Source organism: Pavona decussata, unplaced genomic scaffold (assembly GCF_977016875.1).
Source record: "Pavona decussata unplaced genomic scaffold, jaPavDecu1.1 SCAFFOLD_92, whole genome shotgun sequence".
In the NCBI taxonomy this organism is placed as follows: domain Eukaryota; kingdom Metazoa; phylum Cnidaria; class Anthozoa; order Scleractinia; family Agariciidae; genus Pavona; species Pavona decussata.
This window is the reverse complement of record NW_028145509.1, coordinates 4,952,011-5,013,175: the sequence shown is the minus strand read 5'-3', so window position 1 is coordinate 5,013,175 and position 61,165 is coordinate 4,952,011. Positions and strand designations below refer to the sequence as shown.

Below are 61,165 nucleotides of genomic sequence, written 5' to 3'. Positions count from 1 at the left end.
AACATAAAGAGAAATTCTTAAAATCAAAGAGTCACTTCGGAAAACAGTCAACAAACAGAATAAAAGCACTCGCTCGTGAGTAGATTGCAAACCGAAAATAGCTGATTTGTTGCGTACGTGTAATTAAGAGAAAAAAAATAGAAGTTAAATTTACTAGCGAACTAAACAACAAAAACGCAAATGTTAATGTGGTAGCCATTCTAAGTCAAGGCGTAACAATATCAACCTTCCTCTTGCATTTGGTTGCTTATTGTTCTTCTCTTTATCTTCTGGTTTGTAACTAGTACTGGCCATTAAATCTTCAATATCCGTCTTAGGCTCTTGTGTTAGAAGATGTCCAGTTTCTTCTCATCCTTCTTCACGGTTAACAACTAGTATAACAAGGCATCAAATGACATTGAACTTGAAAATGTTCATCTTGATGGAAAAATGGCTGTTCTTCCAGAACTTTCCCAGTTTGGTTTGTGTTGGCCAACCCTTCCAAGCCTTTCTTAATGTCCGTCTTGCGCATTGCCTGTCTTTCTGAAGTTTCATCCAAGGACACAAATTTTCAACCTCCTCAATGTCTTGACCATCTACATGTGCATGCACTTTCTCGGTGTCGAGTGTATTCAACCTAAAGAGTTCTGTCTTCTCAGAATTAATCTTTAACCCAGTTCAAACACAACAGTGAGTGACAGCACATAGACATGTTCATCTTGCTCTCATTAGTGTAAATCAAGTATTAGACTATACAACCATGAGAGAAGATGCAAAAAGAATTTAATGGCTTTTAATGTTATGAGCTGTATTAATTCCTCCATGTATGTTTATACATAATCTGTCAAGACTGACACAGAGCAATAAAAAAAGGTGCTGATGTTTCTAGCTTTCTGCTGGATAAATGCGGTGTCATCTGTAAAGCCCAAGTCATCTAACTTGGACCACGGCTTCAATGTGATATCTACAGGGAAAATTGCGCTTCCTTTCTCTCCATCCTCTAATGATAGGCAGCTGAATCTGTTCTTTAACTCTGTGTGAATTTTTCCTAGTTCCAGGCATATTCATCTTACTGGTGGTATATCTTTTAACTGCATACACCCTTCCGCTTGTTCTGCTAAGCTTTAGCCAGTGTTCTGGCGATTACTAACTATTTAATATGTTGGCAAAAAAGTTCCCTCATAACTCCAAGAAAAAGTTCACGGCAAGGGATGCTCGTCAAAATTCCAAATTGGAACTCTTAATTATTTTGACTTGAACGTATTTGTTCGCACATTCTACACAGCGAAAACAAACGACATCCATTGGTGCAACACAAAGCTATGTTAGCTTATAAGGTAGTAAGCCACCCCACCCCCTTCCCTTAGGCACAAATTCAATCAATTAGTTAACCCATTAACTGCTGTTAGAATTGCTTTCACTCCCGAGAAGTAACGTCATTTTGAACATTTAAAAAAAATATCTATGAACTTTTAATTTTGTTTAATTTTAGCAACAACAAAAGGCACCCCACTTCGAGGAAACATTGTTGTCCCCGGTAGTTCGCAGGCGACTCTGCCAACAAGTGTAAGCCCATCGCCAATACCAAGCACATCAGCAAGGGCATCAGAGGACCTATCGGTATGCGGGGGACCTCGGTCGGATTTGAAGCTGATTGAAATACCAAAGATATTTCCAGCACAGGATTCGCCATCAGTGGTAGGGCAACCGCGATTTGAATTTAGAACAACTACAGCAGTAATTTCAGCAAAATGAACATCAGATTTCAACGCTTTTCAGTACAGCACTCGATCGATAAAAGTTGTTGTAGACGATAAACATATCCATGATAGAAGTTCCCTTTTTATATTTACACCTACCGTCCGAAATCCTGTATCAAGAGAACCTATAGGACGTCCAGCGAAAGTTAATTTTATAGTCTAAATTTTAAATATCATTTCATAATAACGACATAATTCTAAATCACCTAGAGAATAAAATCAACTGAATTCTTGAAAAGGGACCAAATTTATATATGCTCTATATCAGGTGTGGGGGAAAATAGGAGACGTCGACAAAAGTTCGACCAAATTAATCAGGTTGAATCATTCCCACCCAGTCACTCGCAGACCATCTATGTACCATTTTAGTTCACTGGAGGAGCAAGTCATAGCGACACTGGACGATTATTTTAAAATAGTTGTCAATACAAAAACGCTTCTGGGTTTCTGAATAAATGAACTTACATTACTGTAACACTACTTCTTAAATGATGTGTTCAATTGTTTGCAACTTAGGAACAAAACTAATGCACGACTCTGTAGTAGACTATGTAAATCAAATCTTGGATTGTTTACAAAATAGAAACGAACAAGTTTACATTATTTAGATTCCTGAGTAAGGTCCTCATAACTGCAGCATTTCTTTATTTTCTAGGCATTTGTTGTTGCGTCGTCTGGAAATGGAATACGACTGATAAAGCATTTTTCGAAGGGAGTGGAGGAAGATTGGAGAAGGGAGGCAGAACTCGTGAGGGAGCTTAACGCGAGAGGAGGACATCCAAATATCCTTAAATACTTCTGGCATTGTAGATGTATGTGTAACGTTAATGTCTGCCTTTAAACTAAATAATTGCCGGCAAATGTATGTTTGCGGCGTGAGCTGTATAATGATGTGTCAAAATAGTGTTACGCAAATTAGAAGTAAAAACACAACGACTTTGTAAATTGAAATCAAAAATTAAGCTGCTTTACCTGTTAATCATTATTTGAACATGCTGTTTACGTTGTCCAGTTAAGGTTACCCGGTACCTTCAGAGGTGTCTTCAGAGGTGTCTCGCGTCCAAGCGATGTAGCGCGTCCGGTTTAAACTGTAGATACCTGAACCCTTATATCAAATTAAAGCTTATAGAGCTGGCTATCCAACTAAACCAAGAATTTTGAAATAAAATGAATTTCCGAATTTTTAGCGCTGTTTTCTCGAATAAATTTTTTTCACTTGGAGGAGCCACTTCAAAGAGCTAAAACTCAAAAGGAATTTGTTCGTTTGCCTTCAAGTTTGGACAGTAGCTAGTTTAACATATAAACAACAAAAACGTGTCTGCGAATTTTTTCTTTCGAAATATTTTTTATTCGAGAGTGATTTTTGTACGATTACTCCACATTTCTTTCATCCTGTTTCGAAAATGCTCCATAACTTTTCACTGCGATTGAATATGGCAAAACGCAGACACGTTTTTTTAGCGCTTTGGGTGAGGAAACTGAGGAGCAAATTAAATTAGCAAAAAACAAAATTCACTTTGACTTGTAGCTTTAAAAAGGTGATTCGGACGCTCGCAATTAGAGGTCGTGAAAAATTCGACAATTTATTTTATTTCAAAATTCTTGGTATGATTTGATAGTCAGCTCTATAAGCTTTAATTTGATATAGGCGTTTAGGTATCTACAGTTTAAACTGGACGCGCTACATCACTTTAACGCGAGACACCTCTGAAGGTCCCGGGTAACCTTAAGATAGCAGGTCACTGCGATGGACATCCAGAGCTTGCCAACAGACAGTGTCATCCTATCGGAGCCCACTTATTGTGGGATGGATCCAGCACTACCATCTAAAACTACGGTGAAGACACTGCTGCAGTGTCTATAAGTAAACTATCCATAATAATGGGAGGGAGTGCTGTCTGGAGTGTACGACATGTGCAGGGCTGGCCTTAAACAGGAGGAAAGATAGATAGATGAATATTGTGTAACACACGGCAAGATCACACAATCTTGTTGAAATGGATGTAACGCAATGATATTGGAGAGTTTTATTTCGTTGTAAGAATGTCTTCCTCTTATGCAGTTTAGCCTAGTAAGATAAACCAGTAAAAAAAGAAATTAATTATCCGAAACAAATATTCCTTTTGTTACCAAACGTAGAGAAACTTCTGTTACAAAATCGGACAGTTTGTCTCATTTTTTACGTGTTAAATAACGTGGTCTAGATGTCGATACTTTTCTGCATATTCGGTTCGACTTTCTCCTCTATATGCAACGAATTTAAAAATTGTTTCTCCAGTCATATTTCAATCTTGAAGAGGTGTTGCCCTTCTTCCTTTAATATAGCTACAGAGTTTACAGCAGCTGTTGATAATCACCATGTTTTATTCTGTTTTTCTTTTTTCTAGCGGACGAGTGTGCTTTAAATTACGATCAAAAGGGATTTCCTCGGCTCAAGAAAAGTTCATTGTAAGGAAACCTCCCCTTTTTAATAATATCGTCCACTCGCCTAGGTGAATTTAGGGGAGCAGGAGACGTGATGGGCACGGCCCTGCCCTCTCCTTCAGTGACTCAGGCATGGAGCAAACGCCATGAACCTCGTGACTTTTTCATACATTTATCTGGAAACAATTTGATGTGGTCGGTTAGTAGTCAGTGAGTTAGACAACACATTTGTGAAAGGGATTTTTCTTAAAGAGTATTCGTCTATTGGTTTTGATTACATTTCTTTCAATTTTAGCGGTTTATAGAAGTTTTAGAGAACTTTAGAAATCCAAGATAGCAGACCTAAGGTGGCCGCCGTTTGGCAATTATAACGCGATGTCGTATTATATTACGTCATCACTTGTTGTTGCGGACCTCAAAGGCAACATCTTCGGACGTACGTATTGCCCGATTTAGATGAGAAGAAAAACTAATAACTTACTATTGCATTATTAAACTTAGACAATTTTTTTCAGAAACGTAACACACTACATAATACATGATCAGAAATATTTACATAGTGCATACACAAAATATAGTTTGAACAGTTACCGTGTTCTATTAACAAACTAAAATCACATTGACGAAGGCGGTTTTTAAAAGCTGCACAATGTGGGGCGAGTTCTGGCTTCTTCCGGAAGATTATTCCACAGTCTCAGTCCTAGGTATCAGAGCGAATGTTTTCCATATTTCATTTTAATGAACAACTTCTACGAAAAAATGCAGCTGTGTCGACTCGGCGGTTCATAACCGTTCAGTTGTCAAGCGCCATACACACCCAGTTGTTAGTTATAAGGCATTTCAATGTTTTTTTTCTTATCCAAAACATTTCTTCTGACCGCAGTTTATTGTGCTACGACTTCCCCTCTTGCACGCCGCTGGTCGAGTATTTGAAAAACAGGAAAGTTGTTCTCAGCCTTGACGCCCTCTTTGCTGTGGCCATGGACTTGCTCTTCGCTATACAGTACCTGGAACACAAAGGCGTTGTCCATAACAACATCACAACATCCAGTGTGTTGATAACAAGAGGATTAAGGGTACGGTTGAAGAAAGAACTAAAACTCCAAGTGCCAAGAAATATTTCTTTAATGATAAATGTAGCAATGATAACTAAAACTGTAGCAATTAAAACAGAAAGCTACAAAGCAGTCGCAATTGATGCAGATTATTTCCCAGGATCTTCAAACTTCGACTTGACTCTGACGGTGATGAAGGTGCTGGGCTTGAAATCGAGAAACGCCAGAATTAGATCGCATTGTTACCCCTAGCTAGTTGTTTCAGGGGTAGTTCCGGATTCAATTACTCGGCCACACTTGTGATAAAGTCAACTGGTCTGCCCGTTTGGACTTTTTGGACTGTGAAATACTTGTTTGTAGATGATGAATGCCCCCCCCCCCCCCCCCCCCCCCTTTGAAGCACTATAACCTATTCTCATAATCACTTTTCGAGATCAAAGGACATTTATTTGGACATAATACGGACTAATAAAGCGTATTTATTTTCCATTTGTGTCATGCAGATACCTCCAATAGCAGCTGTCTTGGGAGGTTTCGGCTCGGCTCAGCGTATCTCTCAGGATTTTCCTGAATGTAACGAAAATAGCCACTCGGTGAAGGATATCTTGGGGAAAAACATTCTTCAGTTTGGTTTCGTGTTGTCTGAGTTGATAAAGAATTGCCGCAACTCTGAAGACTTCGTAGAGGTATGAATCAGTTGTCGCTCCCAAGTAGCTCCCGGTTCGAACTGATAATATATATATTACGTCAACACATCAGTGGAGGGGCATCCGGAACAAGCCGAACATTCATACTATTTACGAATAACATCATCATCATCACCATCATCATCATCACCATCATCATCATTATCATCATCAACATCATCATCATCATCATTATTATTATTGTTATTATTATTATTATTATTATTATTATTATTATTATTATTATTATTGTTATTAATTTGTTGTTTTTCTTGCTTTCATTGTCAAGATTCAAGAAGTTATGCATTTATGTTTCGAACAAGACCCGGATGTTCGACCAGACGCGTCACAAGTTCGAGAACTCCTGGAGGATGTGTGGTACCGAATTGACGTCTGGGATACTTCTCTGTAAATGTATAAGAAAACGAAATTTCCGTGGAGTTTTGTACCTTTAATTCGATTTTTTTCCCGTTTTTTCGCACTCGTCCCCAATTTCCGTGCGTTCAAACAGCTAAATAGAATTATAAAAAAAGGTTGAAAAGCCAGTCAATTGTAGCATATGGTTCATATTTATATTACAGCATTGTTTGTCGGTTTGGTCACTAAAAATCATAATCTTTGATCTGACTTAAAACTAATGAACGGAATGTACACTATTCGACATGAAATATTCATTTTACTGTAAATAGCTTATTCCCCCATCTCATTCCATTAACTGCTGTAAATTCAAAAGCGGTACATTCAATTTATTATCTTTGATTGAATGCTTTTCGGTTGAGTGTCGTAAAACCAAAACCTAAGTAATTACTCAGGCCAATCACAACCAACCGTAAAGAATGCACTGAACCCGATTAGAATTCAAAGCAAATGCATGTAAACGCTGCCAAACAAGGAAAAGCGCGTGCGAGGAATCGAAGTCAAAATTGGATTTGGTTTAATTCTTACTGGTTGGCAAATTGGCAGTAGTTTTCTCAACCAATCACAGAGCGTAGTAAAGCAAAACCAGAGGAAACGCGTGATTACTGTCGAAACTCAGTTGAAACTGGCTTCAATGCATATTAGTTGAGTTAGCTACTTTCTAGATGGATTATAAGCTTATTCAAAACTTAGGGATTCTTGTGTCAAGTTAAGTTGTTTGAACCATTGACGCACGTCTTCATAAAAAAGGTGGTTTAAAGTGGAAGTGTATTAAAAATGTCAATAAAGTAGCTATTCATTAAATCAGTTGTTCTTGTTGTTTTCAATCTTACAATAGATCTTAGAGCTTCGTTGTTTTGTTGCCCCATTACAGATCATGTGACGATCCACTAGGGAGTAGTCTCTTTTAGACTTGGTCACGTTGGCAGGCATACTTTACTTCCGAAATGACTGAAAGGATCGATTCCCCTGACATGTCACGCGTTTTGTAACGGGCAATTACCGGTCTATTAGTGGCCCGTCAGCCTCTTTTTATTGCCGCTGATGTTTTTGATATGGCAGCCTTAGCGGGGGGGGGTCCTTCACCCTTGTCTCTTTCATGCTGACATTAGTATGTATGTTCATCTACCGGAGTCTCATCCGAGGCTGAAATTTGCGAAATTGTAGGAATATTTTAAGAAAATACCCGAGGCTAAGATTTTGAAAAAAAATATATTATTTTGTGTTTTGAAACTTTGTAAATACGATACAATCTAAGAATATTCACAAGAATATTTTCAGCCTAACATCAGTAGAAAAATAAGAATATTCAGCCTGAGCCGGAGAACAATATTGTTATAAAAAGAAAAGAGTGTAAACTGTGTACTTGCGTGGCAAAAATATGGCATAAGAATGATGTTCTAGCAAATAGAACTCAGTCCTGGCAATGTACATTGTCGGTATTAGTAGCTGTGGCGAATGAGAAGCATAAATGCTGTACAGGCAATTATGTCCCTGGTGCACAGATGGACCTCCATGGCCACCTGATCTCAAAGGGAGCCTTGTCCTTTCACTTTGCTGCTGATTCAAGTATTTTCAAAGTGCGTGACCCACATGCACCCATGAAATGTGATATAGAAATATAACAGTGCTGAAGTTCGGCCTCAGTGCTCGTCCTACTACCAGTACAACTGAGAAGAGAATCTCTTTATCAAGAGCACGGTACAGTTTTTGAACGTTACAAACGCTGTGGGACTGGTTCTGGTTAATGGGACATTAATTCTCTGGTACGTGATCAACCGCCAAAGGGGATAGATTCACTGGTGACGACAGCTTGCAATCCTTGCCGTTTCACTACTATAGTCGAACCTCTCTCATACGGACACCAAAGGGACAGAGAAAAGTGTCCGGATTTAGAGAGGTGTCCGTTTTATAGCTCTAGGTCACTACGATGAGGTCTCTTTTAAGCTTCCATTGACAGTGTTAAAGTGTCTAGTAACTAAAAACAGGCACACACATGCACCTGAATTTATTTTAATAAAATGTACTGTACTGTACTGAGACACTTTCTTACAGGAGAACGAGACAAACTCAGAACTTTCTCTAAGCACTTTCATTAGCTGTTGTTAAAATACCAAACTAATCAATCAACTCTCTGAGACGAAAACACTTATAAACTATTAAACATTCGAGAAGGATAACCTAGACCTTGAATCATAAGATTAACGTGACGATAAAAAGTTCTTAAGTCATGCACCTAAAATAACTTAACTCTATTAATTACTCAATAACTAAATTTCACTTCATAAGTAAAGCGGTTTTCAATAGCGCTTTGAACTAATGACGTCATGAAATTTCAGACCCCCCTCGTGGCTCAGACAAACAAAGTCCTAATCTGTGTGACTAACAAGTGCAGTTTTATAAATGGCGGTCAGTTCGCTTCGATCTTTGACGGTTCTAGCAAACGATGATAGCGTTCCTGGTTCTGTATTTGAAAGAGAACCGCAGGAATATACTGTGGAGCAGCTGAAACGGTGGTTAAAGTGTAGAGGATTGAAATTAAGCGGTAAACGCGACGAGCTTGTGGAACGTGTTAAAGACTGCATAGATAGCGCTCTTGTGAAAAAATATGCTTAAGTCGTCATATTGTAACCAAATCTTTGAAAAATCATCTCTCTCTACATATTATTCGCATAAAATAAGAAAACTATGCTTATAAAGTTCATTTGACGCACTAATGGAATATTTATTGCCGAAGACTCACTAGATTATATAGTCGCGCGTGAAGCATTCATTGCAAATGAATCTTTAAAAAATCATATCTCTGGCTAGGATTGTCGAAAAATCATGATTCTTGCACGAAAACAAAGGCAAGAAAGAGTACGTGTACTAGTCAGAGAAATTAACAATGGCGATGCACAAGAAACATTTCGAATTCTATTCACAAAATCGGTTCCAACTTCGCACATCAGGTCGTGTTTTCACATTTCGCCTTCACGTGCATAATTTGATTGCATGATCTTGAAATTTGATTTCATACATCTTCAACTTTGAAAATTCATAGTTGGCTTTCTATAAATCCTAAGACGGTAGTTTTAAACATTTTGAATACTTCATTTATTGTAGTTTTCAATAATTACTAATCGATGTCGATAGTAGCATTTCTCGAAAAATGAAAGCGTTTTCGTTTCTTTAGTACTGCCCTAGCAGTACATTTCGCCTGATGGCGGATCGAAGGGTTTCCCTGAGTCTATGCGGGGGGTCTTAGTGACAGAATCTATTTTTAGTAATATTGCAAAGCGGCATTTAGTGTCGAAAGTTATTGCGTTTTTGCTTTGGTTTTGCATTACTACGCTCTGTGATTGGTTGATAAAACTCACGCCACTTTCTCAACCAATAAGATGTAAAACCAAAACCAATCGTGCCTTGCTAGCACGTGTTTTACCGCGCTTGGCGCGGGTTAAGCCTGGTTTACACCTGCGACGCAAGCATAAGCATAAGCACAAGCATAAGCGCAAGGATGTTTACACGCGCGATAAGTATAAGCATAAGGTGACATACCGTACGCAAGCGCAGAAGCATAAAAAGTTTGGGCAATCGCGCGGAAAGTGGCGGAAAGTGGCAACGCATGAGTAACTTGAATGTACGCTGACAACTTGTTACTGTGTTTCAGTTTCCTTTCCTTGCGCTTGTGCTTATGCTTGCGTCGTCCCGATATTTACAAGCACGACGCAACGACGCAAGCACAAGCACAAGCACAAGAGAATGAAAATGGTTCCATTCCCTTGTACTTATGCTTGCGTCGTTGCGTCGTACGTGTAAACCGGACCGACGCAATCATAAACACAAGCGCAAGCACAAGGCCCTTATGCTTGCGTTGCACCGGTTTAATTACACGTAGGTTTCTTGTGACTATGCTTGTGCTTATGCTTATGCTTGCGTCGTACGTGTAAACCAGGCTTAACACGTACTTTTTTTGCATTCTGATTCTTCATTGCGCTGTTTCGACATGTTGCTGACAAACTTTCATTCTAACCCTTGCTCGTCGAAAGAGTGCACATCAAGATCCTAAGAGTCCTTGGAACATCGTCTCTTATCATACCCAAGTTATCGGTTTGCGCGAAATGGCTGCAGCAGGCGAGGTAGGTCATTGATTTCACAGCCTTACAGTCTCGCGAAAAAATACAAGAGGAAACTTTCGTTCACCTCTCGCTATTTCACATTGATTTATTCCATATTGCTTGTGTGATTGCTATTTCAATTGAGGCTTCTGGAAACGGTAGATTTTCTTGCTCGCATATCTCAACTGTAAAATGAAACGTTAACGAAACTCGGCAACTAAAAAAACATGTACAATAACAACGAAGGACAAATAACAGTTTGCGCGGGATCGAAGCCCGTTACAACTACGGTACATGTGATCTAGCTAACTGGAACTCGACGACAGAAGAGAAAAGTCCAAAAGGCTTTGCGGACCAGCACAAGTTTATTCTGACTCAAATTATAACCAATATTTACCAGAATCGTTGTAAGTAAACAAGTTATGCGACCATTGTGTAAGCCGTTACCGAGTTAACTGCTTATAGACTTAGTTCTTCTGTTTGTTTGTATAACATTTCTGTGTAAAAGTACAACGTGGCACACAGCACGTGCTCACCATGACTGGACTCATTCCGACAGCATGTGAAATATTCATGACAAGAGTTTTTCCTTTGCCGTCTAAATAATTTATTCAATACATTCTGTTTCGCCGTGAACTTAGAAATGACGCTTGTTATCGAACCCTTTTGAGGGTTCAGCTAGTTTTAAAAGCTTTATGTGCACGTTGTTGAATACTCTTTTTTTTTTTTTTTTTTTTTTTTATAAGAACGTTTACAATATGAACGTTGAGGCTGAGATTAACTAAAATTTAAGAACATACTAGGAACGCTACCCGGGCTGCGTGTCAGTTAAGAACATTTTTATTTTGACCAAATATTTTAAAAATGAACAGTAATACGGATAAATAATACATGTAAAACTTAAGTCTATACAGTCCAATTAACCCAAATGATAGGTGCCAGGTCTTGGTCACGGTCGCATAGCGCATACAGTTATTGAAATACTATCACATTAAGAACATCTTGACAACTTTTCAGGCTCAAATTGCCAAACACACACATACACACACAAAAAAACGTTCAACCTCAGCCCCGAAATTAGGCGTTTTTATAATTATAAAAAAAGGAGTATACATTATTTATGCGTACAATTTTTGGAGACGGGAAAAAAAGTCCAAGCTTTGGTCGCGGATGTCGAAGATCAGGACAAACGTCTTCATCATGAAAGAATTAAAATTAGTTTCGGAAGCTGATATTCAGTGGGGTCTAGTAAAATTTAATATAAGATTTGCAGTCAGTAAGTAAACTCCCCTTGAAAGGAACTATATCAGCAATCTATGACACATACTGGCACGAGGAAATGTTGACTCTGTTGATCGTTGTATTGTGAGACAAAGCAAACGCTCACTCTTTAGTATCTTGGCAAAGAAAAGTTACGCTGACTTGGCTTGATTTCTAAGTAGGTAGATAGTAAAATATTCTTTTTACAACGTAAGAAATTCAAACTATTGAAGAAGACGATGTACAAAGTGCAAGTGTGCATATATACAGGACCAGGACCATAAACTGAAAGTTTTCTCGGTCATAAAATATCGATTTAAAAGATCAGTTTTCTCGCAACAGTTAACGTTGCTAAAACCCTTCCTAACAATTATTTTTCTTTGTTCGCTTTGTGCTCTAGGAAGGAAACAGACCCCAACTGGAGGAATTCGAAGAAAATCCAAATAAGACTGAGGGCAAAGGTAAAACCTCCAGAATCTGAGGTTAATTTCATGAATTGTTTGTTGTCGATCACTTTTGTCATAAGGCAGGTACCCCAGCCAGCAATCCTTAATTCCAGGAACTCAACGGATCGTTTTGACATACGGAAGGGACTGCTGAAGGTTCCATGCTGTGCTGTGGCAACGCATGCCATATAATTTTTTCGTCTTTCCTCCAGTTTGACTTTGTGCGATTAAAGCGAAGACACCATCATCGTTGTATCATGACATACTTCATCAAGAAGAAGAAAGTACATTATTTCCCTCGAGATTACAAATCCTTTCTCGGATTTTACGTTCCATTCGACCCTGAAGTCTAGTGAATGTTGGATCAAAAATCTGTTGGGTGATTCGCCGAAAGGAACACACCCTCCGCATCAGTTTTATTTGCTTGATAAGCTGCTGTGCGAGGACACTCAGTGTAGAATTTAATAGATGATACAAACAGCGACGATGGCGTCCTGACGTCAATCGCACCGGAAGAAACTCGTGAGAATTGAAAATTACGTCGAGTGAGCTTAGAAAAGTTCCGTAGTCACCTTGATCAGTTACGTTTCTAGAAGGATTGCTTGCTGTGGTACCTACGTGACGACATCGCCCAAAACATGTGACAACCTCCTCTACCAATTTCAAAAGAGATCCTCTTAAATTTGTGGGTTTTCGTCCCCATGGAAAAAGAGGAAGTGGTTGTGGTATACCTGAGCTGTAAACACCGCAGGAGCTTAATAACAGAAGAAAAGCTCGCATTTTTCCTCTCGAAAATGTCCGCCGCCGTTCACTGGAATGAGCATCTTTAGACGGATGTGAAATTACTGATAGAGTTTGTATAAGAGTTCAAACGGGCTTTTGTCAAGACGGTCATAAGTAAGGCCAGTTTGTTTAGAAGAGTATCCGTGAAGAGACCTTAGTTAGTAAGCCTCTCTGCCAGTTTGGATTTTCAAGAGGTTTATGTTCACTTTGTTTAAAATATACCTTTGATTACAGTGCCCACAAACATCTTGCTTTAAATCTAACTATGTATAAATAATTTTGTTTATCTTTTGTCAGATCCACTGCTACGTGCATCCAGAGTCACAGAAATTTTGCCTGCTGCTTTCTTAATGCTGGAAAAGATAGAATTGATGGAGCACCGTTCCCGCACCATGACCGGTTATGGAAATCCACAGGATGGTTAACCTGACTTGCATTATTCTCAAACTTGGCAACTGATAAATGTTAGTTTCTTAATGATTTTGAGGCAGTTTTGCTAGTCCGAATATGACAAAATATCAAGTAAGCCTTTTTGTCATGTCAAATTATTTTAATTTTGTAAATCTATTCTTTTAAATATATTTCACTTTGCCATATCAAATTTTTATCAAAAACATTTATATGTTTTTTTTCAAACTGTGTATTACTGATAGTAAATTATGTATGCTCCGACTCTTTTTCAAGTTTGCTGGATAATTTTTGTGTTTAATAAGATCAGTTATACCCTAGATGAGTAAATTTTTCAGAAAATTAAACGAAAGCTCACTGGTCTATATGAAACCTGTCTATGCATGCGCATAAAAGTGTTTTTTAGTCCTATCGTCGCCAGTCAACTTTCATAGTTAAAGAGAGAAGCTCAAGAGAGATGCAAGCAGGGGAAAATGTGAAGGAGGAACAAGGGGGGAGCTCTCACTCTTCCTCCTTCCCGTCGTTCCCTTCGTTGCGTTGCGTTGCCGTCCTAGTCTCCTCGACCGTACGAGATTAAAGACGACTGGGGACCAGTCAGGGCCTATCCCAAAACTATCTCTTACTCCACCGATGGGAGCCGGTATAATTTTGTGAATTCGTAATATAGAAGTGAAGAAATAGAAATTAAATACCGTCGGTTGCATCTAAAAGTGTATACGGGAGGGAAAACATCTTCTAGTTGCATGGGTGCAAACATGACATGTTTTTGGGGCCAAACATTCGAAGTTTAGAGTAGGCGGCTGTTGTTGACTTGATTTCTATTTGCTCAACAAACTATTCTTTGAAAGCGAGAAGTGATCATCGCAGTGAATTTTCCAATTTATGCAATTGGAAATTAGAGAGCCTGAAAAAATTCAGCCACACATTGGGAGCAAGGTCAATTGTGGGTTCCCATTTTCTCGTGAAAGGAGTGAAATGATGTAAATTATATGAAATGATTCATATATGAACTGCGGATGTAGATGAAAGTGAGAAGTAACCATCGCAGTGAATTTTCCAATTTATGCAATTGGAAATTAGAAGCCTGAAAAAAATTCAGGCTTCAACGGGTTCAAACCCGTGACCTCCGCGTTACCGGTGCGATGCTCTACCAACTGAGCTATGAAGCCACACATTGGGAGCAAGGCTGATCTGGCCTGACAGTTTGCTTAAAACTGTCAAACTTCAAATGCTTGACGACAAACACGTCATGTCTGGCACCCTATTAGAACTAAACATGTCATTTTGTCTCGTGTCCACGCTTAGATGCAACCGACGGTAGCGCGAATGGAATAATTGTTTTATTAAATTCTCCCCATTTGGATATTGATGTTAAAGTTCAAAGAATTTTATTTTAAGTTTAAATTTCTTTTAAATTAAAACGACCGGATGTTGAGGCAACTTCCAACCAAAGCGCGCGAAATTTAATGATCACATGACACGCCCATCTCATTGCGAACGGCCCGAGTTGAATGAAAAAGCGAAGTAGATCGGACACAGCCGGACATTTCAAATTTGAAGAAACGTTCAATTTAACGACCTTTCTGAGACAAGCATTCAAGTGCTTTTGAAGTTCCAGCAAATTCTCAACGGTTCTCATGTAGCCTAACACCGCGTAAGATGAAAGGTCACGTTTCAACTCACACAGCCGTGACGCATATATGAATAAATAGATAATTAATTTTTCGCTTTCTCTAAACGTGAGCTTGGGACGCCTGTGGTTTTATTAGCTCCATTCGATTTTATTCTCCCGATTCCTGTAAACAGAGTTGCGAAGAGACGTAATAAACTGTATAGTTTTCTAGGTGGCGTTCCTTCGTTTTTTACTATTTTAGCACAGGCAAATATTTTAAAATACTCATTTGCTTGGTAAGCTGCAGATTCATTCGTAGCATCATTGCTATATCATCAAAGAAAGAAATAATTTCATGATAGCACGATAGACCGGATAATTGCGGTTTCCGTAACTAGGTATTTTTTTTACGGGGTGGAGTTGTTGGCTCCACGCCCAACCCCCAACCTGGAGGGCCAGTGGTTTTCTGTACGGGTCTTCCTTCCCTTAGCACACGGGTTCCGGTTATTTTGAGGCGCCGGACACTCTCCTCTCGCCGCTGTCACTCGGCTACCGAAGCATTCCCGGGGGCTACGATGACGGGGACGTGTGACATGCGACTTCAATGGCAGAGCCTCTGGATTGACGGTAGGCATTTCTCAGCATTTTTGAGGAGAACATTGATGGCACTTGTTAACCCCACTGAGTCACCTTGTACCATTGCGCGGCCCTATACCCCACTGGGGGCTCAAAGGACTAAGAGAGAGAGAGAGAGACACGATAGACCGGATCGGCGCAGCGCGTTATAATTTTGAAAGCGATATTAACTGAGCTAACATTGAGTCCAGCACTGTTAATTTCTTTCCATGTCAACTTCAAAGATTACTGTTTATCTTATACAACAATAGAATCAAAATCTTCGGACAAAAATTATTAAACGTTGGGGGCTGCAGGCTGTAACAGTTCGGCTGTTCCGCCGTGTCGCTCGAAGGAACGAATGCAGAAAAACGAACCAAACCCTCGACTTTCGTTCGCCAAGTATTTTATACAAAGGAGGACAAAGAACTGGAGTGCTTTGGAGAGTACAGTTTTTCTTATAAGTGCAGAGATTAAAATAAATCGGAGCGACTGAAACGAAATCAACCAGTCCAATTTGCCTGGTCTGATTTATTTTGAATATGCCAGGACTTTCATTCCAGCGGAAATATTCTGGTAAACCAATCAGATCGCAAGACTAAACAATAGAAGGGCTTGTAAACAATAACGAACGGCCGCAAAGCCTAGTGGATGAAAGTGGGCCTTTAAGGGCAATTTCTAGTACTTCTAGATTACAATAAGCCTCCGTGCATGGACGAAAGTTTTTCATTAGGGGCTGTAGTTGACTTTCCGAACGGAAATTGGTGTCTACAGGGGTGTGCCAGAACGAAGGGACTCCCCATTTTATATGGGGAGGGAAAAACAAAGAGAGAAGATTACCTGCAGATTTTTTTCTGCGTGCAACTGACCCTTAGCTTTTTGAGCTCTCCGCAATCTTTTGTGAATCTTTTGTAACAATCTTTTCCTTTTGTAAATATAGTGTGATTATAATACAATTTCAGCATGGGTGTGTGGTGTAGTAACGCCAATAACCAACCATCCACTTTGTCATAGACTAATAGCCCCTTTTAGGCCTGAATATTCTCTGGTCAGTCAAGTCCCTTCCTTTGTCGACATTAAATGTTCTCAACTAGGCAAATATTTTCCCGAAGTTGAGAGTTTTGGCCCTGTCAATACCCTATCTGAGATTTTCAAGAACTCACCATGGTTTGACTTCTTTAAGACTGGATCTAACTTGCTGGTTCCTGCATACTGGGGATAATGAAGGTACCATTCCACAAGAAAAGCTTTCCTTAATGGTTTTCCTTTCTTATTACAGCAAGGACGTGAGCCACCATTCACAACGTTGTCGAAACCAAAGATAACCAACTCCCAACCTCCAGTAGAGTCCAAATGCCCAACATCGGAGGATCCTGAAAGAAGCTCAACAATAGTAGTAGCTTCTCGTAAGCTTACTTTGTTGTTGTTTGCAATTTATATGACGTTCTTGTAAGAAACAAAACAGGTTCATGTTAATTTTCATGTTCTTGATTTATGTGTGATTACAGCCTCATAGGTTGGACCAAGACTTTTTAGTACGCTTACAAAAGGGCTTCCAAATAATCTGTTCTAGCTTTTGCGTTTCATTGATACCATGCTCTAGATGGTGCAAATAAAAATAAAAAATAAATAAATAAATAAATACGGCGATAAATACAATAAAATATATTTTTGACGGGTTTAATTGAGTATTTGTTTTTATCCATAAATTCGCTCTAGCTTTACTGTATTACAATGAACATGCTATTTGCCTTTTACCTAAGAAGCCCTTGATCTTCCCACCTAATTGCACGTGTACAGCAATGGATCGACCGATTGTTGTTGTTGTTGTTCTTTATCTTGAGGATTTGAGGGGAAGAACTACTCATCAGCACTTGTAATTATAAGGTGTTGCATCAATGTTTAAAAAACAGTAACTCGAACAAATGGCTCTAGGCCAGGACTAATGAAAAAAACAAACAAACAAACAAACAAACAAAAAACAATTTCTTCCTTGAACAAGGTGAGTATCAATGGGAATCACAGGACCATGAAAGTAATCTATTTACAATGGGTGTGGAGTGTTCGCAGACTACTATTTAATCATGTTGCAAAAAGAAATCTGACAGGAACGTTTACTGTTCTGATTTTTTTTTATTACCTGCGTCAAATACAGCTAAAGAACGCGTTTAATGTATGAAGAAGATGCGGGGTTTCGCCTTGAGACAGATCACTCAGACGATGGCATTGACGATGACCAACAAGACGATTGTAATGTGGAAAGTCTTGTTTTGTTATTAATGTTACGGTTACAGTTAAAGTTAGAGTTTCGAATTTGGATTTTTTAGTGAAATAAAATACGTATGTTTTGTTGTTGTTGTTGTTTTTTTTTTTATTCCGCTTGTAAGCACCCCCTCCCTCTTCCCGGATATAACCCAGGGCTTATAATCACTGTACGTGCTGTTGTGTCCAATTCAAAAAGATTCAACTATGATTGGCAGAAATAGATCTGACCGTATAGTTCGTTGTCTGAATTAGTGGCCACCGGACTGTCGATTTCAGACGTACATGTTCTACTACTGGTCATGTCTCGTACCCACTTTGTCCAATTTTAATATTAGTTTTACTGCTTACTTATTACACACACACAAAAAGAAACACTTATGCTCGACTAATTTCGAATAATAACATGACGTACAATACAATATACGTTTTGCTTTCGTCGGATGAAATAATCTTCCATATAAACGGCGAAGAGCATTTTCTTAATTTATAGACAATGTACTTTTTCCCTTTCCGGATTTAATTAATTTTGTCGTTTCGAAAAAGCTATGCATTAACCTTCGTAATCGGGCATGCTTTTTGTCACCTGTATTTCTGTTTTCTGGTTCTCTATTTGGATTTCTTCGTTAGCTCTGAAAAGATTCCTTTAAAGGGATTGGTAGTTGACTCATTTAAAAAGAATGGATGATATATTATTTTAATTTTCAGTACCTTTACTTCATCAAACAATTGTTTGGAAGGATGATTATACCAATTACATTCTTTGAAAGTTTCTTTTGTACTTTCGTTGACGAGACTGGTACACAATAAATAGCCCACACTGTAAATTGTGACGGACGGTTTTTGCAATTTTAAACAACTACGAACTTTACAGTAGTCGGGCACTTGGGGACAACTGTCAAACGGAGGAAATTAAGACTCAAATGGGCAACTTACTCGCGGGAAAGAGCAGTCACTCTTTTGAGACAGATACAAACCATGAATTGGTATGCGAAAATAAGAGGATATGTATTCGGGAAACGGTGCACATCAAACTAACTACTTAGTTTACATATGATTCGTAAACCTATTCGACATAAAGAAGTACAAAGAAGTGTATAATACTTTTAAGTATTTTAAGTGTTTTAAGTACCTTAGCGAAAGTAAATTACAAAATATAGTTCTTACTCAAGATGCTATTGTTGGCAAGGCTATTTTTTAAAGTATCCTAAATTGAAATTTCTTAAAAAAATAAACTACAAGAGCTGCAGAGTCAGCAAGCGTTTCTTGGAGCACGTACTAGACAACTATAAGGTCAGCAAGAGGTTGCTATTTAGCACGCACTATCGCTACCTTTAAGTAAAATTATGCGGGATGCCCTGAGGGTAGTCCGAGTTTAAAATTAGAACTGGTCAAAAAGTCTAGGGTTGGGTGGGCATAGATGGGGTGGGTCATCAGTTTTTGAGCCCTTGGTAAGGGGTAGGTCTTGCAGCTTTTAGCTACACATGGGGGGTGGGTAATTCTATTTTTAAGAGGAATAGCCACACATTTATCTGCCAAACTGCAGGTGAAATTTCAAGCATTCAAGCATGCGGTAGATCCGAAGACGTGGTAGTGAAATACATGTATCACTTTGCGTACCTTAACATGATGGAAAAAAAGAAAGGAAGAGGAAGAAGGAAGAACGCAGAAAGAAAGAGTATTACTTGACAAATGAGGATGTAGGGTGGAAGAAACTCGTCTATGAGGATTTGCTGAGATCTGTATATCGAAAGTCACAAGCTGACAACCGAAAAGAAATTAACGAAAAACAAAAAACAAGCTTGACTTGTTGTCAACTCACATTCAGTTGTCAGCAGCCATAGGCAGTGTATCCACGAGCATTTGATGGTGGAGTTACCTAAATTGAAAGGAATATTTTCTTCGAAAAAGGGTAGCGAGTTCGATGCGAGCGTTCTTGTGAAAATATGCTTTTGTCGTCAACTTGTAACCGAATCTCTGAAAAATCATTTCTCTCTACATATTAATCGTATAAAAATAAGAAAATTATGTTTATAAAGCTCATTTAACGCACTAATGGAATATTTATTGCCGAAGACTCACTAGATTATATAGTTGCGCGTGAAGCACTATTTGTTTGAGATCTCGCATTGCAACTGAATCTTTAAAAAGTCATATCTCTAGCTGGGATTGTCGCAAAATCATGATTCTTTCACGAAAATAAAGGTAAGGAAGTGTACGTGTACTATTCAGAGGAATTAAGAATGGCGATGCACAAGAAACATTTCTATTCAAGAAATTGGTTCCAACTTAGCACATCAGGTCGTACCTTTTCACATTTCGCCGCCACGCGCATAATTTCATTGCATGCATGTTGATCTTTGAAAATTCATAATTCGATTTCCATGAATCCCAAAACGATAGTTTTATGCTTTTTGAACACTTTATTTATTGAAATTTTCGATAATTGCTAAGCGGTGTAGATTGAAACTTTTCTTTTCCTAAAAAAACAATGCAGGCGAGTTTTCTGCGAGTTCAGCTCTTGCTGAAATATGCAAGTGCCTTCAACTTGTAACCGAACCTTTGAAAACTCATATCTCTCGACATACTACTCATATGAAAATAAGAACATCATCTTTATAAAGTTTATTTATCCAACTAATAGAATATTCAACCCATTAGATTGTTTTCTTGTCGGCAATTCGAGTGCGCGTGAATGGACGCCGGAAGCACTATTCATTTGTTGCGTAATTCGAGCAACATGAGATCTCCCAGGCGAAATCTTTAAAAAATCATACCTCTTGCTTGCTGTCCTAAAATCATGATTCGCGCACGAAAATAAAGGTAAAGAATTGTTCTATTTAGAGAAATAAGAATTGAGATGCGTAAGAAATATTTCCGTTCATAAAATTGGTTCGAACTTCGGCCACCCGGTTGTTTTAGGCTTCATGCCGTCAAGCGCATAAATTCGATTTCATACATCTTGAGCTTTGCAAATTCATAGTGGGCTTTCTATAAATCCTAACACAATAGTTCTAGACATTTTGAATACTTAATTTATTTTAGTTTTCGATTATTGCTAACCGATGTCAAAAAAAGCGTTTCTCGAAAAATGAAATCTATTCCTGCCCTAGCACATACATTTTGTCTAACGAGGGATCCCAGTGATAGAATCTATTTTTAGTAATAGTGCAAAGCGCTATTGAGTGTCGAAAGTAATTCTGTTTTTGCTTTGGTTTTGCATTACTACGCTCTATGATTGGTTGATAAAACTGATGCCACTTTCTCAACCAATAAGATGTCAAACCAAAACCAAACATGCCTTGCTCGCACGTGTTTACCCGCGCTTGCATTTGGTGCCGGTTACATGTGCTTGCTTTGAATCCTGATTGGTTCATTGCGCTGTTTGCACCTGTTGTGATAGGCCAGAGTAAATATTTTGGTTTGGGTTGGCTTATTTTTTTTTTTTTTTTTTTTTTTTTATTTAACACGCTTTATTTAAATACGCAAATACACTAATACACTTAGGTTGCTTACACTTATATAAATTACTTACACTTATACAGTATCTGAATTTTACAAAGTACTTTTCTGTTAAATTAAAAGAGAAAAAAAAAAAGACAACTTAGTAATAGAGAAAAAGAAAAGAAGAGACGAAAAAAAAATATTAAGATAACAAAAGAAGTTAAACGAAAAAACTACAAAATCGAGCCTCTGCATTAGCTTACATATGTGAGTTACGAAAAAAAAAATGCATCACCATTACTATGTGAAAAAATTGGTTGCATACAAAATATTGTTAGGTTAATGCGAGACCCAGTAGCTAGAAACAGTACGTGACAGGAGACGAAAAAGAATGTAAAACTATTCACTTCTGGGAATAGAACAAACAACCATTCATTCAGACAAGTATGAAAAGGTCGAAAAAAATAAGAAACATAGATCTGAAGGCCGAAGTTGTTAAAGTTGTTAAAAAGGTTCACAAGATTCACACCTTTAGTGCGACTTTGAGGGCTACGGACTATTGTTTGAGTGAAAATGCAAACTATGGCGTGCAAATTAATGCATTTTGGCCTGGTGAAGTAGTTTTATGTAAATTTTCGCAAAGTCTACACAAGCAAAGACAAAAACTGACCGGAAAAACAAAAATATTTAAGTATATATATGTATATATAGATAGTGATCCGTACGTAAATAAATAATTTATCAACTGACTAGCGAAATTTAAATTATTTGAAAAGAAAAACCATAAGCTAATAATGCTAAGACTAATAAGATTTAGGTAAGCTTGGATGTTAGCTAATCACTGTCATGTTGCCGTGGCAAAAGATAGTCCGGCAGGTTGTCTACTGAGTAGACAGTACTATTGACTGATATATTTTTACCTTTTATGAAAACTTTACCGATGTTCAGTTCCTTGGCTTTCCTATATGCGGCGCGGAGCTTCCCACGTTGCCTTGCTGATTCCGCGGAGAGATCTTTGTCAATGAATACAGATGAGAAGCGAGAACTGTCCACAAGTTTCTTTTTGTTTTCCCAAACCCAATCGCTATCCATTCTTGAGACGAAACGAACTAAAATTGGTCGTGGACGTGCAGGTCGTGATGCCCATTCTCTTGACTCTGTCGAAGCTTCGTTGCTCACAGCACTGTTCGAAGAAGCTGTATTACTTGGATTTCCCGTTCGATGTATTGCATGGAACATGATATTTTCTGGGTCGGCGCCGAGTTCAGATAGAACATCTATTATTTTACTCGAACACTCCACACTGCTCTCTCCAGGATTTTCAGGAATGTTATAGAAACGAAGATTTTCTCGCCTGGAGTAATCTTCCATCTTAATAAGACGATTTTTAAGAGCGCTAATCTCTTCATTTAGTTTGCTATTTTCTCTGGTAGTGGTGTCGCACTGGTCTTGTAAATCTTTGTTCTTCTGTTTAAGTGATTGTACTTCTTCCCACACGGCGTTCAGCGACTTCGTTACTTCGCTTAATTCTAATTTGACTGCCTGGATTTCACTTTTCAGTTCGTCCTTTGATGCTTTAATGTCTGCGTGGATGCTGGACAGCTTTCCCAGGATCATTGTGTCTGTTACTTCATCTTCAGGGGACGAACTTGATCCACGTGCACGTTTCTTTTCTTGCTTTTTAGGCATTCTTTGGTCCAAAGAACTTAATTTGTTGTGAAAACAGCTTCCACGAGTCAATAGGAAGTCATTCAATACTAAACCAGTACAAGTAAAAATCCTCCATGTCACGAAAACGCCATAGTTTGTTGGACAGTTAAAGAAACGTACTAACCGCCATGACAGTCAGCCCCAGCCCTTGGGTTGGCTTATGCAAACGGTAGATTTTCTTGCTCGCTTATCTCAACTGTAAAATGAAACGTTAACGAAACTCGGCGACTAAAAAAACATGTACAATAACAACAAACGGAGCTCAAGCTAGAACATCTCCCAGTTTGTGCGGGATCTTCGAAGCCCGTTACAACTACGGTACATATCATCTAGCTAACTGGAACTCGACGACAGCAGAGAAAAGTCCAAAAGGCTTCGCGGATCAGCACAAGTTTATTCTGACTCAAAATATAACCAATATTTACCAGAATCGCTGTAAGCAAACAAGTCGTGCGACCATGACGTAACCCGTTACCGAGTTAACTGCTTAAAGACTTACTAAAGTTCTTCTGTTTGTTTAAATAACATTTTTTGTGTGTGTAAAAGTACAACGTGGCACACAGCACGTGCTTACCATCTGCGTACGAGATTATGCACGAACCTTGACTCATTCCGACAGCATGTGAAATATTCATGACAAGAGTCTTTCACTTTGCCATCTTAATAATTTATTCAATACATTCTGTTTTGCCGTGAACTTAGTAAAATAGGGAACTTAAGCAACGAAGACGGCAACAGCAACGAAAACGTCACCTGAAAATATATCTCTTTTTCATTGGTGTTACCTCGCGATTATTTCAACTCGCTCAACTTTTACAAAAATGGCGAACTATCCAAAAACCAAATTGGTAGGAGTGGCGTACAAGTTAAAAAAAGAAAACGAAAGATTCATCGCCGTGTGCTCACGTTCTCCACAAAACCTTAAATGTGGTCATTTCACGTTGTTGTTTTGCATAGGACGGCAAAGAAATGTACCAAAATGTAAAACGCACGTGCAGGGCGATTGTTTTTGCTCATTGAACCTATTGTTTTCCGGCTTTGTCGTTGCCGTCGCCGTGGTCACTATTTCACTATTTGTTTATTTATTTTTTATTTATTGATTGATTTCATATTGCTTGCGTGATTGTTATTTCAATTGAGGCTTATGCAAACGGTAGATTTTCTTGCTCGCTTATCTCAACTGTAAAATGAAACGTTAACGAAACTCGGCGACTAAAAAAACATGTACAATAACAACAAAAGGAGCTCAAGCTAGAACATCTCCCAGTTTGTGCGGGATCTTCGAAGCCCGTTACAACTACGGTACATGTGATCTAGCGAACTGGAACTCGACGACAGCAGAGAAAAGTCCAAAAGGCTTCGCGGATCAGCACAAGTTTATTCTGACTCAAAATATTACCAATATTTACCAGAATCGCTCTAAGCCGCTGAACAAGTCATGCGACCATTACGTAACCCGTTACCGAGTTTTAAACTGCTTAAAGAATTATTGAAGTTTATCTGTTTGTTTAAATAACATTTTTTTGTGCAAAAGTACGACATGGCATACAGCACGTGCTCACCATCTGCGTACGAGATTATGCACGAACGTTGACTCATTCCGACAGCATGTGAAATATTCATAACAAGAGTTTTTTCCTTTGCGATCTTAATAATTTTTTCAAAACATTCTGTTTCGCCGTGAACTTAGTAATGACGCGTGTTATCGAACCCTTTTGAGATAAATTAAGAACTTATTATCAGTTAGTTTTCAATAGTACACTTTTTTTTATAGGAACCTTTTCAATATGAACGATGACGCTGAGATTAACTAAAATTTAAAAACATACTAGGACCATTACCAAGGCTGAAAGTCAGTTAAGAACATTTTTATTTTGACCATTTTTTTTTAATGTACAGTAGAAATACTTTTTGACTAGTCCCTTAAATAAGCTTTATAAATATAGCTTTCCTATTTTTATACGATTAGTTGGTAGAAGATATGATATTTGAAAGATTCGGTTTCAAGTTGAAAACATAAGCATATTTTCACAAGAGCGGAACTCGCATCAAACTCGCTTGCCTTTATCAAAGAAAATAAAACTTTCAATTAAAGTAACTCAGAACTTTCTCTAGGCACTTTTATTAACTGTTGTTAAAATACCAAAATAAGCAATCAAATCTCTGGAACGAAAACACTTATAAACTACTAAACATTCGTGAAGCATTCTCAGTGACAAAATCAATTTTTAGTAATAGTGCAAAGCGCTATTGAGTGTCCAAAGAAATTGCGTTTTTGCTTTGGTTTTGCATTACTTCGCCGTCATTGGTTGATAAAAACTCACACCACTTTCTCAACCAATAAGATGTAAAACTAAAACCAATAGTGCCTTGCTTGCACGTGTTTTACCGCGCTTGGCGCCGGTTATATGTATTTGCTTTGAATTCTGATTGGTTCATTTCGCTGTTTCCACTTGTGATTTGCCCGAGTAACTACTTTCTTATTGGTTTTACGACATTCGATTGGAAACCGCTCTATAACATTAAAAACATCTATTCTGCTGGCAAACTTTCACTTTAACCCTTGCTCGTCCAAAGTGCGGATCAAGATCCTACGAGTACTTTGAACATCGTCTCTTACCATACCCAAGTTATCGTTTTGCGTAAAATGGCTGCAGCAGGGGAGGTCACCATTTGATTTCACAGCCTTAGAGTCTCGCGAAGAAACGCAAGAGAAAACTTTCATTCACCTCTCGCTATTTCACTATTTGTTTATTTATTTATTTATTTATTTATTTATTTATTTATTTTTATCTATTTTTTATTTACTTATCGATTTCATATTCCTTGCGTGATTGTTATTTCAATTGAGGCTTATGCAAACGGTAAATTTCCTTGCTCGCTTATCTCAACTGTAAAATAAAACCTTAACGAAACTCGGCGACTAAAAAAACATGTACAATAACAACAAACGGAGCTCAAGCTAGAACATCTCACAGCTTGTGCGGGATCTTCGAAACCCGTTATAACTACGATACATGTGATCTAGCTAACTGGAACTCGACGACAGCAGAGAAAAGTCCAAAAGGCTTTGCGGAGCAGCACAAGTTTATTCTGACTCAAAATATAACCAATATTTACCAGAATCGCTGTAAGCAAACAAGTCATGCGGCCATGACGTAACCCGTTACCGAGTTAACTCCTTAAAGACTTAATGAAGTTCTTCTGTTTGTTTAAATAACATTTTTTGTGTAAAAAAAAAAGACAACGTGGCACACAGCACGTGCTCATCATCTGCGTACGAGATTATGCACGAACCTTGACTCATTCCGACAGCATGTGAAATATTCATGACAAGAGTTTTTTCCTTTGCGATCTTAATAATTTATTCAATACATTCTGTTTCGCCGTGAACTTAGTAATGACGTGTTTTATCGAACCCTTTCGAGATAATTAAGAACTTATCATCAGTTAGTTTTCATTAGTACCCTTTTTTTATAGGAACCTTTTCGATATGAACGATGACGCCGAGATTAACTAAAATTTATGAACATACTAGGAACATTACGAAGGCTGAGAGACAGTTAAGAACATTTTATTTTGACCAATTTTTTTTAAATGAACAGTATAACTACAGATAAAGTAATGCATGTAAAACTTAAGTCTATACAGTTCAATTAACCCAAATGATAGATGCTAGGTCTTGGTCACGGCCGCATAGCGCATACATTTATTGGAAAACTATCACAGTTAACTTAAGAACATCTTGAAAACTTTTCAGGTTCAAATTGCCAAACACAAAAAAACGTCAACCTCAGCCCCCAAATTAGACGTTTTTTGCATTACTACGCTGTCATTGGTTGATAAAAACTCACAACACTTTCTCAACCAATAAGATGCAAAACTAAAACCAGTTGTGCCTTCCTCGCACGTGTTTTACCGCGCTTGGCGCAGGTCACATGCAGTACTTGCTTTAAATTCTGATTGGTTGATTTCGCTGTTTCCACCAGTCTTGTGATTTGCCAGAGTAACTACTTTCTTATTGGTTTTACGACATTCGATTGGAAAGCGCTCTATAACACTATAAACATCTATTCTGCTGGCAAACTTTCACTTTAACCCTTGCTCGTCCAAAGTGCGGATCAAGATCCTACGAGTAGTTTGAACATCGTCTCTTACCATACCCAAGTTATCGTTTTGCGTAAAATGGCTGCAGCAGGGGAGGTAGGTCATTGATTTCACAGCCTTAGAGTCTCGCGAAAAAATGCAAGAGAAAACTTTTGTTCACCTCTCGCTATTTCACTATTTATTTTTTTTTTATATATATTTATTGATTTCATATTGCTTGCGTGATTGTTATTTCAATTGAGGCTTCTGCAGACGGTAGATTTTCTCGCTCGCTTATCTCAACTGTAAAATGAAACGTTAACGAAACTCGGCGACTAAAAAAACATGTACAATGACAACAAAAGGAGCTCAAGCTAGAACATCTCACAGTTTGTGCGGGATCTTCGAAGCCCGTTACAACTACGGTACATGTGATCTAGCTAACTGGAACTCGACGACAGCAGAGAAAAGTCCAAAAAGATTTGCGGATCTGCACAAGTTTATTCTGACACAAAATATAACCAATATTTACCAGAATCGCTGTAAGCAAACAAGTCATGCTACCATTACGTAACCTGTTACCGAGTTAACTGCCTAAAGAATTAATGAAGTTCTTCTGTTCGTTTAAATAACATTTTTTTGTGTAAAAGTACAACGTGGCACACAGCACGTGCTTACCATCTGCGTACGAGATTATGCACGAACCTTGACTCATTCCGACAGCATGTGAAATATTCATGACAAGAGTTTTTTCCTTTGCGATCTTAATAATTTATTCAATACATTCTGTTTCGTCGTGAACTTAGTAATGACGCTTGTTTTCGAACCCTTTTGAGATAAATTAAGAACTTATCATCAGTTAGTTTTCAATAGTACACTTTTTTTGTAGGAACCTTTTCAATATGAACGATGACGCTGAGATTAACTAAAATTTAAAAACATACTAAGAACATTACCAAGGCTTAGAGTCAGTTAAGAACATTTTATTTTGACCAATGTTTTTTAAATGAACAGTATAAATACAGATAAAGTAATACGTGTAAAAGTTAAGTCTATACAGTCCAATTAACCCAAATGATAGATACCAGGTCTTGGTCACGGCTGCATAGCGCATACATTTATTGAAATACTATCACAGGTAACTTAAGAACATCTTGAGAACTTTTCAGGTTCAAATTTCCAAACACAAAAAAAAACATTCAACCTCAGTAACCAAATAAGACGTTTTTTGCATTACTACGCCGTCATGGGTTGATAAAAACTCACACCACTTTCTCAACAAATAAGATGTAAAACTAAAACCAATCGTGCCTTGCTTGCTCGCACGTGTTTTACCGCCCTTGGCGCCAGTTACATGTACTTGCTTTGAATTCTGATTGGTTGAATTCGCTGTTTCCACTTGTGATTTGCCAGAATAACTACTTTGTTATTGGTTTTACGACACTCGATTGGAAACCGCTCTATAACACTATAAACAGCTTTTTTGCTGGCAAACTTTAACCCTTGCTCTTCCAAAGTGCTGATCAAGATCCTACGACTACTTGGAACATCGTCTCTTACCATACCCAAATTTTCGTTTTGGGTAAAATGGCTGCAGCAGGGGAGGTAGGTCATTGATTTCACAGCCTTAAAGTCTCGCGAAAAAATGCAAGAGAAAACTTTCGTTGCTTGCGTGATTGTTCAGTATTATTTTCAATTAAGGTATATGAAAACGGTAGATTTTCTTTGTCGCTTATCTCAACTGTAAAATGAAACGTTAACGAAACTCGGCGACTAAAAAAACGTGTACAATAACAACAAACGGATCTCAAGCTAGAACATCTCACAGTTTGTGCGGGATCTTCGAAGCCCGTCACAACTACGGTACACGTCATCTAGCTAACTGGAACTCGACGACAGCAGAGAAAAGTCCAAAAGGCTTTGCGGATCAGCACAAGTTTATTCTGACACAAAATATAACCAATATTTACCAGAATCGCTGTAAGCGAACAAGTCATGCGACCATGACGTAACCCGTTACCGAGTTAACTGCTTTAAAAAGACTTACTGAAGTTCTTCTGTTTGTTTAAATAACATTTTTTGTGTAAAAGTACAACGTGGCACACAGCACGTGCTCATCATCTGCGTACGAGATTATGCACGAGACTTGACTCATTCCGACAGCATGTGAAATATTCATGACTAGAGTTTTTTCCTTTGCGATCTTAATAATTTATTCAATACATTCTGTTTCGCCGTGAACTTGGTAATGACGCGTGTTATCGAACCCCGTTTGAGATAAATTAAGAACTGATCATGAGTTAGTTTTCAATAGTACACTTTTCTTAAGGAACCTTTTCAATATGAACGATGACGCTGAGATTAACTAAAATTTAAAAACATACTAGTAACATTACCCAGGCTGAGAGTCAGTTAAGAACATTTTTATTTTGACCAATTTTTTTTAAAAACGAACAGTAGAAATACTTTTTGACTAGTCCCTTAAATAAGCTTTAAAAACATAGGTTTCCTATTTTCATACGATTAATTGGTAGAAGATATGATATTTGAAAGATTCGGTTACAAGTTGAAAACATAAGCATATTTTCACAAGAGCGGAACTCGCATCAAACTCGCTTGCCTTTATCAAAGAAAATAAAACTTTCAGTTAAAGTAACTCAGAACTTTCTCTAAGCACTTTTATTAGCTGTTCTTAGAATACCAAAATAAGCAATCAAATCTCTGAAACGAAAACACTTAGAAACTACTAAACATTCGTGAAGCATTCTCAGTGACAAAATCAATTTTTTATAATACTGCAAAGCTCTATTGAGTGTCGAAAGTAATTGCGTTTTTGCTTTGGTTTTGCATTACTACGCCGTCATTGGTTGATAAAATCTCACACCACTTTCTCAACCAATAACATGTAAAGCTAAAACCAATGACGCCTTGCTTGCACGTGTTTTACTGCGCTTGGCGCCGGTTATATGTATTTGCTTTGAATTCTGATTGGTTCATTTCGCTGTTTCCACTTGTGATTTGCCAGAGTAACTACTTTGTTCTTGGTTTTGCGACACTCGATTGGAAACCGCTCTGTAACACTATAAACATCTATTCTGCTGGCAAACTTTCACTCTAACCCTTGCTCGTCCAAAGTACGGATCAAGATCCTACGAGTACTGGAACATCGTCTCTTACCATACCCAAGTTATCGTTTTGCTTAAAATGGCAGCAGCAAGGGAAGGAAGGTCATTGATTTCACAGCCTTCGAGTCTCGCCAATGAATGCAAGAGAAACCTTTCGTTTACCTCTCGCTATTTCACTATTTGTTTATTTATTTTTTATTTATTTATTGATTTCATATTGCTTGCGTGATTGTTATTTCAATTGAGGCTTATGCAAACGGTAGATTTTGTCGCTCGCTTATCTCAACTGTAAAATGAAACGTTAACGAAACTCGGCGACTAAAAAAACATTAACAATAAAAACAAACGGAGCTAACGTTATAGAACATCTCACAGTTTGTGCGGGATCTTCGAAGCCCGTTACAACTACGGTACATGTCATCTAGCTAACTGGAACTCGACGACAGCAGAGAAAAGTCCAAAAGGCTTTGCGGATCAGCACAAGATTATTCTGACTCAAAATATAACCAATATTTACCAGAATCGCTGTAAGCAAACAAGTCATGCGGCCATAACGTAACCCGTTACCGAGTTAACTGTTTAAAGACTTACTGAAGTTCTTCTGTTTGTTTAAATAACATTTTTTTGTGTAAAAGTACAACGTGGCACACAGCACGTGCTCATCATCTGCGTACAAGATTATGCACGAGACTTAACTCATTCCGACAGCATGTGAAATATTCATGACTAGAGTTTTTTCCTTTGCGATCTTAATAATTTATTCAATACATTCTGTTTCGCCGTGAACTTAGTAATGACGCGTGTTATCGAACCCTTTTGAGATAAATTAAGAACTTATCATCAGTTAGTTTTCAATAATACACTTTTTTTATAGGAACCTTTTCGATATGAACGATGACGCTGAGATAACTAAAATTTATGAACGTACTAGGAACATTACCAAGGCTGAGAGACAGTTACGAACATTTTTATTTTGACTAATTTTTTTTTTATATGAACAGTATAACTACAGAAAAAGTAATACATGTAAAACTTAAGTCATACAGTTCAATTAACCCAAATGATAGATGCCAGGTCTTGGTCACGGCCGCATAGCGCATACATTTATCGGAAAACTATCACAGTTAACTTAAGAACATCTTGAGAACTTTTCAGGTTCAAATTGCCAAACACAGAACAACGTCAACCTCAGCCCCCAAATTAGACGTTTTTTGCATTACTACGCCGTAATTGGTTTATAAAAACTCACACCACTTTCTCAACCAATAAGATGTAAAAACTCAAACCAATTGTGCCTTGCTCGCACGTGTTTTACCGCGCATTAAGCCGGTCACATGCAGTACTTGCTTTGAATTCTGATTGGTTCATTTCGCTGTTTCCACTTGTGATTTACCAGAGTAACTACTTTCTTATTGGTTTTGTGACACTCGATTGGAAACCGCTCTATAACACTATAAACATCTATTCTGCTGGCAAACTTTCACTTTAACCCTTGCTCGTCCAAAGTGCGGTTCAAGATCCTACGAGTACTTGGAACATCGTCTCTTATCATACCAAAGTTATCGTTTTGTGTAAAATGGCTGCAGCAGGAGAGGTAGGTCATTGATTTCACAGCCTTAGAGTCTCGCGAAAAAATGCAAGAGAAAGCTTTCGTTCACCTCTCGCTATTTCACTATTTATTTATTTATTTACTTATTTATTTTATTTTTTTTTTATTTATTGATTTCATATTGCCTACGTGATTGTTATTTCAATTGAGGCTTATGCAAACGGTAGATTTTCTTGCTCGCTTTTCTCAATTGTAAAACGAAACGTTAACGAAACTCGGCAACTAAAAAAACATGTATAATAACAACAAAACGGAGCTCAAGCTAGAACATCTCACAGTTTGTGCGGGATCTTCGAAGCCCGTTACAACTACGGTACATGTCATCTAGCTAACTGGAACTCGACGACAGCAGAGAAAAGTCCAAAAGGCTTTGCGGATCAGCACAAGTTTATTCTGACTCAAACTATAACCAATATTTACCAGAATCGCTGTAAGCAAACAAGTCATGCGGCCATTACGTAACCCGTTACCGAGTTAACTGCTTAAAGACTTACTGAAGTTCTTCCGTTTGTTTAAATAACATTTTTTTGTGTAAAAGTACAACGTGGCACACAGCACGCGCTCATCATCTGCGTACGAGATTATGCACGAGACTTAACTCATTCCGACAGCATGTGAAATATTCATGACTAGAGTTTTTTCCTTTGCGATCTTAATAATTTATTCAATACATTCTGTTTCGCCGTGAACTTAGTAATGACGCGTGTTTTCGAACCCCGTTTGAGAGGAACTTATCATCAGTTAGTTTTCAATAGTACACTTTTTTTAAGGAACCTTTTCAATATGAACGATGACGCTGAGATTAACTAAAATTTAAAAACATACTAAGAACATTACCAAGGCTGAGAGTCAGTTAAGAACATTTTTATTTTGACCAATTTTTTTTTAAATGAACAGTAGAAATACTTTTTGACTAGTCCCTTAAATAAGCTTTAAAAACATAGGTTTCCTTTTTTCATACGATTAGTTGGTAGAAGATATGATATTTGAGCGATTCGGTAACAAGTTGAAGACATAAGCATATTTTCACAAGAGCGGACCTCGCATCAAACTCGCTTGCCTTTACCAAAGAAAATAAGACTTTAAATTAAAGTAACTCAGAACTTTCTCTGAGCACTTTTATTAGCTGCAGTTAAAATACCAAAATAAGCAATCAACTCTCTGAAACGAAAACACTTATAAACTACTAAACATTCGTGAAGCATTCTCAGTGACAAAATCAATTTTTAGAAATAGTGCAAAGCGCTATTGAGTGTCGAAAGTAATTGCGTTTTTGCTTTGGTTTTGCATTACTACGCCGTCATTAGTTGATAAAAACTCAGAACCCCCCTTTCTCAACCAATAAAATGTAAAACTAAAACCAATGGTGCCTTGCTCGCACGTGTTTTACCGCGCTTGGCGCCGTTTACATGTACTTGCTTTGAATTCTGATTGGTTCATTTCGCTGTTTCCACTTGTGATTTACCAGAGTAACTACTTTCTTATTGGTTTTACGACACTCGATTGGAAACCGCTCTATAACACTATAAACATCTATTCTGCTGGCAAACTTTCACTCTAACCCTTGCTCGTCCAAAGTGCCGATCAAGATCCTGCGAGTACTTGGAACATCGTCTCTTACCATACCCAAGTTATCGTTTTGCGTAAAATGGCTGCAGCAGGGGAGGTAGGTCATTGATTTCACAGCCTTAAAGTCTCGCGAAAAAATGCAAGAGAAAACTTTTGTTCACCTCTCGCTATTTCGCTACCTATTTAGTTTCTTTTTACTTATTTATTGATTTCATATTGCTTGTGTTATGGTTATTTCAATTGAGGCTTATGCAAACGGTAGATTTTCTTGCTCGCTTATCTCAAGTGTAAAATGAAACGTTAACGAAATTCGGCGACTAAAAAAAACATGTACAATAACAACAAACGGAGCTCAAGCTAGAACATCTTACAGTTTGTGCAAAAACAAGTCATGCGACCATTACGTAACCTGTTACCGAGTTAACTGCTTAAAGAATTACTGAAGTTCTTCTGTTTGTTTAAATAACATTTTTTGTGTAAAAGTACAACGTGGCACACAGCACGTGCTTACCATCTGCGTACGAGATTATGCATGAACCTTGACTAATTCCGACAGCATGTGAAATATTCATGACAAGACTTTTTTCCTTTGCGATCTTAATAATTTATTCAATACATTCTGTTTCGCCGTGAACTTAGTAATGACGCGTGTTATCGAACCCTTTTGAGATAAATTAAGAACTTATCATCAGTTAGTTTTCAATAGTACACTTTTTTTAAGGAACCTTTTCAATATGAACGATGACGCAGAGATTAACTAAAATTTATGAACATACTAGGAACATTACCAAGGCTGAGAGTCAGTTAAGAACATTTTTATTGTGACCAATTTTTTTTTATATGAACAGAAGAAATACTTTTTGACTAGTCCTTTAAATAAGCTTTAAAAACATAGGTTTCCTATTTTTATACGATTAGTTGGTAGAAGATATGATATTTGAAAGATTCGGTTACAAGTTGAAGACACAAGCATATTTTCACAAGAGCGGACCTCGCACCAAACTCGCTTGCATTTACCAAAGAAAATAAAACTTAAAGTAACTCAATCTTAAGTCTATACAGTCCAATTAACCCAAATAATAGGTACCAGGTCTTGGTCACGACCGCATAGCGCATAGATTTATTGAAATACTATCAAAGGTAACTTAAGAACATCTTAAGAACTTTTTAGGCCCAAATTGCCTAAAACAAAAAGAACGTTTAACCTCAGCCCCTAAATTAGACGTTTTTATAATTATAAAAAAAGAGTATAAAAAGTAGTTACTTTACGCGTACAATTTTTGGAGACGAGAAAAAGTTCTACATGTATTTTGTGTCCAAGCGTCCAAGCTTTGGTCGCAGATGTAGAAGATCAGGACAAACGTCTTCATAAAGAATTAAGATTAGTTTCAAAGTTTAAGTCTTACATTTTTATTCTCTTGAAAGCCAAGATCTTGAAATTACAAAAGCTGCCTTCTGTTACATCACAAAAAAGATCAGGATTTATCGCTAAGAAATACAACCCTTTAACCCGCTTGTAAAAGGACAATCAAGATGTAATTCTGTCAGTTGCCAATATCCTGACACAGTTTCAGCGGAATCGACTCGCAAACGTCAGAAATTTCGCTTTTGAATTTGTTCGTGGCGGGCCCTGCCTGAGTTTAAATGTAATAATTGTTACTTAATAATAACATTCTTTATACAGAGAACTCACATTACGGAAGCTGATATTCAGTGGGGTCTAGTAAATTCAATTTAAGGTGACTCGACCCAGTTATTTTTTGGCGGTACCACCCTACTTTGAAGCTCTCTGGTATCCCCACCTTTGCTTTAATCGTAAGTTTAACACACAGAATGGATAACATATAGATCAATCTACGATATAGCAAAAAAATTTGGCGATTGGAGTAAATGTCACGTGGTTATAGTGCCACGCCCCTTTGAGGTCTGAGTCAAAATTCTGCTGTTGCCGGCTTTTTTTCGTGAGAATCTCTCGGCTACACATAGTGAGCATTAGTGCTTTGCGCTGAACAAAGTTTCAACAAAATCACAAAGACCCAATTCGAGAAATTTAGCGCTTTCCAAATTTAGGTCATAATTTATGTAAAAATGGTAAGCAAACTTTACACGATTATATCTGATAAACTATGAGATTTATTCATTTATTTTGGAGATTTTTTTTGGAGTTTGCTATTGTTTCGAGTCTGTCATGATACAGCATTCTTGTTCAGCACGCGTGCAATGACCACGCTTACCTGACTTCCGAATGCACTCATTGGACATTGAACGCGTGCTGAACAAGAATGCTGTATCATGACCAGACTCGAAACAATGGAAAACTCCCAAAGCACAAACTCAGCCAAAACACTAAAAATCTTCAATGTTTACTCAAGTTTGGGCTTATGGAAGATAATGTCACAGTTTTTCAATGACCATGGAATTCAGAATCCAGGTAGTTAGATAATTAATTGTGGCCCTGAAAAAATTTGAAGGAAAAGAAAACTACGAATTTTTAAGAAAATGCTTTTTTTGTGAGAAGGACTCTGAAACGCTGACAAGCGTCAACAAATAGCTAAAAGTATCATTTCTATATGTTTGCATTGCTCGAAAGCGCGCGGATTTACAAGGCCCTAAAGCTTTTTGCTGATTTGCAAGGACCCATCTGTTATAAAGATCTCCAAAATAAATGAATAAATCTCATAGTTTATTAGATATAATTGTGTAAAGTTTGCTTACCATTTTTACATAAATTATGACCTAAATTTGGAAAGCGCTAAATTTCTCGAATTGGGTCTTTGTGATTTTGTTGAAACTTTGTTCAGCGCAAAGCACTAATGCTCACTATGTGTAGCCGAGAGATTCTCACGAAAAAAAGCCGGCAACAGCAGAATTTTGACTCAGACCTCAAAGGGGCGTGGCACTATAACCACGTGACATTTACTCCAATCGCCAAATTTTTTTGCTATATCGTAGATTGATCTATATGTTATCCATTCTGTGTGTTAAACTTACGATAAAAGCAAAGGTGGGGATACCAGAGAGCTTCAAAGTAGGGTGGTACCGCCAAGAAATAACTGGGTCGAGTCACCTTAAGATTCACGGTCAGTAAGTAAACTCACCTTGAAGGGAACTATATCAGCAATCTATGGCACATACGCACGAGGAAATGTTGACTCTGAGACGAAGCAAACGCTAACTCTATAGTATGTTGGCAAAGAAAAGTTACGCTGACTGGGTTTGATTTCTAAGAAGGTAGATAGTAAAATATTCTTTTTACAATGTAAGAAATTCAAACTATTGAAAAAGACGATGTACAAAGTTCACCTGTGCACATATACAGGACCAGGCTTGAATACATTGACTGAATGTTTTTTCGGTCATAAAATATCGTTTTAAAAGATATTTCTCGCCAACAGTTGATGTTGCTAAAAACCTGCTTAACAATTATTTTTGTTTGATCGCTTTGTGCTCTAGGAAGGAAAAAGACCCCAACTGGAGGAATTCGAAGAAAATCCAAACAAGACTGAGGGCAAAGGTAAAACCTCCAGAATCTGAGGTTAATTTGATGAATTGTTTGTTGTCGATCACTTTTGTAATAAGCCATTTACCCCAGCGAGCAATCCTTAATTCAAGGAATTCAACAGATCGTTTTGACATATGGAAGGGACTGCTGAAGGTTCCACGCTGTGCTGTGGCACAACACATTCCATATAATTTTCAATTGGTGTGCGTTTCTTCCAATCTTACTTTGTGCGATTAAAGCCAAGACACCATCATCATTGTATCATCACATACTTCATCAAGGAGGTGAAATTAAAGTACATTATTTCTCTCGAGATTACAAATCCTTTTCCATCGAACCTGAAGTCTAGTGAATGTTGGATCGAAAAACCGGTTTGGGTATTCGCCAAAAAAAACACACCTTCCGCATCAGTTTTATTTGCCTGACGAGCTATTATGTGAGGAGACTCAGTGGAGAATTTAATAGATGAAACAAACAGCGACGATGGCAACCTGACGTTAATCGCACCGCCATGTAAGAGGAAGAAACGCGTAAATTACGTCGAGTGTGTGTTGCTGCTGCAGTTGTGAGCTTAGAAATGTTCCATAGTCACCTCGATCAGTTAACGGCGTTTCTAGAAGGATTGCTTGCTGTGGCACGTACGTTACAACATCGCCCAAAACATGTGACAACCTCCTATACCACTTTGAAATGAGATCCTCCTAAATTTGTGGGTTTTCGTCCCCATGGCAAAAGAGGAGGTGGTTGTGGTATACGTGAGCTGGAAACACCGCAGGAGCTTAACTTGAAGAAAAGCTCGAATTGTTCCTCTCGAAAATGTCCGCCACCTCTCAATGAAATGGGCATCTCCAGAGAATGTGAAGCTTCTGAAAGAGTTTGTATAAGAGTTCAAACGGGCGGCCACAAGTAGAGCCAGTTTGTTTAGTAGAGTATATAGCCGTTAAGAGACCTTAGGTAAGCCTCCCTGCCAGTTGGGATTTTTAAGAGATTTATCTTCGCTTTGCATGTTTAAAATATAGATTTGATTACAGTGCCTACAAGCATCTAGCGTTAAATCTATAACCATGTATAAAAAACTTTGCTTTACACTACGTTTTTGTTTTTGTTTTTTTTTTTCAGATCCACTGTTAAGTGCACCTAAAGTCACAGAAACTTTGCCTGTTGCTTTTTTAATGCTGGAAAAGATAGAATTGCTGGAGCACCGTTCCCGCACAAAGACCATGTTGGGGGGGATGTAGGACGGTTAAGCTGACTTGCATTTTTTTCAAACTCGCCAACGGATAAATATTAATTTCTTAATGATTTTGAGGCAGTTTTGCTAGTCCAAAGTATCAAGTAAGCCTTTTTTTTATTTCAAATAATTTTAATTTTGTAAATCTAGTCTCTTAGATATATTTCATTTTTCCATATCAGATTTTTATCGAAACAATTTCGTCTGTATTAAGGTGATTTTTGTTATGTCAAGCGATATTTTATGCGCCAAATAAATCAATGTTTCATACAAGTTCTTTCTTTTTTTCGCAATAAAGAGATGAGATTTTGATCAGAACCTGCATGGGAACTGAAGAATCATGATCGGAGAAAGAGGATCGGTGATCTTATTAGCTTTTCCATTAAAAGTGAATTCTAAGCCATTTTAAATTTTGGATTTCATGGATCATCCCGATAAGGAACGGGACGATCAGAAGTTCACCCCCAAACAACGCACCGTAAATGCAGATTTTCGTATTTGTTTCTTTCTGTTTTTATGCATGTGCACGAACGTTTCAGACTGTACGCGGGTGCCCTGAGGGCAGCCCGTGTCTAAAATTGGGCTTGGTATCTTTTTCTTCGTCGTCGTACTTTTTTCTTCATGGTAACATCAAATCTGCACATTTGTTACTCGGGATGTCCGCAGGGCAGACCGTGTAAAGCTTTCGGTCGGGTATCCATTTTTCTTTTCTTCGTTGTAGCTTCAAATCTGCACATTAATTTATTCATTAAACTCTGCTCTCTCCTAGAAGGGATCTATTATTCTGACTGTCTTCAACAAAAGCGGCCCAATCAAAATCCATTATCGGCGCGTATATCACGAAGGAGGGGACCCACTTACCCCTACCTGTTGGACCCCAAAGCAAATCATCATTTGCAAGGTTGTTTTTCAATGGCGGCCTGTATGAATTTGACACTCTGATCTGCCGTTTTCGGAAAGAAAACAAACGTTTTTCAAGCGGAAAATCGAAAGAATAATTTCAAAGTAGTTCTCGACCTGAGTTTAAACGGTGGAAATTGGAGAGTTTACAGCGAAGAAATTACGCTATGACAAACAGATCGAATGCGAAGGAAACCAGACCAGAGGTCACAGTACAGTGATTACTGGTGCGTGACGCTGCAGACTTTGTCGAACTGATGCCTAAGTGCTACTGGTAATCGAGGAAAAAGAAGTTAAAGGTTTGATTGTCAATTTTTACTAAAACATTTTATCTAGGAAAGCTTTGTTTCTGTTTGTAACTGGGTTGTCAGATTGCTAAGTGGGAACCTAACTACCATACAGGGGAAAGCATTTGTTAAGAAGAATACCTCGTGCTTTATACGGACGCTTTGATCCTTTAATTTAGAGACAGAAACCGTTTCTACATTGATTATTTTTCAATACTAAAAGCGACTCAGATCCCCTAATCTGCATCTGTCAGTGTTGCCCAGCGCCATGCGAAATCATGACGTTATCAGAAAATAATTGCCGGTATGATTTCCAGTAACACAACGATAAAATATCACGCAGTCTTTCTGAATAAAACTATTGAATTATTTCCGACGAAGGGAGGATAGTTTTAAAAATCTACCAAGCATACAATGGGGATAAATGAGGCCACATTAAGCATCCCGTGAAAGTGCCATTAGAAGCATCTTGTTTATTCATTAAACTCTACTCTCTCCTAGAAGGGATCTATTGTTCTGTTTGTCTTCAACAAAAACGGCCCAATCAAAATTTGTTATCGGGGCGTATATCACGAAGGAGGGGACCCCCTCATCCCTACCTGTGTGACGTCAAATCATCATTTGACTTATTCATTAAACCTAGATTAAATTCTGCTCTCTCCTTGTGGCGGGCATATTGTTTACAAGTTTTAGACTCTACTAGGCCGTTGGGAAACGCTTGCTTCGCAGGCTACAGGTAGGCCAAGGTTAGAAGAGTGTAAGTTTCTAGTGTTTCTTATCTGAGCACCCAAGCTGAGATAACTGAGAACTTTATTTACCGGAGGTTTCAGTATCACGAGAAAGTGCAAGGCCATACCAAAGTATTCCCACATGGAATGTCCCACAACGGTGTTATCATTACAAAGGATAGTTGACACTACAACTGTACCCGCTGTGTTTTATTTGTTGTTGTTGTTGTTTGTTTTTGTTTTTTGTTTTTCAAAGCATCCATCACTACAGTCAATTCTTTCGCTTGACATTTTGGCTATTCTATTTACTAAATCGAATGACATTAGTTTTCTTGTTTGGGAAGGTTTCGCGACCATTCAGAGATGAGGAAAACACTCGCTTCCAGCTCGTTTTCTAGGGGTAGTTTACTTGTGAAAACTCGCACCGGTGCGAGTTTGATACCGGTATGACCGTGTTTACATGAAGGGAGACTTCATGTCGACCGACGTGATTGTGACGCCATATTGAATTAAATATCGAAGACTGCGCATGCGCTTCCCGTTCCAGACTCCCAGGAGAGTGATTTCATGCTGGAGCGAGCGGCCGTACCGCGTTTACAGGACATCGGAATGACTTTTCGTACCGGTATGAAAATCTCGCTCCGGTACAGTTACCGGGGTGAACTCGGACCGGTATAATTCGCTTCATTGTGAGATTTTGTGCTGATATCATGCATGTTAACGAATACAGAACTGGAATGAACTCGTACTGGAATGAAAGTCGCGCCGGTATCATGTAAACACCCCCTTTCTTACCCCCTAAAGTGCTGACGAAATTGTACATAGATTCTTCTCTCTGTCCAGATGGGACGAGGAAGTGAAAAGACAAACTTCCAAGATGCACTGTTGAAGCCAAGTGGATAAGCAAAACAAAGCGTATTTCGGAAAAATTCAGAAAGCCTTAAACATCTGATCACGTACATTTATTCACAAGAACGAGACCGCAACATTTTGACATCATTTCGCCCTGTTGTGCAGTAATGGGTGATCTCAGCGAGATAAACTTTAAAATTAAGCAAACGTTTCAAAAACACCACTTGTGCACGACTGTTTACGAAAGTTACCAAAACTACAAATAGAGCAGCCTGCGTTTTGACTTTTTCAAAGTATGACGCGAATGCTGATCATACAAACTCATCTACCTCGCTAGCAGCAAATTCAAAGAGCTACGTATTTTACAAAGTCTCTACACGGATTGGCTCCAGGCTATTTATATTCCAGATTTAAAAAATGAGAAACCGCATATAACCTATTGGACTCTGAGAATAAATACAATAATTTATTCCATTTCCGCGCATGAACCTTCACAAAATAGTTTCAACTACAGTGGCGCATTCAGTATGGGACAGTCTTCCTTGTGATGTGAGTCCCTTGGGCAATTTAAAGTTTAATCAAGCAAGTACTCCAAGGCACGACATTCGCGGAAAACAGCTTTTTATAGCGACTATTTTACCTCGTAGAGTATTTTGTACTCTTGCAATCATGTAATTTTAGCTGACGAAAAATAAGAGAAAGACAGAAGGTGGGATAAAAATACTCACTTTTATTGCTTTGCACTGCGTAAGACATCCAGTAATATATTTGCCACCTTTAAAATAGCATTGCAGTGTTTCCTAAAATATAATCCCTCGACCAAATATTTGCCCCCTTTATTGCACTATGAGGTTTTTCTCTAATTATCGTCCACCTTTGGAGCAGATATTGGTCTGAGTGAAGTCAGTAGAGTGTTTTCACATGACGTCAGGGCGACCATATTGGTGTTCCAAAACAATGAAACGGCGGCCATGTTGATGTGCCAAACAAATCCAGTGGGAGTTGAACTAGTTTCTTATGTAAATGCTTTCTTTTGTTCCAATAAATTTGCATATATACTGTCCACGTGAGTGAAAACGCCATGTACAATAGGCCATTTTACAGTTGTGTGCTAAGTGACCTGGTCTTGGATTCTAAGCGAGGCTAGGGGGTGACCTTGTTTTGATACAAACCTCACTACTTTTCACATGTAGATCATACTGTTCTAATGCGAACTATTTTGCATTTGTATATGAAAAGCAGTGAGGTCTGTATCACAACGAGGTCACCCCAGCCTCGCTTCCAATCCAAGACCAGGCCACTAAGCACACAACTGTAAAATGGCCTATTAAAACCAATTTGAAATACAGGCATGATTACACCTGAATTATACGAGTTAAGTACAACCAATAAGTCGTATCGATATTAGAAAATCTAAAAGAACTTCAATATACGTGAAAACTAGCCAATTACAAGGAGTTCAAATCAGGTGGTGCTCCAATTGGACACCCACGTGGTCGGTCACAAATAGCACAATGGAGCACTTTGTTACATAAACGAGTTACCCAGCTATCACTCGTAGAAATGGGATTGCCTCATAAATAATTAACGTGTGAACGCATGGGGTAGGTAATAATTTAATTGTAATTGCTTTTACAATAAATGATGCGATTGACGCTCCAATGAAAGTAATAAGCAAATGGATTTCATTTGATGCATACGCGTATAGCTCTCGCATTTACCCTTTGGAATTTTTTATTGTTTTTGAGCTGAAAAACGCGTACGCCACAAATGAATCCACCCTAGTTCATTCATTGGTTCAATGGCATTTACAGGTGACCTTCTAAATCTGAGGAGATGCCGTCGATAGACACTCTGTGGCGTCTATCAGTGAGGTAATCACCTATCCAGTGCAAAAGAGCTTGAGTCTTTAGTACCAGCCCGGGTACCACATGACGCTGGGCAATTGTTTCCTCACTATAAAGTGATATTGATGATGACCAAGAAAAATTGAATGCATGGCTCTTCTACATCTATGCATGCGTGATTGTCCTATTTCTGTGGTCATGGGGCTCCGCTCTGCGGCTCTTCGGGCTGCTGAAGCTTCAATAACAATAAAAGGGTTTCCCCCCAACGACTGTCGAATGCGACTTTTGTAGCGTGCGCTGTTTGCGTCCGGCAAACAGTCATTCTAACATTTTGAGTGTCGCTACGACTGTTTCAAAATCTTACATTTTTCGTGTTGTGTGAAGATGTTGTGCGCCTGATTTAGACTACACGATTCGTGCTCCTGACATCGCATACAAGACATACAAGACATATAACACTTGTACGCAAAAATCGACCTTTAGATATATGTATTCACAAGTCTATTGACGCTTTTTTTTTCGACGGAACCCTATTGAGTCCCTAAGTAACTTAAAATAAAACTGGTCCTTTTTTAGTGCATGGAAACCCCAGAAGTTAAGCCTCAAATCCTCGTGATTTACAACCATAGCATTTGAAAATATTGTTGGGTCAGCTTTTGTATTTATAGTGTGAGTGAAGAAAAGAGTGAAATGGAGAATCGCCCAAAGGAAAATTAACGATGAACGGCTCCAAAGAAAACTTTGTGCAAGCATATCGTCACTTCTGCAGTCGTAAAGGAATACTTTAAAACCCTTTGGAGATACCTGAATAGTAGGTACAAGTGCCCCTTGAACGGAAAACCGCAATGGCATGTAAAAGAAAAGGTGATTGAAGCTGCAAAACCCTGTCCGCAGTCTCTTAAGATTTCGTTGTTCCCTTCTATGGCTACGCTGGCCTCAGGAAACCTGTTCAAATCTTTAGGATCTACATGTAACATAAGAATAATAAGAACAACAATTATTCCAGGGGCACGCATAATGATAAGAAAAGGGTTAAATTATTTCGTAATCATTTACTGATTGAAAGAAGGATAAGGTGAACTAAAGTGTATTGACGTGGGCTATTTTGAAATAAACAGTTTAAATCTGGCATTAAAAACTTTTCATCTTCTCCTAGTCAGTCCTTTTACTGAATTGAAAATCTTGAATCAAACTTGCAAGAAAGATATTTTTAGCCTTGTTTACACTCTGAATTTTGACTCTATTCTTGTCATTGCCAAAGTGGAACAATCTCATATCGCACCTTGCACCTACGTTTGGGATCACTTCTTACGAATCAAGATTTCTTTCTCCATGTACACTGTATACCCAACAACCAACCTTACATTGATACTACAAGTGGATACGCGGGACTCCAAGGAAGCCTCCTGTTTTTTTTTTTTTTTTTTTTTTTTTTTTTTGTTGTTGTTGTTGTTGTTGTTGTTTTTTTGTTTTTTACCTCTGGGCCAATAACTCTGAGGGGCATTAATATGAAGATGAGAGAGGATATTCTCAATTTTAGTGCACTACAGCTATTCCATAAAATACAAACTTACCATAATAATCGTCGTCAAAGTCTGAAAAAGAAAATGAAACAAAATTTAGCAACGTATCACAATTATTAAATCCATATGAAGAGCATTAACAGCTGGAATGGAATGTTTACTTTCCATCAAAATAATACCCTAGTAACCCTAGTGGGCTATTTTGAAATAAACAGTTTAAATCTGGCATTTGAAACCTTTCATCTCCTCTAAGTCTGTCCTTCTACTGAATTGAAAATCTTGAATCAAACTTGCAAGAAAACTATTTTTAGCCTTGTTTACACTCTGAAGTTTGACTCTATTCTTGTCATTGCCAAAGTGGAACATTCTCGATTTTTGTATATTGCACCTAGCACCCACGTTTGGGATCACTTTTGAAGAATCAAGGTTTCTTTCTCCATGTACGCTGTATACCCAACAAATACACTGAATACCCACAGATTACAATGACCTGTCTTAGTTGATAGAATTTACAAGGATAATATTTTGATAGACTTGCTGTACACAGGTCAATTTGGCATTAAACTTTAAAGTGAAATAAAAAAGATGTAATTTCATACCCTCAGATATCGTGGCAATTTGGCAGCTGCCTGAAAGAAAAAGTAATCATGGTAATAAAAAAAAAATGCCAATGTTCATTAGCACATGTACACAATGTGTATGTACAATCACCTAAACAAAGAATTGTCTTAAAAGCGTCTACATGTACTAGAGGATTTTAATAGTTTTGGAATCTATATCAAGAAGAACTATCGTGTTCACACGCATTCCATGTAACAAATTATTTGACATTGTTGACCTACTGGTTTTGAGCAGAATTTGAACCAAACACCTGCAGCCCAAAAATATCAAATAACCCAATACTCATAAAGTTGTACATGTAGTAAGTCACCTTCTGCATTCTTTTCAAGCAACCCAATGCAATGGAATGAGTTGTTAATCTGCCCTAAGAAAAAAGATGGTGACGATAAAATTAATTTAATCACAATGCCTTGTGAACCTAACACAGCCCAAATATATGGCCCATAGAAAGCTATGTTTACACGAAATTCTTCCCCGTACTAACAACATTGTTCATGCTGGGTTTCAAGCTTCTAGAGCTGTTCTGTGTGATTTATGAGCATTTTTGCGGACTAAGAATTATAGTTAAATGTACCAGTTGCTAACTTCTTTCTTACTGTGGATTGAGCTTTGGCAAATGAGGACAGTGATGACATAAAGTTTAGTGCCCAAGCCTTCAACATGATGGCATAAAATGGCAACTATTCAGTTTCTGGCTAAAACAGCATACATGCTACACATTGTATAAAGTAATATTATTACCTGGTTTGATGGCATTGCATGAATTGCAAACCAACATGTCATTTTTCCTTCGGTTCCCTATAACACGACAAATTCATTTTTTCCATTACTTTGTTGGTTTTTAAATTAAAACACCACAGAAAACAAACTCGTGTTTTTCTCAAAACACTCTACGTCGTGGTGGTTTAGCAGAGTCGTAGACTTTTGGTGGAGTCGCCGCAAGGGTGAATTTAAGCCAATGCACCATATTCTTATGCAACAGTAAAACGACAAACTGCAATTCAAAGAGCGTAGCATCTATCATAAACAAGAAATAACCCCACACTTCAGGCGCTGTGCAAATTATCACGTGTTGCGATTCCCTGAATCTTATTGGTTCTTTGATGAAAACGAAGGGGAAATGGCTGCCTCAGGACGAGTGTACTCGTAGCACGAGCCAAGTTCGAGTCAGTATCCAACTTTTATTCTTCTTTCTTTTTATTTTTTTCTTTTTTTTTCTTGAGATCATTGATTGTGATTCTTGTTTTCATAATGATAGGCCAACTGCTGTTCGAAGCATTTTGAAAACATGAACAAGACAAGAAAGAAAGAAAGAAAGAAAGAAAGAAAGAAAGAAAGAAAGAAAGAAAGAAAGAAAGAAAGAAAGAAAGAAAGAAAGAAAAAAACCTTGCTGATTTAATGTATTTGAATTCTCCCGAGTCCTTACTTCCTTACGCGATCAACAAACTATACATTCACTCACTTTTAACCCGCGTGGTATAAAGTAATATCCTTGTTAATTTGTAAACTTGTTTTTCTGTCACATTTCAAGCGTTTTATTACCCAAACAAAGCTGGTTTCCCGATTGGAACGGATGATTCTCCCGGAAACTATATGCTTGAAATTCACTATAACAATCCCAAAGAGGTTGAAGGTCAGAGTTTTTTTTTTAATTTCGTTTTATTTATTTATTTATTTATTTATTTATTTATTTATTTATTTATTTATTTATTTATTTATTTATTTATTTATTTATTTATGTATTTATTTATTTAATTATTTATTTATTTATTTCAGTATTTATTTAGATAACTTGCTTATTGAAGCTTTATGAAGGAAGGGGGAAGGGGGAAGGGGGAACAACCGGACCATTTGGAATTAACAACATAACTAGGTTCCATACTATAATGGTGATCTTGATCTCCTTTGCTTCAGAGCTCTTGCTCGTTTCTACATTTTCCAACCACTAACATTTGAAAATGTGTTTGTACACTGTACTCGGTTTTCAAAACGAGTTGTAAACTTCTAACGCTAAACTGCCGGTACAATTGTCATAACCCTACAACACATTAAGAGGTTATCTTAGAATTAATCTTCATTGGCTTATGTATTCCCACAGGACGCAAGGACAGTTCGGGAATTCGTTTTTACTACACCTCGAATCTCCGTCAGTATGATACTGGTGTATTAATAGTTGGAGACGCATTCACTAACTTTTTGGTGATTCCGCCAAAGCAAGAATCCTGGTTGACAGTCGGTTATTGCGCCAAAGAATGTCTCCAGGTACCGGCCATCAGATTCTCTTGACGTAGAGCTCTTGGTTGTAGTGCTACCATGACAACTGCAACCAGTCAGTTATCAAGGACTTTTATCGTCCAATTGTTACTCACATATTTAGCGTTTAAGGTAATTCTATTGAACTGCAGTGGGCATGCTAACTGCGCATAATTTCTTGTGCGTTCCTACAAAACATCACATTTTTGCTCTGAGGCTAAATTCCCCAGAAAAAGTAATTGTTTCTCCTAAACGGTCATCGTGATCCCCCATGTTTAGGTCACGTCTTAAGAAAATATAACTCGAGATAATAAATACAAATTTAAAGAATTTCTCGTTTTCCAGTTTTAAAATGTAACCACTATTACAATCTCAGTTTTCATTTGAATTTCACTGGAAGCGGACATAAACAGTTGCTCAAATTGCTCTATTTTTCAATAGTTTCATTTTTCGCCAACTTTAAGGCTTCTAATGTGACATTGTTGTGCTCTAATACCATCAAGATTTTATTGCTAGGAATAACTCTCTGGAAGCAATGTATATGCCCATGGTTCGCTGAACTCTAGCCTTTTTAAACACTGTTGTCATAAGCTAGCGGTTATATACCACAGTCCGACTGCGTGAAAAGAAGTCTTGTGACACCTCCTTTATTTCAGTTCCTTGGTGTACTCGCTGTAATGAATAAGTGTGCCATTTTTTAAAAAACTTTCATAAGAGCCTCTTTTCGATGGAATCATCTTATATTAAGACACTCGTTAACTTCTCCTGATGTGCAGTTTTATTTTAGAGGGAACTTAAAGCAACGACGACGGCAACGGCAACGAAAACGTCACCCGAAAATATATCTTTATTTCATTTGTGCTACTTCGTGACTATTTCAACTCGCTCAACTTTTACAAAAATGGCGAACTATCCAGGAACCAAATTGTTAGAAGTGGCGTACAAGTTAAGAAAGAACATGAAGAATTTACCTGGTCGTGCGTTCACGTTCTCCACAAAACCTTAAATGTGATCATTAGGGACCTTGAGCAGAGACGACGACGACGCTAACGAAAACGGAACTTGAAAATTACATTTCGTACTTTTTGAATAAATGCGCGATAATTTCTACACATTTAGTTTGTGTAAACTGGCCGAACAATCCAGAAGCTTACGCCGTAGGGGTGGCTTTAACATTCAGAAAAATAAATGAAAATTAATAATCATGCGTTCACGTTTTCTATAAAACCCTTAAGTGTGGTCATTTGACGGTTTGCAGAGGACGACAAAGAAATTTACTAAAGTGTATAACGCACGTGCAGAGCCAGTGTTTTACTAATTAAAACTATTGTTTTCTGACGTTCTCGTTGCCGTCGTCGTCGTCGCTGCTTAAGGTCCCTAACTTGTTTTGCAGAGGACGGCAGAGAAATGTATCAAAATGTAAAGCGTACGTGCAGAGCGATTGCTTTTGCTCATTAAACCTTTTGTTTTGCGGCTTTGTCGTTGCCGTCCCCGTCGTCGTTGCTTAAGCTCCCTAATTGTCTCTCGCTAGGATAAGTTAGAAGAATCAGCACTACCAGAAAAAGGAATTAACGTGTTTGCCGCATTACTCCACACTCACCTACAAGGTATTTTATAATATGTTGTTAGTGAGGGCGAAGAACTACTAGAGTTAACTAATTTCCTGAAATTTTAGAGTATCCGCTTGCAGTACAGTTTGTTCTAGCCGTATTGGCATTTCGCCAGTAAAGGGGGAATATTCCAAGGCTTTAGTCTTCCTTTCCAAAGAGCAAAACTAGAAACGTTCGTAAAAGTAGTTTTGTGAAATATTGAAAACAAACAAACGAAAAAAGATCAATGCAAACAGCACTGTAAATTGGATAAACTTTTGTACCTTCTAACTTTTGTTATTGCTTCCCTTCATTTTATTAAAGTGTATATAACGGATTTTCATTTTTTATTTGCTTGACCAAGTCTTCTTGTTGTTCTCGTATGAGAATCGAAATCGAAGATCTAAATTCCCTGTCAATTTTTCTTTGCCGTATTTGAGGCGCATTAAAACGTGTGATTTTACTTCCCGGGGAGACTGAAGATAGTGTAGCTGTGACGTCAATATATCGCTTCTTTTGCGGTTTTGTTTCCCCCTAAGCATTCAACATTCCCGGTCATGATTTCGTCCACACAGTTTTCTTTCTCCGCACACGAAAAACAACGGAGAAACAGACAACCGCGAAACAAGCTATTCTGTAATGACGTCATAGCCCTACTATCCCCAGTATCTCGTCTTGCGCAGAATTGTTTGACTTATGTGTTTACACCAACCAGAGGAAGAAAAACTATTTGGGAAAAGAAAACGAACAGCATGAAGATTTGATCAAGCAAATTAAAAATATTTTCTGTCATGTGCACTTGAAACAATTACATCATTGTCTACAACGTAAACATTATAAATTCGTTTTTATAACATTTATATGTACTTTTGAAACGTTTAGGTCGTGCAACGTGGACAAAACACTATCGCGACGGAGTCGAACTACCAGAGATTGCACGAGATGATAATTACGATTTCAACTTTCAGGTAGCATAATATACCCAAGTAGAATCTCTTTATTCATTCCATACACTATGATACTGGTTCATGGAGTAGTCCTCATTTCAACTTGCAGGTAGCATAACATACCCAAGAAGAATCTCTTTACTTATTCCATACACTATGATACTGGTTCATGAAGCACATGTAGTCCTCATAAGTGCCCACCGTTGTCTGTAGTACGCAAAAGTGCCAATCTTTATTTATTTAATTTATTTTAAAGAATATTTTAACAGGAGATATCCAATTCGGTAGGACTGTTAGACTGTTTTAAATGAAGTCCTGTGTTTACATTAAATTATTATTAATAGTATGGACAAAAACTACATTTCAACAGCACATAAAACAAAAAAATAAGAGCAAAGAAAAAGAAGGACAAAAAGGAGTAAATGCCAAGAAAAGATTTGTTGTGCATGTTACGGAAATTGCTTGGAATTAATTTCTGCTTTGCATGGTAGTTTTGATTATGTCTCGATCTGTACTCATGCCGGCTAAAATAAAAAGAGCAATCATGATACTTTTTCATACTTTGTATGCACACAACAAAGCGCGTGGGAAAATGTTCTCCGAAAGGAAAAAACAGAGGCTCAAAAGATGAAGCAAAACATGAAAAAAAAAACACCTTTTTTGTTTTATTTTTCATTTCACCCTTTTCAATTATCAGCCATACATGCTTTGCCTTTGAATAAATCGTTTGGTTACCAAGACACTGGAAATGCTCGCTTGAAGACGTTCTTGAAAGGACTGGGGTTTTTAAGCTATGCAAGGGTAGAAACGATGAGAAGAGAACCTCACTGTGAGTTCAAGTTGACTTTATTTGAGATAAATAAACTTTATTTAGTCTCTGTCGAATTACATCCTTCGGATAGGCTATGGTTTTAGTAGACGTTCTGGACAAATGCACACATTGACCTTTGTGCTTTAATTTTTCAGGATATACAAGTGCTAAGGAAGGAAGTACATATCAGACCGGTAAACATGAAATCTAAATCAGTGACAGTGCTACGGAAAGCCGCATTACAACCTCGCCGCTGATACAGGGGAACGCCTCATTGTAACGGCCACCTTATTTTGCCCAGAACAAACGCGCAGACATATATTTCCTTGTGCAAAAATTATCATTCCTTAACGGCTACATACGGTTAACTTGGGTTACCACGTCCATTCCAAATTGACTTCGTGAGTCGGCCACTCAAAATGGAAACCAGCAGGCGACTGACTTAATTCGTGTTTCTGTGACATGAACACAGGTGATAAGCTATCGTGGTCGTGCTTCCAAGATTTGAAAAATTCCTCCCTAAATGAATGTTGTGTTATCTTTATTTACTAAATAAATGTAAGGAATTAATTGGCTGTGGATGCGGCTTAAGAAAACTTTTGTTACCTTTTGCCATGCATTATTGTCCCCCATTTATTAAAGAAAATAATCTCTCACAAGGGTTTCTTTTTTCTTTTTTTTTCTTTCTTTCTTTCTCTTGCTGCTGCTGTTGTTGTTGTTGTTGTTGTTGTTCTCCTTCTTCTTCCTCCTCCTCCTCTTTTTCTTCTTCTTTCTTGTTGTTGTTGCTGTTGTTGTTGTTGTTGTTGTTGTTGTTGTTGTTCTTCTTCTTCTTCTTCTTCTTCTTCTTCTTCTTCTTCTTCTTCTTCTTCTTCTTCCTCCTCCTCCTCCTCCTCCTCCTCTTCTTCTTCTCAGTCTTTTTTTTTTAAAACTCAATTAGGGCGACGACTTGGTTCACTACTGTAAATACCAAACTATGGACCGCAACGAACTTGTGGTGGTAAGCATGCCCAGGAAGGCGCTCAGATTTACCTTTTTTAATTGTTGGAAAAGTTAACAGCGCTAACCAAAGAAAAATACTGCCAGCAACTTTCAGGCATTAAGCTTTAACGATAAGAGGGAAAGAGCTTAGTTTATATATATATTTTTTCCATTTTGTCAGGAAAACATCTTTCATTCATTGGCTGACATGCTGGCTGGTACCTAGTACCACTGATATACAAACACAGAAACAAATTGTTGCCCATTAAGTCACAACACTATAATTGAATGAGTATACCAACTAATCGCCCGAAACCAACCTTCTCTAAGAGTCGAAAATTTACAGACAGATCCTACACGATAAGAACATACGCGTATTTACGCGTTAAAATTAGATAATAAAAGCCTGTGAAAAATGCTTTATAAGGCTAGCTTGAAAAGAAAACGTCGTAAGTATAATTATTCACTCTAGATAAAATATTTCCAAATGAGATATTTGTTTTCATTATTTAAATGTTTCAGTCGCTCTTTCTTGCATAAAATAACGAGGAAGCTAAATTTCTCCAGACACGTCTTGAATACTTAATAAAAATGTATAAACTGCGAAGCGCCTTAACGTTCCATAACCTTATTTTACAATTCCTACTGATCTACGTCTTCAATACTGACAGGAGCCCGCTAGTCGTTTACCAAAACTCTTTTCCTTAATTTTTCGTCAAAAATTACCGTAAATGTAACTTTTTGGCTCCTTGATCACTTTGTTTCGTGAAACAGCTTTCTTTCATATAAAAAGCAAACTTTCAAGGTTAAATAGATAATCTTATGACTTTGCTTCTCCTGATTCTCTTTCCTTTTCTTTTGGGAAATGTAGGGTGGTTACTCCACTTCTAATGAGATGTGCCTGGACTTTTTGTTCTATTATCCGAGGATGGTAAACAGCTCGAATTTTTGCAACAGCATACTATACGCACCAGTATACCAATTCATTAAACAGCACTTGTAAGTAGAGGTTCTCATTTAGTCCTCTTCGTAGCCTCTTCAAAACAAATCCAGATTAGTCAAGGTGATTTGTTTCGAACGTTAGAGAGAGCTTTACTGGTATTTTTAATTATCAAATGAACTCGGAAAGCTAGACAAAGTATGTGCGGTTATAACATGTTCTGTTGTGTCAATATGACAGACACAGGCAGGGAACTGTTCATTAATGTCAAAATCTTACCGAAAGCAGAGAGGTAAATAACGATCAACTTGGTAGAAAATTGTGCTTATCCTTATTTTTGTTTGTTATCATCTTAAGGCCTAAACCTAATTTTCACATTTCTTTGTTTCAGTCCGTCTGTCAATGTGACATGGCCAAACGTTAACCCTCTTGCTACAATGAACATCACTTGGACACAAGAATTGGCGTCAGACCTACGAAGGAAAATTAATGATGCGAAAACACTTTTTCCTTCTTGTTGGGTTAGCACACCTGAATTTTATTGCTGGTGAATTCAAGTAAAATGATCGCCTTTTTGGGAACAAGTGCCAATAATATGTTACGTGGCATGCACCGAAAAGATTTGTTTATTGCGGCAACTACGATTTTTGTCATTTTCCAAAGGAGAGATCATTTAACATGACTTCATCAATAATTAAAATGAAAGTATTCAAGGTAATATTGTCATACGCAACAACAGGCATGCAGTGCATATTATTGTAATATATATCCCTTGTGTACTAGTAAAATTGTAAGTACAAAGACTCACTATGGCTTTTATTTTTATGGACCCACATCAGTGAAATTAAAATTTCCTAACCAGATTTCCTCTAAGGAGATATATTTTCACAGAGGTAATTTGGCTTTCTTTCTCAAACTTCACCCATCTCCTTTTTTTATTATTTCTTCCCCTAATTTTCCAAGGTTACTCGAATCAGAATTGCCTGGCTTTATCCATCCATGCCGTTATTAATGTTATAGACCGATTTCGTCAAATAAAAATTCTAACTTGGCTCCGAGGTTAAGGAGAATAAACCAAAAGAAATTAATTGATCCTATTTTAGCCTCCGTCTAATTTCTTTTGTTTTATTCCCCTGAGCCTCTGATGAGGAGGTTGTTTATCGGCACCGTCAATTGACTGAATATGATTGTTTTAACTTCTGCAGGGAAGGCCACCTACCAAGTGTTTGTCGATTCCAAAGATGGACAAGCCCCTTCCTCCAGAAAAGTCCAAATGCCCTACACTGCATGGAGGAGTCTGAAGGCAGCTCATCCTTCTTGTTGGCTTCTCGCAATTTTGTGCTTTTCCTGTGTATTCTTTGCATGATGTTCTTATAAAGAATCAAAATTAATTACATGGATATTGTGTTTGACCAAAGCTTTTCATCATGTTGTATTTAGATTTTTCCCGTCGTTGTATTAGGTTGAGACGTACAATTTGATCCCAAACGGCGTATAATTTGTGCGAAAAAAGAAAGCAAATGCAGTGCTATGTTGATATTATTTAAACGTCATTTACTTGCAAAGGGGCACCCAACGGTTCAAAAGGCTCAAGTGGCCTCGAAAATTCGGATGAAAACTATGAAAAAAAACCCTAGAGTTTCCTTTAGTGTTTTGTCACCAAAAAATTTTAATTCCCATGTTACTTTTTTATGGGAAAATTAATTCTTCTTCTTCTTCTTCTTCTTCTTCTTCTTCTTCTTCTTCTTCTTCTTCTTCTTCTTCTTCTTCTTCTTCTTCTTCTTCTTCTTCTTCTTCTTCTTCTTCTTCTTCTTCTTCTTCTTTCTTCTTCTTCTTCTTCTTCTTCTTCTTCTTCTTCTTCTTCTTCTTCTTCTTCTTCTTCTTCTTCTTCTTCTTCTTCTTCTTCTTCTTCTTCTTCTTCTTCTTCTTCTTCTTCTTCTTCTTCCTCCTCTTCTTCTTCTTCTTCTTCCTCTTCTTCTTCTTCTTCTTCTTCATGTCATTAAGAACCAACTAAAATTTTCGGAAAGCGAACAGCAGCTCATAAACGTCAAAAACTTATTAATAATTCATAAGCCCATTGACCTATCAAATGGTCGATAAAAGATCACGATCCTTCGTTATTAGTATGCGGTGTTTAATGTTTTTCTCGTATGCTAAATTCCAACGTTCACAAAAGCATCATTGTTATGAATCAAAAGCATCAAATGTTATGCTCCATCGCTGCCAGTCAGATAGTTTTAAGATGTCACGTCAGACGACACTTGACCGTTTTCGCTTTAAAAAAAGCATTTCTCACAGATCATTGTATTGTATTTACAAATTTTCAACGCACGAAATTATATTCTTTTCACAATTTTAGCCTCAAGTTTTTTCTTCAAATATTCTTAATTCGCAAATTTCAGCCTCGATATTCTTATAAAATATATCCTTACAAAAAAGAAAGAGTGTATAGCGTTAGTGAATACTGGAAGAAGCCATTTGACAAAATAATTACAGATCGTTTCATTCAGTGAAATAAGATGAGATGAGTAAAACAACTCAAAAGTACGTACGTTGTACAGTTCGCGTGATCTACGGTCTTGAAGCAGCACCCATACTAAGATATAAACCTTCGGCTTGGTGGTTTCCTCCCCATGCAGTGGGTGTGGAAAATATAGCTGTTGCAAGAAAGGCTATTTTTCTTTCCTTCTTTCCTGAGAAGTGTTCAAGGAAACTCGATAATACAAAAAAGATAGTAAAAGAGTACATGCATGCATGATTCTCCTATTTCGAAAGAATAACTTCTAAGCAGTACTCGTCAGTTGAAACGGTGGAAATAGGAGATTTCACGGCGAAGAAATTACGCTATGACAAACAGACCCCATAGTTCAAAGCAAAAGAAACTAGAGGTCGTAGTTTAAGATCATTACTGGCGCGTGACGCTGCAGACTTTGTCGAGTTAATGCCTTAGCGCCACTGATAATCGACCAAACAAAAAAAGTAAAGGTTTGATTGTCAATTATATTTTTACGAAAAGCTTTCATTTAGGAATGCTTTTTGTCTGTTTGTCTTTCTAATAATAATAATAATAATAATAATAATAATAATAATAATAATAATAATAATAATAATAATGATGATCTCTTGAAACATAAGCAAGCGAAAATTAAAGCTAATAGCCGACGTTTCGGCGTCATCGTGACACCATTCTCAAGGCAAAGTGGATAAATTAATGCGAAGATTTGATTTCTATACTTTAAAGTCTCTATACTTTACAGTCTCTACAAATTGTTCTGAAAGACAACGAGGCACATTCGAGTTATGTTCGATCAAGTAGTGTTTACAAAAAGACGACGAAAAAAATCGACAAAAATCGACAAAAATCGTCGTCTATTTGTAAACACTACTTGAGCGAACATAACTCGAACGTGCCTCGTTGTCTTTCAGAACAATTTCACGTGCTAGCTAAATGTTCTAACAAATTTGATTGCCTAATTAAGGAGATGCTTTTCATAAGAAAACTTAAACCATCCCTAAACGTGCAAACAGACTCGATTCGCGCAAAGGTATTCACCTGAGGAACTTGTGATCCTTTGTTAATATGCTAATTTGTAGAGACTGTAAAGTGTAGAAATCAAATCTTCGCATTAATTTACCACTTTGCCTTGAGAATGGTGTCACGATGACGCCGAAACGTCGGCTATTAAAGGCTGGTTTCCATATGATCGCAGATCGCAATAAGGTCTGCGATCCTGCGATCGTGATCGCAGACGATCGCAGAAGATAGAACCATGTTCTATCTAAAGGCTGGTTTCCATATGATCGCGGATCGCAGATCGCAGATCGCAGATCGCAAACAATCGCAATTGATCGCAGACGATCGCAGGAGATAGAACATGGTTCTATCTTCTGCGATCGTCTGCGATCACGATCGCAGGATCGCAGACGATCGCAGAAGTAGTTTCCATATGATCGCAGACGATCGCAGACCTTATTGCGATCTGCGATCTGCGATCTGCGATCCGCGATCATATGGAAACCAGCCTTTACTAGATAGAACATGGTTCTATCATCTGCGATCACGATCGCAGGATCGCAGACGATCGCAGACCTTATTGCGATCTGCGATCATATGGAAACCAGCCTTAACTTTAATTTTCGCTTGCTTATGTTTCAATAATAATAATAATATTTATAATAATAGTAATAAAAATAGGAAAAAAATATCTCATCAAGTTAAATCGTTAGAGTTAGATCTATCACTGATCGCTAAAAATATATTCGGAAGTTAAATTATGGTCCTTAATGACAAAAAAAGTCTTATTATAAGTATAAGTGGAAGAAAAAGTATGTATAAAAATTATAGGACCTAGATTTTGGCGAGGCATCTATCTAATTCAAAGTCCGCTTCTCGAACGTTGCTTCTAATTGCTCTTCTAACTGTTCTTGACCCTCTAAGACAGAGTAAAGCCGACCTAAGGATGGCAAAGGAGACTTTAGAACGTATCCAAGAGACAGTGGTGGCATAGTTCTCTCCTCCTCCTCCTCCTCCTCCTCCTCCTCTTAATAAACACTACCGAAACACTAACTGGTAATTAATCTATATACAAAATTTACAAACTTCAAAAATTGCCAATTCTCCACGCTTCAAGTCATATGAACTTTTAAGAGCCTTCTTAAAAGATACAATGTCTTTAGTTTCTCTAACCATTGGATGCGGCGCATTCCACAGTTTACTGACCAAAAAGGTAAAAGATCGCAACACTCCAAAATGAATGGGGGAAGTTCCAACTTTGTGCTGATCCCACGCAAATTATTTTTAACATTCTTAAGATTGAAAAACTCACTAATATAGGTTGCTCCGTGGCTATACAAGCACTGGTATAACATTTCTGGTATTAACATTACTGGCAGGTAAATTTACCCCTGTTCAATAGTATTTGGAGAAATGCGGGTATATTTAGTAAACATAACAAATGGTACCTTTAGAGTAAATTGACGCCCCGATAGAGTCCTTTTTAAAAGTATGATTGCGGTATAGTGTAAATATAGCGAACTATTCCCTTAAAAACCAAATGCTACGGCAAGGAAAAATAAAAACCTAGTCCTTATTTAAAGCCGCTGGATACTAACAAAACGAAGCACATAAGCTCACTGTCGTTGCTTATACTCTCCCAACAAAAGATACCGGGATAGATCCAGGGAATGGTATATTGCTTTTAGTAACGATCAAGAAACAAAATGTCTTGTCTCACATAGTACTCCCGTTTACTTTTATATTTTATTTCATTTCAAAATGAATAAATAACCTTTATTTACCCTCAGAAGTTTTTATAACACAAGTACTAGTGGGGCCGAGCATCAAACTTCACATAGAAATAATTTAAATTGAAAATAATATGGTTAAAAATCGCAACTGGCAGGAGGCAGACCAGCTGGCTATTTACTATATTTACAAGCGTGACCGAGGATTTGAACTCGGGGCTACTGAGAAACAACTCCAGCTAGCGGTCAGAGAGGGACTTGAACCCGGCACCTGCAGATTTCAACTAAGTCCGGCACCCTAACCACTCGACCACGCTGCCTCCCATGTTATTTGTTGTATTTGTGCACAACATAATTGAATCCACTGTTCAGCAATTATGACACCTAGGAATTCCTTGTGTATTCCTGTGAAATACGCACTCGACTCTATCAAAACTCTTTCGAAAGTCTATTTAATCTAACAATGGATCGCGCGGAAACGTCTTAAAAAGATAAAATCTCTCTGCAACAGCCAGTCTTCATTCAGACGTGACGTTTTAAATACAGTTTGCCTATATTACACCTGATATTAATCTTACGGAAAGAAGAGTCACGCAAACCATGCTTTTCGCCACCAGGGCAACCATCTCAAATTAGATTACCGCACCTGCTTAGTATGGCGTCATGTGACATTTGTGTGCAATCTTTCAGCTATCGACCAAATATATGAACACTTAACAATATAATAATTCTTATTAAAAGTATAAGCGGAAGAGAAAGTATGTATAAAAATTATAGGACCTAGATTTTGGCGAGGCATCTATCTAATTCAAAGTCCGCTTCTCGAACGTTGCTTCTAATTGTTCTTCTAACTGTTCTTGACCCTCTAAAACAGAGTAAAGCCGACCTAAGGATGGCAAAGGAGGCTTTAGAACGTATCTAAGTGTGTACAAATGTAAAAGAATAAAATTAATCAGTTACTTAATAAACACTACCGAAACACTAACTAGTTTATACAAAATTTACAAACTTAAGAAATTTTTCAATTCTCCACGCTTCAAGTCATATGAAGTTTTAAGAGCCCGCTTAAATTATACAATGTCTTTAGTTTCTCTAACCATTAGAGGCAGCGCATTCCACAGTTTACTGACCAAAATTAAAGGTAAAAGATCGATGCATACACTCCAAATTGAATGGGGGAAGTTCCAACTTTGTGCTGATCCCACGTAAATTATTTTTAACATTCGTTAGATTGAAAAACTCACTAATATAGGGTGCTCCGTGGCTATACAAGCACTAATAAAACATTTCTTGTATCACTTACTGGCAGGTAAATTTACCTCCGTTCAATAGTATTTGGAGAAATGCCGGTAGTTTTTAGTAAACATAACAAATGGTACCTTTAGAGTAAATCGACGCCCCGATAGAATTCTTTTAAAAAGTATGATTGCGGCATAGTGTAAATATAGCGAGCTATTCCCTTAAAAACCAAATGCTACGGCAAGGAAAAATAAAAACCTAGTCCTTATTTAAAGCTGCTGGATACAAACAAAACGAAGCGCATAAGCTCACTGTCATTGTTTAAATACTCTCCCAACAAAAGATACCGAGATAGATACAGGGAATGGTATATTGCTTTTAGTAACGATCAAGAAACAAAATGTCTTGCCTCATATAGTATTCCCGTTTACTTTATGAAAATGAATCAATAACCTTTATTTACCCTCAGAAGTTTTTATAGTACAAGTGCTAGTGGGGCCGAGCATCAAACTTCACAAAGAAATAATTTAAATTAAAAATAATAGACAACGGATGTTTTATGAGTCAAATGAGTCATGAATCATGAGTCAATGAGTCAATGAGTCAACAGGTCGGATCAGCGGTTTTTCATAAAAAAACAAATGGATAATGAATGCCAAGTCATTTTTCTTCCTGATAATGGTAAATCCCGGTCAATGAAGGACCAAAGTAGATAAAACTACTAAGACTAGATACGACAAAGCAGTGGCGTGGGGGACACGTGGAAAGGGTGAAAAAGAGTGATTTACGGTTAGGGTTTCCCCTTTCCAATTTATACCTGCGTGACAAACTAGTCAGAAACTTACCGATACATATTTAAAGAACTTTCCTTGGCACTCGCGATCGATTTTCTACTTCAAACCCGGCCTAATCATCAATACACCGAATGTCAAAGAACGACTGTTCAGAGATTTGAGTCTTTGAGCGCTGGGAACGGCTCCACACTGAGGTTTAACTCAATTATCTTTAAGCGCTGTGTTCAAAGTAGCGTGCGAACGCAGACGTATTTCCGGCTGTCGAGAGAATCTCGACAGCCGGAAATACGTCTGCGTTCGCAGGCTATGTTTAAAGGGAATTAAAGACTTTCTTCCGTAGCAGTCACAACATTTATAATTTGGTCGCCATATTTTTCGCTCCTGATCGGGTGCTACGCGGCAGGGCCTGGGAACTGCAAACAAACAGCCCGGGTCGAGATTTAAAAGGAAACTAGCTCAGGTTAGCTGCCTTGTGCAGGCAGCAATAAAACAACTAGCCAAATAAGTAAACGTAACACATAATTTTATTGTTTCTACAGAATTTTTTTTTTAGACCTGACTCATTGACTCATTGACTCATGACTCATGACTCATTGACTCAGTTGACTCATTAATACTTTACACTCAAATTAACATGGTTAAAAATCCCAACTGGATTACACCTGATATTAATCTTGCGGAGAGAAGAGTCACGCAAACCACGCTTTTTGCCACCTCAAATTACATTACCGCACCTGCTTAGTATGGCGTCATGTGACATTTGTGTGCAATCTTTCAGGCGGAAAAAAAGAATATTACATAATAACGCTATTAATAGTACTATCGACCAAATATATGAATACGTAACAATATAATAAGTAGTTATTAACTGAAGATACGTGTAGCTCAAGGTCCGTAACGTTTGGACGAAGCATGTTATCGTCCTTGCTAGTTGTGTTTTCAGCTTTGATCTCGGCCCGTGCCGTTGACCTTTCTTCTGAGTATGCTCATCACGCCGTTTTGGATCCAAAGGAGCTGATGAAGCTCTACTGGACAGTTGACTGGGACAAGGAATCCGTGTCGTTCGCTGTTGAAGCGGCAACTACAGGATGGGTTGGTTTTGGCTTCTCTTCAGGAAACGGCAAGATGGTCGGTAGCGACATGGTTGTCGGCTGGGTTAAGGACTCTAAAGGATATCTTACGGTGAGAATGGGAACGATTTTGCTCTAACAGTGCTATAACTTAACATTTGCCTCGCTTTATATTTTTAATTAATTTCATTAGTTTTGTATGTTATTGTGTTACTAAAACCCCAGCATTGTTGCATAATTCATTGACCTTGTGCACACTGACGGTTGTGGCACAATGTTGATGAATGGTACAGAAATGTGATTTAAAAGATAAAACGAAACGCTATTCTTTAAAAATCAAGGCAACAAGAAATAAATTATGAAGCACGATTTTGTTGAGATATTAGCAAACAGTTCAGTGTTGACACGAAACGAATTCTTCTGTAGTCACCTTAAGGCACATGACGTAAGAGAATGATC

The 61,165-nt window shown here is 37.8% G+C and overlaps 3 protein-coding genes and 3 long non-coding RNA genes across 8 annotated transcripts in view; all 6 read left to right on the top strand.

The window, feature by feature from the left end:
• Positions 1-429: 429 nt before the first annotated feature.
• On the top strand, positions 430-7,128 carry LOC146474033 (uncharacterized). The gene is made up of 7 exons (XM_085117698.1): positions 430-460; positions 1,472-1,677; positions 2,395-2,551; positions 4,127-4,187; positions 5,047-5,239; positions 5,722-5,904; positions 6,194-7,128. The coding sequence occupies exons 1-7, from the start codon at positions 430-432 to the stop codon at positions 6,314-6,316; spliced, it is 954 nt and encodes a 317-aa protein (XP_084973824.1). The 3' UTR covers positions 6,317-7,128.
• Positions 2,564-3,890, top strand: LOC146474034 (uncharacterized). The gene is made up of 2 exons (XR_014866273.1): positions 2,564-2,756; positions 3,471-3,890. It is a non-coding gene; the product is annotated as an uncharacterized LOC146474034 (long non-coding RNA).
• A 3,197-nt stretch (positions 7,129-10,325) lies between the features above and the next one.
• On the top strand, positions 10,326-13,524 carry LOC146474032 (uncharacterized). The gene is made up of 3 exons (XR_014866270.1): positions 10,326-10,442; positions 12,082-12,142; positions 13,208-13,524. It is a non-coding gene; the product is annotated as an uncharacterized LOC146474032 (long non-coding RNA).
• An 11,898-nt stretch (positions 13,525-25,422) lies between these two features.
• LOC146474031 (uncharacterized) lies at positions 25,423-38,356 on the top strand. Of its 2 annotated transcripts, none has more exons than XR_014866272.1 (3): positions 25,423-25,626; positions 36,804-36,864; positions 37,972-38,356. It is a non-coding gene; the product is annotated as an uncharacterized LOC146474031 (long non-coding RNA). The 2 variants fall into 2 exon arrangements; XR_014866271.1 differs by lacking the exon at positions 25,423-25,626 and adding an exon at positions 33,204-33,447.
• A 7,995-nt stretch (positions 38,357-46,351) lies between these two features.
• LOC146474030 (DBH-like monooxygenase protein 1) lies at positions 46,352-53,909 on the top strand. Its single transcript, XM_085118053.1, has 9 exons — positions 46,352-46,474; positions 46,940-47,103; positions 48,626-48,701; positions 49,566-49,651; positions 50,597-50,635; positions 51,379-51,438; positions 52,291-52,418; positions 52,751-52,880; positions 53,565-53,909. Exons 1-9 carry the CDS (start codon positions 46,435-46,437, stop codon positions 53,658-53,660), a joined length of 819 nt encoding a protein of 272 aa, XP_084974179.1. The 5' UTR covers positions 46,352-46,434; the 3' UTR covers positions 53,661-53,909.
• Positions 53,910-60,363: 6,454 nt separating this feature from the next.
• Positions 60,364-61,165, top strand: part of LOC146474029 (DBH-like monooxygenase protein 1) — a 14,489-nt gene continuing 13,687 nt past the window's right edge. The window contains exon 1 of one of the 2 annotated variants that reach the window (XM_085118051.1): positions 60,364-60,818. In XM_085118051.1, the coding sequence (XP_084974177.1) occupies positions 60,549-60,818 (270 nt within the window). In that variant the 5' untranslated portion in view covers positions 60,364-60,548. The remainder of the gene's footprint in view (positions 60,819-61,165) is intronic. The other variant, XM_085118052.1, reaches the window with a different exon arrangement.

What these genes read in the sequence shown, in the direction of transcription:
- LOC146474033 (XM_085117698.1), top strand. Translation starts at nt 430, where the DNA reads ATGGCTGTTCTTCCAGAACTTTCCCAGTTTG. An exon ending in CACAGGATTCGCCATCAGTG is followed by an intron (nt 1,678 to 2,394) that starts GTAGGGCAACCG and finishes TTTATTTTCTAG; the next exon opens with GCATTTGTTGTTGCGTCGTC. An exon ending in ACTCTGAAGACTTCGTAGAG is followed by an intron (nt 5,905 to 6,193) that starts GTATGAATCAGT and finishes TTCATTGTCAAG; the next exon opens with ATTCAAGAAGTTATGCATTT.
- LOC146474030 (XM_085118053.1), top strand. Translation starts at nt 46,435, where the DNA reads ATGCTTGAAATTCACTATAACAATCCCAAAGAGGTTGAAG. An exon ending in GCGCCAAAGAATGTCTCCAG is followed by an intron (nt 47,104 to 48,625) that starts GTACCGGCCATC and finishes GTCTCTCGCTAG; the next exon opens with GATAAGTTAGAAGAATCAGC. An exon ending in CACTTTTTCCTTCTTGTTGG is followed by an intron (nt 52,881 to 53,564) that starts GTTAGCACACCT and finishes TAACTTCTGCAG; the next exon opens with GGAAGGCCACCTACCAAGTG.